The sequence below is a fragment of the Lygodium microphyllum genome, unplaced genomic scaffold, assembly GCF_053477565.2.
Source record: "Lygodium microphyllum isolate KBCC unplaced genomic scaffold, Lygodium_microphyllum_v1.1.10 scaffold_34, whole genome shotgun sequence".
NCBI lineage: Eukaryota > Viridiplantae > Streptophyta > Polypodiopsida > Schizaeales > Lygodiaceae > Lygodium > Lygodium microphyllum.
Genome location: NW_028229517.1, coordinates 477,652 through 549,740, shown reverse-complemented (window position 1 = coordinate 549,740; position 72,089 = coordinate 477,652). Strand labels below are relative to the sequence as shown.

Genomic DNA, 72,089 nt, shown 5'->3' with positions numbered 1-72,089 from the left:
TGATAGTTGCTACTTCTACTTGAGTTTGACTTCTCAATTATGGTGGTGCAAAAGGGGAAGCATGATTACATGGTTGACCATTTGTCCCAAATACCTAATAGAGAACTAGCAAGAAAAGGCATTGTAAATGATCTGCCAAATGCAGATTTGTTGAAAATGTCTAAAATAGAACATCTCTTTAAAGTTGAACTCACGATACACTGGGCTAATGACATTGTTGATATCTTGGAAAATGAATACCTTACAAACCAATAGAAAAGGTCTGACTCTACCTACTCATAATGGAAACACAACCCTATTAGCAGTTGATTGTGGGACAATTTTATTAGTTAGGTCAAGATGACCTCTTGAGGTGTTGTGTATGTGAGTATGAGATGCATGAAGTCTTGGTAGAATTGCATGTAGGAATTGGAGGGGGTCACTTTTATGGAGATATCACAACTCAAAAAACTTACAGTCTCAGTTATAGTGGCCTACTCTATTCCATGATACTATAAGATTTGTCAAGCATTGTGGCAAATGCCAACACACAAAAGTTCTGATTAAAGAAAGACAAGATGGAGCTAATGCTAATGATCACATAAAAACCCTTTGAAAAGTGGCGAATAGACTTTGTAGGACCTAAAACCATGTAGCTCAATATTCTCAAGTTATATCATTGCTACTAATTACCTAAACAAGTGGCTTGAGGCTAGTGCCATAAGGAAAAATGATGCAAGAATGATAGCAAATTTCTTATTGGAGCAAGTGATCTCATTGTTCAACTTCCCCATTGAGATCCTGAGATCAAAGTCCACACTTCATTAATGAAGTGATTTTGTATTTTCTATCCACATTCATGATCATATACCAAAAATCATCCTCCACATATTACCCACAAACAAAGAGTCAAGTTGAAGCTACAAACAAAATCTTGATTAATGTCTTGATCAAACCATCCCTGCCTCTCAAAGCAATTGGAACAACAAGTTGATGGCAACACCTTGAACCTATCGCATAGAATACAAGACTTTGACTAGAAAAACTCCCTCTTAACTGACTTATGGTACCAATGCAATTATGCCAGTCTAATTCTTTGTCACAAGCTTGAGAGTGGAAGTGCAAGAAGATGGGAAGGAAGGAAAGCTTAGATGGACTACTTAATAGAATTGGAATGATTGTTGAGAACCCAATTACTATTGATACATGCTCTTATATGTGAAAAAGCACAAAGAAAGGCTTGGTTTAACAAACATGGCCAACAATGGGATTTTGAGAAGGGTGATATTGTATTTCTCTATTCCATCAAAAGCATAAGTAGAAAATGAAATTTTGAGGTCTAGGCCCTTTGGGAGTACATGCAATTAGTCAAATTGGTAATGTCTAGCTTGAAACATTGGAAAATGAAAGCAAAGGCTTCTTTAATGAAAGTCAACTCAAAAAAAAATTATCCACTTGCATACCCACAGCATGAAGCCCTAATGGCATCACCACCCATTCTATATAGGTAGTTAGAATCACCGAACTTGACCTTGAAGATGAAAGTTCTATACTTGCGGGCTTACTTGAGTATCACCCTAACTACAAGTACATCTCACCACAGCATTGTCCTGATCAATGAAGGTAATGATTGTAACATCTTGACATATAATGAATGGGGAAGACACCACTTATACCAACAATTGAAATTTTAAATCCATATAGGGGATCTCCTTATGCATTATTAGGGAAATGTCAAGTCACCTTGACTTTTGAGAGACTAAAAGTCTACCCACCATCCTCTACATAGTACTGCCTAACACCAAAGGAGTGGGTAATGAGGTATTGTTGGGATGTCCATTTAAATAATTCCCCAAGTGTATAGCTAAGACCTCAAACAACAAAATTATCATAACTTTTAGCAAGGGTACTAATGCCTTGATGGAGAAGGTAGTACCATCAACACTCCATACACACCACAATTAACCCCTTACAAAGAGCAATGATACTCTCCCCAATGAATTGCATAAAGTTGAGGCAAACCATTATAGACTAGCTAGTCATGTACATCCATCCAATATGAATCATCAAGAGTGGGTGCCGACATTGAATAGTCAAAGGCAATATGCTCACTTACACGCTCGTCCCCAAGAAAGACCAACCCCTAGCCAAGTATGGTGGCAACAAAAACATTATATCACAAATCCAACTCGATGGGTTCTTAAAGCTTTATTGTTAGCACAAGGCTACTATACAAGCAACAAGCTTATCTACTTGTCAAAGCTCACAAGCAAGGCTACCCTAAAATCCCACACATAAAATCTTGGGATGCCAAACCTCCACAACCAAGGAGATAAGCACCATGACCACCTATACCTAATCATGTACCTCAACAAGCCTACAACATAAAATAACCACAAGTAATATTTGTCAATCTTGTAAAGGACATAAGCTCTAAATGGTGGAAAATAACTTGCAAAAAATCATAGGCCATTGAGTTGATAAAACCACATAAATTAGCTATCCCTACCTATGAGGAAATGCCAAAGACCACTAGAATTGTACCCCAATCTCATCCACAAAACCAAATCAAATCAATGGACACTATACCCCCATCTATACATAAGAGCATCCTAAATTCAATGCCTAATATGACAAAGCCAAAGTCACAAACTCTCACATGGCTTGATTAAATCAGCCACCACTAAAAGTCAAAACTCCCTCTCAATCTTAAACCTTATTGTGCGAGGCAGTCTCTCTTGGAGCTAGCTACCGACATGGTTACGAATACTAATGGTAACATAGTCACATGTATTTGATAGATAGATAACACCTTTACTCAATTTGCTAGCAAATTAGGAATGACTTGACCTAGACCTCCTCGATTAAAGTATTGTTAGATGATGTGAGATCTCTACCATTCTCATGGTAAGAATATGAAATTATCTTCACTAAGGCTACCTTAATTGCCAAGGAGCTTATTACAATTCACGTTTCACAATAGTTATCCCTAAAAGGAAAATTAATCACCTCCTTCAAATGAAGATATGTTGAGATTAAGCTCAATGAACTAGCCAACCTCCATTGTCTTACATAGATTGAATCGTCATTCTTGTAGCATTGGTTTACTCCACAAGTGCAATGGGAAAGATCGTGATATTAGATAATGACTAATGTAGAGCAAGGTGTGTAATTAAAACATTAGAGTATGATTCTACTTATGTTGCCCCCACATCATTTTGGGTACTTACTCTAACATGTAAATATATGTTAGAAGATAATGTGATATTGCATCCATACATAGATTGAGTCCTCAGGAGAGGAAGAACTTCATATTACTAGTTGAATCGATTTAGGGGACCTCCTCATTGATGTTCTAACTTACATTACCCATATTGGTATTTTCCCACAAGATATGGACCATTACATTGCCATGGAATATAATCTGCAATTCTATGAGCGGTAATTGCAAAATTAGCTGAGGATCTCCTTGTATATAAGATGGTGAGATAGCACCTCAAAATCAAATCCTTCCCATGATCCCTTGCACAATCTTGGTAGTATTGCAAATCCAATGGGAGGAGAAGGGGTTTGCATAAACCTTAAATTCATGGTTTGACTTTTTTGATATGCAAAAATTTCTTTGTATCATTTTTTGATATTTTTTATGTACAAAAATATATTTGTGTGAAGATTTAATATAAAACTTTTAAATTTCTTTATGTTTGTGTGAGTGTGAAGCTTTAGTTTTTGTTGGCAAGTTACACATATATTTTTCATTATTAAAAATTGAATGCTTGTTGAAAACTCACCACAATATATTATTAGACCTTAAATATGGTAAGACAATGAGACTGTCAAGAATCACATGGTGGAGGGACTTGCTTGAGCTGCTACGCCAAACATACACCATACACATAAAAGGAAGTTTACTCAAGAACACAAGAAGAGAGATGGAGGCTAAAACAATTTCTTGCTTTTGTTTTTCTTCCTCCACTCACAATACAATTTACACAAAGTATAGATAAGATACAATATAAGGAAAAGTGGCCTATTAAGCCAAACAATGTATAATTAACTATACTAATCGACTGGAACTATAACTATACCAGTTACTTAGATAGGTGCAACAAACTAAATGTAATACGTGATAAGTCATTGACCATGTGAGCATCATGATAACTATCGTTGTGCTAAGTGTAGACGTGCCGACCCATCTAGCCACAGGGTCCATCATCAATGTCTACAGGTGTTGATTTTGCTATCTCAACACTTCTCCTCAAGCTCAACTATATCTTTGCAACTCCAAGGAAGCTTCTCTACACCCAATGCCTTTGTGAAAATTTCAGCTATTTAATCCAATGTGCTGACATATACCAAGTCTGTCAGAGAGAGAACTAGGGAGAGAGAAAGAGGAGAGAGAAGACTATAGAAGAGAGAGAAAGACTACAAGAAGAGAGAGAAGAAGAGTGACGAGGAGAGAGAAATACTAGATTTAGAGAGAGAAAGACAGGAAAGAGGGGGAAGCCATAGAAGCTGTGAGCAAGAAGGAAGAGAAAGATTGTAATTGTATTAATGTGTCAAAAAGATTTGAAAAATTACATCTTCTCTCCTTTTATACCAATGTTAGTGTGACATGGCATAATATCAATATTATTAACACTAATTTGTTATTCCCAGCTTCTTACAATCCATCCCATCCCAAAAGTTTTTGTCCTAAAAAACAAACCTAGAAACAACTAGAAAGAAGATGGACAGAACAGAGTACTACTCTATTTTACAGCTTTACAAATGGGAAATGAATGAAAAATGACCAGTACATGAGCTGAATTTGAAGAACGGAAGTAAGCCCCAGCTATATACATTATTTGAAATACTTCGAAGCAAATGGAGCCATAAAGTCTTCAACAAATAATCCCAGAACAAAGTAGACAGCTTGCTGAGTAAACAGTCCCTGCTGGACCAAATCTGCCATAACTTTTGATAGAAGTGTCCAAATGAGATGTACCATATATCAAAACGAAGCTCTTGAAGAGTACTTTAAGCCCGTATAGATAGCTTAATTCTGAAAATTAGGTATGATAAAAACTGTTCCAAAACAACGTGATGTCCTGAACCAGTCTGCATCATTACTAGCTCCATAAGCAATAGGCTTCAGCCACCAATGTCTCCCTCAAGTATGGATACTCATCCAATATAGAATCAGGTCTCCAAGAAGCCTCTTCAGATGGTAAACCTCTCCATTTGATCAAATATTCCACAATAGAACGTGATTGAAGCTTCTTTTCACGCTGACCTATAACAGCCTCTGGGATGTACTGAACAAGAGCATCGAGAAATCCATAGTGATTCTGCCTAGTGTCATCAACCAATCACAACCAAGTACAATATCTATGGGCCCCATTTCCAAAGTGATCAGGTTTACTTTGGCTTCAAAATTTTCAACCAAGTGCAAAGAAACCTGTGGGCAAATCTGTGTGCTGATTTCTTCTTCACCATTAGCCACTTGTACTCTAATGGCCTGCTGTAAGTTTGTGGGAACACAATTTAACTTGTCCATGATGGACTTATTGACAAAACTATGAGTACTGCCACTATCTATCAGGATGAACACTGGCTTTCCACATATGCTTCCCTTCATACGAAGTGTATTAGGGCTCTTAGATCCCGTCCAAGCATCCATAGAGATAGAACAATTAGTGGTAGCAAACGACTCATTACAAGATCCACCAGGGTCAAACGAAACATTTCCAACTGGATCAAAAGGAAAAGAGTCGGCTAGATCATAAAAGTAATCCTGTCCAACTTCCTCCTCAAGATCTTCATTTTCAGCATTAGTTGCCACTGCATTAGCTTCATCTATGCCATCTTCAAAGTCCTCAAAAACTAGCATACTCTGAAGCTTAGGCTTGATATTTTTGTATACACACTTTGAAGCATGATCAGGTGTATACTTTTCTCCACACTTGAAACATAAGCCCTTGTCCTTCCTTTCCTTGTAAAGATCCATGGGAATAGATTTGGGATTTGTATTAGTTGAAATGGACTTAGGCTTGTTGTCCCCCTGTTTGAATTCAACCTTTGGACTGTTTGCTGCCCTAAAATTACTTTGAGGTCTAGAAGCATTAAATGGAGGATAAGTTGGTACCCGTAAGCTTCCACTAGGCACATGATTGTTGCCATAAATGTTACAAACTTGTCCCTGCTTTAAAACAGTCCTTGGCTGTCCATAACTGGGTTGAAATAAAGATTCTGTCCTATACTTTCTTCCATAGCGATCCGCAAGCTCAACCAAGTATGGGCAAATCCTTTTAGATGCAAGGAAGCAAAGTGAATCTTCATATCGTCAGTTTTAGAGTATATATCAAAGTAGGACTCCATCTTAGAGGTCCATTCCTCTAAGTTTGATGGTGAAGATGACTGGCCATTAAATTTGGCTAAAACAATTTTGTCTTTAAACTTCCTTTCATGAAAGGGTTGCTCTCCCAAAATTGGCTGATCAGGATTACCAAGTATAGAGCCTCCAAATTGAGACTGAAATCTTCCAACAGGTGGCTGAGAATTACTATGTAATCTTCCTGTTGTGATAGAGTACCCTTAGAATTTTGAGTATGCAGTCCAAAAGCTTGAGTATTGGCCCCATTCAAACTGCCCAAATAGTCATCATGCCTCTGTGAAGCTTCTCCTACTTCATACTGACTATTTGGAATGCCTCTTCTTCCAATAATTCCATTTCCATGACCATTTTGGTTAGATGGCTGAAGTGGGGCTGAAGGGCCACTGTTTGAACAAGCCTTCTCATTAACTTCTCTTGATGCCATTTGCAACTGCATGAATTTAGAGATTTGTGCCATGAGTTGTTCATTGGATTCCACCAACTTATCAATAGAAGCCTTGGTCTGATTAGTGGATAGAACCATCTGCTCCATTCTTGACAAGATGGCCTCATGTCGTTCCCTATGTCTTTGTTCATGGGCACACAAAGTATTATTGAGTATACTGACTTCTCCTTGTTGTTGAAGCTCTTCAGGGTTCTCTTGAAGTGTACTATCCATCATGGAATCCTTGATTTGCTGAGCATAATCTTCTTGGACCTTATTTTTGCCTTTATGTCCTGCCATATTAGTCCAGTCCTGCAGTACCCCCTGTCAAAAAAATGGCTATAACTTTGGCTAAGAAACTCCGATTTCAGAACTTTTTTATGCCAATCAAAGCTAAGAATGCCCTCTTCAAGATGAGCTATAGGACGCTATAACAAGTTTAGGACAGAAAATTCTGTGGCTGGATTTCAGAGTCTGAACTGTCCAGTCCTGCACCCTGTCTAGACCTGTAAGTGCCCTATTTTGACCCTGTAATGCAAGATAGTAACCCCAAATGGCTACCAAACCCTGCAAAAGGGTATATAAGATCTGTGGGTACCCTGTAGTACCTGCACCTGTGCTTCAGTAATAAATGGTGTACCTGTAACCACCTGTAAATACCCTGTAAGCGACCTGTAAATTCCTTGTTTTGCCCTGTTTTGGTCTTGTAGGTACTTGAGTCCTTGGAAAGTCTTCAATCTTCAATCCTCCACTCGTTGTACCTGTATGAGGGATAAAACGGCATGACAGGCTCCCTATACAGTGTCATCGCGTTAAGAGTTGCAGGTCTACCACCGGGGCTTTTAGTGCAGAAGAAGGATTTGGGATTCAAGATTCAGAAAGGAAAAATGGATTGGGTTTTAATAAGATTCGGGAATTAGAAATAATTTAGGTACGGAAGAGGAATTCAAGCCTTCTCACTTTGCACTTAGCATACATGAACAGAAGGGATAAGACTAACTTGAATACATCAAATGCTTCAGGATATATACATCATTTCATAAAGGATATTTTCAGATTTCCAATTCATTTATGAATGTCAAATGCAAGCTCTAATGGCATTTATTACATGTACAAAGATGGATTTCAATCCTTTGGGACAAGTATATTGATGCTAGAATCAAATACATCCAAGATTTGGGCCAAAGAGTAAGTAGCATTATTATATACTACTTTTACAACATATGGTCCAAACCATCGCTTGGCTAACTTCCTATGAGCACTATATTGATTATCCAGGCTGCTATCATAAACAAGAACCTAGTCATTCTCTTGAATAGCTCTTGGACAGAGTCGATGGTGCTTGTCAAACCTCTTCTTATTCTTTAATCTTGCTGCTTTTAGCCTTTCAATGGCTATTTTAATATCCTCTGGCCTTCTTTTAAGTTGCCTTATGCGTAAAGACAGCAATTCTTCCTTGTTCATGCCTTCATCCCAAGGCAAGATACTCCATGTGACAATGGATTCCTCAATAGGCATAATAGCGTTGAGATATCGAGCTCCACTCGTGATACGCTAGGGTGACCGTTGTGTATTTATGTCACCGACTTGTCAGTTGCAGATGTGGTTGGTATACCGCCCATGAATAATAGCTACATGATAGCTATCCTTATCTACTCTAGTTCGTGGCTCAGTTAGTATGCCACCTTAGTTAGTTGAGTTTGGTTTGAGACCCATATATAGGGTTCTTCTATTTCTATGTATGAGAGTTCTTTTTGGCTTACACAACTAAGAAGAGGAAAACTGTTTTCAGCCTCCATCTCTGTGTGTATTCCCCCATTGTGCAAGCAAGAAAGCTACAAGTGAGACTCCTTCCTTCTCTCCCACAATCTTGACAAATAGGTGGCTGTCCATATATGAATTCAGCTGGCATATATCCTGTCACTGCACTATGGGTTGATCTATCAGTCCATAATGCGAATGGTAGCATTTTAGGCTATTCCCTCAACTTTCCTTTGCATGATTTTGCTAAAGCTTTAAGAATTGGTTGATGACCTCTTTTACTCTTACCATTGCCTTCAGGGTTGTAGGCTGAAGTAAGAGATAGCTTAATCCCCAACTGAGCAAAGAAATGGCAAGCTTCATCAGCATCCAATTCTCCTCTATCAGTAGTTACTTTAGCAACACATCCATACCTGCAAAATACTTCTTCAAGTAAAAATCTACAAACAACATGAGTGGACTTTGTTGTCAAGGCCTTTCCTTCCACTTGATTTGTGAGATCTTCTCTAGCAAGTACTAGATATCTCATGTTCCAAATTCCTATAGGCATGGTTACTAAATCAATAACCCATCTATAGTGAATAGATAAAGGATAGGTAGGCTGAAGCCCATCTCTATGTTTTACCATGGAATACATTTGACAAGCATGACATGACTCAACAAAATGCTCAATGTCTTTATACATGTTTTGTCACCAAAATTTCTCTTTTATTTTGGCAAGAGTACCCCATATGCCTCTATGACCAGCCAATAGGCTTTCATGGAATTCTTGCATGACCTGTCTTTGTGTCTTTTTGTCACCTAAGACACGAACAGGTGCTCTTCCTTTCTTCTTTGCATGCCTCCAAAGGTAGCCATCTTTAAGAAAAAAACCATAGGCTTTTCTCTTAATTCTCTTGAACTCTTCATGAGTCCATTCTTCCTTCTTTGTCATAGTGCTCAAAAATTGGCCGATTTTAAGCCAATCATCTGCATAATATTCTTCTTTAAAGTGTGAACAAACCATAACAAAACATGGAATATGCTATTTACTAGCTGTCCATTGTCCTTGTTTAGTTGATTCATCCATCCTGGCTGATGTAAAAGTTATATTATCAACTGAACCTGTTGTTCTTGCTGTACTTTTCGTTGTACCTACATTAACAACTTCATTTATAAAAGCTGATTCTTCTTCATCCATCATTTCTTCTTCATCCATATATCTGGCACATGAAAGCATGTCAGCAACTGGATTTTCTTTGCCTGCAATATGTTTCAAATCAGGATTTAAGGATTTAATATAGGCTATCCATCTTAGCATGGCTATGTCATGAGTGGAACAGTTGGCTATCATGCCCAAGAGTGGAAGGCAATCTGTCTCAACTATAACATGTGCGCCCATGAAGTACTCCTTGTCACATTTTAATGCAGTTACTACTCCCCAAAGCTCTCTTTTAATTTGAGCATATCTTCTTTGTCGTTCATTAAGAACCTTTGCTCCAAAGCGGATCACATATCTATTGCCTTCAAGGTCGTCTTGACCAACTGCCCATCCTATTCCAATAGGACTTGTGTCCACTGTGAGTATAATGGACTGTCCATTAGAGTAGTTTGCCCTCTTTAAAGTGGGAGCCGAAGTCAGCATTTTCTTGAGTTTTCGAATAGCCTAAGTGTGTTCTTTTGTCCATAGAAACCTTTGGCCCTTTCTTAGGAGATGGTAAAGACTTTCAGTAACATGAGCAAAATGTGGTATCCAAATAAGGTAGAAGACACATGTAGCAAGAAATCTTCTCACTTCTGAAACATTTGGACATTCTTCTTGCATCTTGCTGATTGCATTTATCTTCGCTGGAGAAGGTTTTCGGCCATATGGTCCACACATATGACCGACCACAAGGACTTCTTCAACTCCAAAAACAGATTTAGCTCCTGAAAGAGTAAGATGAACTTCTTCTAATTTAGACAGGATTTGAGCACAATCATTAATATGATCAAAAACAAACTTTCAACATCCAAGTTCATTGAGTTCTTTAGTTTTCTCATGAACTTCACATCCTTTGATTGGAACATCATCAAGGAAAGGAAGAGTTAATTGAGGAATATAATCCCTCAATACTTTATGCATGGCATTCATCATGTGAGCTACTAAATTCGTAGCCCCTTGAGGTAGAGTACACATGTGGACTAGGCCAAGGGGCGTCTTCATTGTAGTAATGTCACAGCTTTCCAAAGCAAGCTGAAATTGGTTGTAGCCTGAATATAAGTCTCCCATGGAATAGATTGCCTTTCCTGCAAAAGCTTCAGCAAATTCATCCACAATTGGTCCTGATCCAACATTTCTAATAGTGACTTTATTAACGGGTTGCAAATCTTGAATGAATCGTAAAGATCCATTCTTCTTAGGTACGGTAAACCATCGATTGGAATATGGAGCTGAAGATGGCTCCAATATTCGCATTTTTATATTTTCATTTAAAAGTTCCAATAACTTAGGCAAATGAGCCCTTGGAACTGGAATTGGTTTAAGATTCCAAGGCATATGTGGGACCGTAAAAATTACCATTGGAGCCACAATGCTTGGATCCACACAGTCGATTTCATGTGGCTGAAATGAAAAGGCTTTACCATGGTTCTTTAACATCTGTATGAAAATTTGTTTTTCAGCCAGCAAGAGGAAAGAGTCTTCACCAATTTTCAGCTTTTGTAGACTTTCAGCTATAAATTGATGGCCAATTTTTTTAGGATCACGAAGGCTTGGTTGTTTGGATACCCTTTCTGCCAATCCTTCGCTTTCAGGTGGTAGAGGAGTAGCTGCCGGCTTGACCTTCTTATCAACTGTTTTATATTTTGTTTCTACTCTTGCTTCATCCTTGTTTGGCTGTCCAAAGGCTTCATAACCTGCAAATTCTTGAATTATGTCATACATATCCAATGTACATACCTGTATGGACCGATTTTCAGCTTGATTTTCTGCATGAACGGCTGTATAAATTTCAGCCATTGTATCATTATAATTTAGCCCATAAAATATACCTGAAATTTCTTCATCTTTAGGTAAAACATCAATTTGCTTCAGTTCTTTCTCCATATAACTCAAATACTTTCTTTCAGCCCTGTTCATGGCTGAAAATTGTTTATAACAGCCCACTCCATTGGCTGAAAAAACCTGCAAATCAGCTTTAGACCTTGCCTCCTTCATATGTGGAGGCAATTTTTTATGACATGATGCACTACCATAGCCTCCACTTATAGCAACGCTATCCGAGCATTAGGAGGAACGGGATGATCTCTCAATCGATCCCTATTCCGATGGTGATTAACACAAACTGTTAAGAATTGAACAGCCTTATCATTATCCTTGCTTCTTATCCGAGCGATCATCAAGAGCCTTTGTCTCTAAACGAGACTCGAAAATAAATGGTTGTCCAAGAATGATGGGATAACTGCAAGAATCTTGAACAAAGAAATGAAATTCATCTTTTACATTACCAATAGTAACTTGTACATAAGGACACGCTGCATAAAGATCACTAGAAGAGTTATTGGCTGCCTTCATGTGCCACCCTGGGTCCACGTCAATGGGCCATCCACCATTCTCATAGAGACTTCTTGATATAACATTAATTTCTGAACCATGGCCTATAAGGGCAATGCATGGAGTTTCTTTCTCACCGATTTTAACAATAGATTTAGTAGTCGCCCTTGCCCAATGGGTACAGGAATAGTGACTACTTGGAATAAAGTGAGTTTCACTTTCTTCTTGCATGTTGTGAAGAAAAGTCTCTTTCTTTTGCATGGGCTGCACTTTAGATTGAGAAATTTCCACCATTATGGCTTCTTCAGCTTCTGCTTTGCAAATGTCTTCATCTTTGGCTTCTATGGCTGCAATCAATTCTTTGATTGCCTCCAAACGAATCCCTTGAGTTTTCAGCTTTTCTTCATCCTGCAAATACACATGAAGTACTTGCAAAAAAGCATGTACAGATTTTTCAGTTTTCTCACCAACATATTGTCTTTTTCGTTTAATTACACCAATTATTACATCATGAAATCCTCGTTTTGCAATACCGAGAATTTCACGTAATGTAAATTCAATTCTACTTCCAAGAATCCTTTCTTCTAGGATCCGTTTAAGATCCATTGTGGTCTCTATGTCTGACTACAACTTGTAACTAGGATGTTTGCTTTTTCTTTTTCCTTCTATCTTCTTTGCTTGAGGGGCATCTCCCATGTCAAATTCTGGTGGTGGCGGATTTTCAGTAGCCGTCTGTTGGTCTGGTTTGCTTCTTGTTATGCGTTTAGTCGGTCCTGAAGAAGAAGAACCGAAAACACCTTATTCTCTTTTCTTCTATCGTGGCTTCTTGATTATTAATTTCAGCTAGCCAGGCAAAAGCTGAAAATGAATCTACAGGCTCGGACCATCCAGTTCTTCCTCAAATACATTGGCTGGCAGTGGTTAAATCATCCTTAGTTGCCTTGCCTTGCTCCATGCGTCCCAAGGCCTGCGTCCACACTTTAGATTTTGCACTAGTTTTACATGCTTTTACAATTTCATTAGTCGGCTCAATTTGCAACCCATAAGTTGCAGCATCAACAGCTGCATAGGCTGTTCTTGTTGCCAAATCCTCTAATCTTTTCTTCATATTGCCGTTACCGAAGTTTGGCTCAAGAGGAAGCCCAGTTTCGGTTGCATGAATTTTGCCATCCTTCCAAAAGACTAATTTTTGTGCTTCGGCTTCACGGAATGCTCCACACTCCCTCTTGTCATGCTGAAGGCTATCACACCAAATGCAGCATCTTTTAAAGCCTTCTCATGCAGGTCTTTGGGCGGATGACCGACCCCTTTCTTCTACTTTAACATCAAGCCTTTCTACTTTAGAATTAATTTCTGTTAAATTAATATGGAGATCCCGCATGCTTTTAATTAACTCATCCATGACATCCTTCTTTGGAGAAGGAACATCAGAATTTCTTGGTTGCTCGGCCATAGAGACAGGAGGTCGAGAGGCTGGAATAGGCTCCTTCATAGAATTAGTTGTTATAGGGGTTGAACCCCATCTTAGGCGCAATCGCTCTCTTCGAGCAATCATATTAACTGCTTCAGTGACATCACTCCAAGCAGTCTTTAGTCCCGACTCAGATTCAGGGTCTTCAAGTCGATCAGTCAATTTCTCCTAAAGAGAAGAATCTGCAGCTTTTAAAAATAACTCAATCTTTTGACTTTCTATACCTTGTTGGTCATCAGGATCTAGTTGGGCAAATTTGCATTCAAACTCTCGATGAAGCGCAGTAGCAGTTAGACCCTTATTGGGCCTTTCAACCCATTCGGTGAAGATTTTCTTTGTCATAAGGCCAGAATCTTCAAGGAAAAATTCTTCTCGAAGAGCCTTCTTGAACACAGTCCATCCAGCATCTTTTTGGGAAAGACCATGAATTCGGTCCTGGAGGCCATGCACAGCCAAGCGGGCAAAGTAACGGCTCCAGGCATGTTGAGGAACTCCAAAGAAGACCATCTTGTCAGTGTAGAGACGGATACAAGAGGACACATTTTGCCCATTAAATTGCTTGAGCTCATGCCCAACTGCTTCTAAGGCCTTAATGGCAGCAGCATCAATCCGTTCTTCTTCTTGTCTCCGTTGTTGTTGCAATTGCAACTTTTGCTGAAATTGCAGCTGTTGTTGTTGGCTCTCTTGCATTAGAAGAACCAACTGTTGCAAAGCATCTCCTCCCGAGCTTGATGATTCTCCCATTGGACTTCTTCTTCTGCAGCGGACCTTCACGTCAGGTTCACCACTGTCGTCGCGTTAAGAGTTGAAGGTCTACCACCGGGGCTTTTAGTGCAGAAGAAGGGTTTGGGATTCAAGATTCAGAAAGGAAAAATGGATTGGGTTTTAATAAGATTCGGGAATTAGAAATAATTTAGGTACGGAAGAGGAATTCAAGCCTTCTCACTTTGCACTTAGAATACATGAACATAAGGGATAAGACTAACTTGAATACATCAAATGCTTCAGGATACATACATCATTTCATAAAGGATATTTTCAGATTTCCAATTCATTTATGAATGTCAAATGCAAGCTCTAATGGCATTTATTACATGTACAAAGATGGATTTCAATCCTTTGGGACAAGTATATTGATGCTAGAATCAAATACATCCAATATTTGAGCCAAAGATGCATGAAATGGATTGAAAATGGATAATTTTAGCTTCATCCTTGTTTTAAAACAGAAAATTCCAGCCCATAAACATATTCAAAATGAGTGCATAAACTCAAGAAGAAGCACTCTTGATCATCTATGAACAATGTCCTGAAGAAAAGAGGTCATTTTCCTCTATTACAATCATAAAAAACCCATGTTTGCTCATAAAAATGGATCAAAATAGTGGACTGCCCTGTTTATGACTGGTTATTCCAGTCCATAACAGTCCATAAGTCTTCATTATCCTCACCCTTTGCTTGCCCCAAAGTCACTCAAGTACTTGGGCACAAATCGGGCTTCATTGGACCAAGAATAAGGTAGAGAAGATGAGAGAAGTCATGCATAAGAGCAGGCTGAATACTCTTCTCTCAGATTTCCCCTCTTTTATAGATAGTTTTAGCATGCATTTTCGTCAGACCAAAGAGGTAGAGAAGTGGAGCTCTCACCAAGTTATCATCTTCAGTTGTTGGACTGTTAATCTTCAGTTTGCATGCTCCATTCCATGCATCTCAGCTCCAGCTTTCTCCCAATTTCCCTCAAGCAGAGCAGCCTACATTTTGTGCCGAAAAACACGGGCTGCTCTCTACTCCAACCCTGGTCACTTTTTGATCAGCCTAGATCACCTGCTGGTCACCTTAGTCAGTTACTTTTGGTCCCGTGTGGACCTAGTGGACTTTTGACATTTTTTTGGCAACATTTTTGGGTTTTTGTCCATATTTTTGCACCTGAATTAATGTGATTTATTCAACAGACTGTGAATTACATCCAGATGTCCAAGTTTTAGGTTCCCATGGACTTATTTTTCATAAATGTACATGGTATATCTGCAAATTATATGCTAAATACAAAAGAACTTGTATAACTAAGGTAGATATTGGATAACAATGCCTGAAAATATCTCATATAATTCCCAGTGAAACTCTTCTGAGTTCATAAGAAACCCATGATTTATCTCATGGATAGTAAACTCTTTGACAACGAGCTCCGAATCACCGGGAGGTGGGCAAAGTTCCCCTCGGGTCAGTTGGTTGCACCCCTTCGGGATCTTCGATAGTGAGGGGCATCCACCTTTTTCCTCGGTGGGAATATCAACATGGCAGAGGCTAGTGTTCTAAGCAATCAGCATGATATGCATTTTTGAAATATTCATCCAACCTTTTATGAGATGCAATTGAATGAGATTTTGAGAAATTGGGATAGGAGAAGGGTCTTACCGATGCAATTCAGTGACTCACTGATTGCTAGTACTTACCCTTTTACAATATTTCAACTTGGGCAAAAGAAATTCAGCCAATCAATCGGATTAGAGTAAACAAATTCATCAATCAATGGATTCAGTCAATAGGATTCAAGTATTATGCTGAAATTTCAGATTGAAGCCTCCAATTCACTGATTGGAACTAATATGCATAAAGCAAGCATTGCATTCATGAATAGATGGATTCAAGCAAAGGTTGGCTGAGAATTTGATGAATAATGTTAAATTCTTTAATCTCTCAATCAAATGGATTAAGCTCAGCAATTGGATTAATGAGAGAGATTAAGAATTGAAGAAGAGTACCTTTGACATGGCTGAAGATGACTTGATCAATCTCACATGCTTGATAGAGCCCCCGGTTGTCCAATGTTGGTAAAATAATCCACAAGGCTTATTTATCTGGTGCTTAAGAACAATATTGGAGCCTCAAATGCTTGAAATTGAAGCATTAAACCCGTTTCCCCCAAATTTTTGCTCCATAGAAGCTCTTGATCTTCAATCTTTAACCATTTCGTGCTTAATCCTTGTAATTTGTTGAAGAATCCTTGCTGAGATGATTCCACGGGCTAAAAGGATGAAGAATCTTCAAGAAATTGTTGAAAATTGAAAGGTCGGGCTGAAGCTTTCATGGCTGCCATGAACTGTTCACCTAGGGTTTATGAAGAGGCTGAGGAATCCTTGAATGAAGCTGAGAACCTTCATCTTGCTGAGGATTTATGCTTGCAAGGGACCAGGAAGAGTGCCAGAGCTGAGGGGAAGAGCAGGCTGAGCAGGGAGCAGGCTGAAATCAGCCCAAAAACTGCACCGCAATTTTCGGAGCTGCTCCTGGCTGCCTAGTTGAACCAAGGTTGAGCAACCTTGTGCTCATTCTAAAGCTCTTGATCAGGGAAAGTTACTCCAGGTGATTGTTGGCCAAGAAGTTCAAGGGTTTGAGAGAAATGAACATCTAGATCTTAGGGCTGAACTTCCATGAAACCTGCAGGAAACTCCAGGAAAGGGGAAAGAGAACCCCCTCTTTTCAAAGTAACCACAATTTGTTCCCAAACTAAGCCTGGTTAACCATCCTTTACCCTAATTACCTTCAATTTTGCATAAAATTTGATGACGTCCTACCATTTAAGCCATTACCCGCCATATCTGACCTTGGATATCTCCAAATGTAGTCTCTTACTAACTGTAGATGTCCTGTAGCACTCCATTAGTCACTGTCTTGTACCATTTTTGTCTGAAATTGATTTTGAAATAGGAAAATGGGACTGAAAATGGAAGAAAAGAATGGATCAAAGACTCAAGCTCTGATACCACTTGTCAGAGAGAGAGAACTAGGGAGAGAGAAAGAGGACAGAGAAGACTGCAGAAGAGAGAGAAAGACTGCAGGAAGAGAGAGAAGAGTGATGAGGAGAGAGAAAGACTAGATTTAGAGAGAGAAAGACAGGAAAGAAGGGGAAGCCATAGAACCTGTGAGCAAGAAGGGAGAGAAAGATTATAATTGTATTAATGTGTCAAAAAGATCTGAAAATTTACATCTTCTCTCCTTTTATACCAATGTCAGTGTGGCATGGCATAATATCAATATTATTAACACTAATTTGTTATTCCCAGCTTCTTACAAGGTCAATCTCTCCTGCAAGTACCTTCTCTCTCACAAAGTAGTAATGCACCTCAATGTGTTTTGTTCTAGCCTGGAACATTGGGTTCCTAGCTAGTTGAATGTTACTCATGTTGTCATAGTGAATGACAACTGGACAATCTTCTTGCACAGTAAAATCACCCAATAACTTTTGAAGCCATACACCTCACATGCTACCATAGCAGCACCTCTATACTCAACCTCTATACTCAATGAAGTAATTATAGATTGTTTTTTTCTATCCATGTAACTACTATACTACCAAGGAAAACATGAATGTACTGATAGGTCTTTTGTTAGACATGCTACCAGCCGATTTTGCATCTGTGTATCCAAATATTTGTATATCCTTACCTACCTCGTAAAAATTCCATAATGCAAAGTGGAATTCACATACCTCAATATGCATCTAACTACATCCAACTTGTGAGGCTTTCTAGGCATCTGCATAAACTAGCTAACACAAGGTCTATAGCGTAGCTTAAGTCTAGCCTTGTGATAATCATGTAGATCAAACTTCCTGCTATCCTCTTGAATATAGTAGGATCTTCTATCTCATCCCGAATATTAGCACACTAAACTTCATATTTTTCTCCAATGGCACTGAAAGAGGCTTACACACTGTCATACCATACTTGGATAACATATCTTATTCCAAACATCAACACAAAACTTTATATTTTGCTCCAATGGTACTGAAAGAGGCTTACAAACTATCATACCAAACTTGGATAACATATCCAAGCTATACTACCTTTGTGATGGCCAGATACCATTGTCACATTTGATCACCTCAATACCAAGAAAGTACCTTAACTCACCCAAATACTTCATCTCAAACTTCTTTTTCAAAAAGTTCTTAACTTCAACAATCCCATTGTCACTTTCATGTGTAATAATCAAGTTATCCACATAGATGACTATAATGACTAGGCCTACGTTAGGGGTAAAGGTGCATGTGCCTAGCCACTTGTGTATTAGTTACACTAACAGTACCCATGTATCCACATACTTGTACATTACAGGTGGTGAGCATCCATCACTGTCACTTTATTCTTTATTCTTTATTCTTTCAATGATTTTTGAATAAAGGGAAGGCTTGATACACATTGTGGCTCTTGGAGTTCTTATATTGTGTATGTCTCTCTCTCTTGCTCTTGCTCGTTCCACCATAGCTCTTTCTTCCGCTCTGTGCTTCCATTTTAGGGCTCACCTCCCTTTAACCTCATCTCCCTTTCTCACGTAAAGTGAGTCATCAAACATCAAAAACATAAAAGCCAATGTTGACAACATACTCTCTGATCTTGTCACACCATGCTCTAGATGCTTGCTTCATTCCATAGAGCGTTTTCTTTAACCTACACACATATGTGGGATGCTCTAAATCCTCATAACTTGTTGGTTTCTCCATATACATTTCCTTTTGCAATTCACCATGCAAGAAGGCACTCTAGACATTCATTCGCACTGCAAACTCCAACCTTTGGCTATATTGCCAAAGCAATCATACATCTAACAACTACCATTCTAGAAATTGGATTGAATGTCTCTTCATAATCTATGCTATATGTTTGAGCATAGCCTTTTGCAACCATCCTAGACTTATATCTACTAATAGAACCATCTCCATTATTCTTGATTTTATAAACCCACTTACAGTCAATATCTTTCTTGCCCTTAGGCGATGGTACTAGATCCTAGGTCTTATTGGCTTCTAAAACAGTCATCCCTTCATCCATTATTGCATCCCAATGAGCATGATCAACATCCTCCTCAAAGAAAGTGGGTTCAACATCCTCAATAAACTTTACCATATAATGTTGAGTGTTGAAATGACTTGTTTTTTGGCTGATTTTTGTTGTTTTTTGAGAGCTGAATGGTTGATTTTATGAGATGATTGATTGATTTGGAAGTGGTTTGAGAATTTTTTGGATGATATTGATTGTGTTTTGGAAGATCATGATGTTTGTTGGTGGTTCTGTGATGTTCTGATAGGTTCTGAATGGTTATGTATACCTTCTGTTTTGTTCTGTTTTGGTTTGTTTTGTTCTGATTATCTTCTGTGAAGAGGGATGGAGTATTGATTGATGAAGAATGAGATATTGTGAAAGCTTATTGAATGGTTTGTGAGAGTTTGGAATGATTTGAGAATGAGTTATGAGATTTTGATGACCTTCTGTAACCTTCTGTAGGTCTTCTGTAGAGCTTCTGCTTCTGTTCTGTTTCTGTTCTGTTCTGTACTGTAGCTGTTCTGGTACTGTTCTGTAGATTGTTCTGTATGCTTCTGTAAGTGTTCTGTGGAATGTATGTGTGACTTTGGGAAAGTTTTCTAGCCTTGGAAAGAGGTGAATACAAGTGCAAAAGAGCTGAAAGAAGTGGAAGAAGTAGCTGCTGAAGACTCAAGTGAAGACTAGAGTGAAGTGACAATAGTGAGCTATGAAAGGACACTGTAGTGGCTCTGGTGACTCTTCATATCAGACATACCTCTTGGGAGGGGTATCCACGACCTAAGAGTGATTATTGAGAGTGATTTTGAGAGATTGTAGTGAGGATATGATGTATTATTGATGGAGAGAGAGAGAGAGAGAGTGAGAGATAGCCAATTCTGCAAGAACAGAGTGATTGTATATGAGAGATTGAGAGAGAAGACTATGAAGATATTGAAGATGAATACTATGTGATGTATTTCCATTCAAAGATGGTGTACTTCTTTGCTTTCTTTGTTCTATTGATGGATTTTGTGAAGATATTGAAGAATATGGTTGATTCTATCAAAACAGTGGGAGATCTACATGATGCTATATGAAGATTTGTTGTGCCTGGTGTTCTTTTCTTCATTGTGATCATATGAAACATGATAAACAAGCTTGTTGATGTTACAAGATAGATTTTCTTGCAAGAGAATTCCCTTTTCCTTGGTGTTCCTCTCGGGGCTCCATGTTTTTGGTGCGCAGCCGGGGAATCTTGCCATCAACAAGCACCAAAAGAGGCTGAAAATGAAGGAAATGGCATTGCCAAGAAGAGAAGAATTCAATGGATTTTTGTAAAGTTCCTTCTTCCACTGAAGAGTTGGAATTTCTCATAATCAAAGCCACTTTCCATAAGAAGTTCATCCCACAATGGCGGAAACACATCACCATCATGATGCGTGCTCTATGTGGTGGACAGTTTCCTCTTCCTGTTGAAGCAGCAGAAACTTGCACCTTGGTGGCAAACTGTTTGGGAACGAATTGAAGAGCAGAAACAGAGAGAATGACCATCCATGGAAGATTTGGCATTCATTGAGAAGTTTCCAGATAACATCAAGTGGGAGATTGTGAAGAAGCTTCAGGAGTCTTGGTCTGTAGAGGTTCACAAAGATAAGAAGGAAAAGAGTTGGAATTTGTTCGTGGATGCTCAACAGCAAGATACATGGGATGCTTGGTGCACTGATAATCTTTTGTTCGTTCAATTAGCAACCCACTGGAAGTTGGTAGACAGAGTGTTTTTCACAACATACACTATTGAAACCATCAGAAGCTGGCATTACTATGATGATGGTACCACCACCATGCTCAGACGTATGCATTTTGACACCTTCAGAACCAAATACCTTCCTCTGTGCAGTGGAATGAAAGCCGAATTCAGGGACGTTGAAAAGAAAGAAGTAGAAGAAATGTTGGCAAGAGAGTCCTATAGAGACTGAAGTCTTATGTTAACCCTCTGTGGAGCACTAACAACATAGTGGAGTCAACCCCCTGATGAATGATGCAATAAAGAGGCAAGCGTTAGAACGAGTCCAGAGGTACGTGAGAAGAGAGAAAGCAAAAATCAAGGCTGAGAACGAGCTCGCAGCAGAAGCCGCCTTTGACGCCCTTGCGGAACTCTTTACAGAAGTCCCAATGGCACATCAAGCCCTTTCTCCTCCTGCTGGAGGTCCACTTCCAAGCCAGATCCGTCCTGGAAATATTGATGACAAGCCAGCGAATGTAGTCCCATTGCCAGTTTTTAAGGGAGAGTACAATGAAGACCCCGATCTTCATGTAGCATAGTTTATGGTAGCGTGTGTGGTTAACAATGCCAGAACCCTTGAGCATTGGTTAGAGATATTCCCCGCCACTTTCAAGGGCGCGGCGTTTCAGTGGTATGAGAGACAAGCAGCAGGAACTTTTGGCACATGGGACGACCTGAAGTTGGCCTTCCTCACTAAATTCAGGCGTGAAGGTTTTGAAGAGCGGATGAGAGAGGAATTTATGAACCTAAGTCAGTCCTCTGGAGAAAGAGTAGAAGCTTATGTCTCAAGAATGGAATCCATCCTGAAGAGATGGACTAACCATAATCTAGATGATGGCATTCAGAAGGGGGTGTTTCTCAGAGGATTACAACCAGAAGTCCGTAAGTTTGTGGAGCTACAAAGACCAGCCACCCTGCAAGCTGCAACAGAAGGTGCAAGACTGTACGATGAAGTGGAAGCTAGATTGGCGATGAATACATGAAGAGGAGTCCTACCTCCTCTGATGCCAGGAATGATGTATCCACCAAATGCAGTCCGAGGGACTGTTCCCTACCCCTACCAACAGATGCCCCCAGTATCACAGTACAGTGCACCAAATCCACAGTGGCCACAATCCATGCCTCAAATGATGGTTCAACCACAACAACAATGGTCCCAACCAATTTCCTCAATGCCAAATCAGCAGCAACAGTGGAATCCTACCAACTGGAGCCAACAGCCAACAGTTCAAACAGGAGCTCTGAATCAGAACCAGAACAGAGACCCCTCTGTACCAGCCCAACCCGTTTATGCAGTGATTACAGAGACTCCTCAAAACCCTCCTGCCAGTACGTCAGGAGGAGAAAGCTTGAAGGATTATTTATCCAATTCAGTTGCAAACATCAAAAAGGAGTTGATGGATGTGATTACAGAACAACTACAGACGCTGAAAGTGAATACCGCTAGCATATCCAATGTTGCAGGAGCAGGAAGAGATGTGATGCGGTCAAACACTTGGTGTGGTAAGTGTCATCAAGCAGGCCATTTAGCCACTGAATGTACATGAAAACCAACCATTCCTGGAGCCTTCTGTTCCTACTGTTTGCGGAAGAATCATACAGAGGACATTTGCTCTCTGAAGGAGATGCATGATAGGAGAAGGAAGGAAGAAGACGCAAGATTCAACCTGCTGGAATCCAAAATGACAACACAAGATATTGGACCCAAGCCTAGAGAGTTTGGTCCTAATTTCGGACCTAGAAGATTTCCTTCTCAGAGTTACAGAGGAAAACAGTCTGGCGGTGGTCAGAGATCAGAAGTGGAATGTTACAGATGCGGAGAAAATGGACACATCTCACCAAATTGTCCAAATCCTTGAAGGTCAGTGGATTACAAGCCCTTATGCAGTCGATGCAAAGGAGAAGGCCACACTGCAAAAGACTGTCCAAGCCCAGCCCCAGTGAAAAACAGTGCTACTAATAGTCCGGCCAAGGCCTAAGAGCCTACCTCCAATTTAGTGGAATTGGAAGTTGCTGCCATCACTCGTGCAAAGCAGAAGGAACCACCTGTTCAGAAAGAAAATAACCCTCCTGCCAGAACAGTGAAGTTTAATCTTCCACCAGAAGAACAGAACAGAACAGAGCCTAACAGTGCCGTACAGAGCACTACAGTGCCACAGAGAGTTACAGAGACAGGACCAGAGGTCCAGGATACAGAAGAGGAGGAAGCGCCGCAAGTAGCAGAAGAAGTTCCCATGATTCCTCTATTGGAAGAAAGAGGGAAAATGAAAATGGGTGTTGCCCCATTCCCTAATCGGTTAGAGAAGCCAGTGGATCCTATTAAGGAATACGATCTAGTTAGAGATCTAGATACCTTTAAACCAAACCTCACATTCCGACAATTATTGATGTTGTCTCCCAGTTGCCGGAAAAGGTTCAAAAGTATACTGACAAGAAGACGTGGCTTAAGGATTGCTCCCTCAATAGCAACAAAGTCCAACAAGGCTCCAGAACTTGTCAAAGAAGTGGATGTGGCTAACGCTTTCCTAGATCCGGGTACTCCAGAGACTGGCGTGTGGATAGAAGGCTGCTTTATTTCAAATGCACTGATTGATGGTGGTTCATCAGTGAACATTATGACGGATGTTACAATGAAGGATCTAGGCCTACAAGGTGTGCAACCCACCCAATGGCTCATCAGACTGGCGGATCAGAGTAGAATCAAGCCTTTGGGCATTCTCCCATATGTGAAGACTACAGTGGCTGGAAAAGATTATTGGCTAACCTATCTGGTGGTGAAGCCAAACTCTTATGGTACATCCTATCCTCTGTTACTGGGCAGACCATGGCTTTTTGAAGCCAGAGCAAGGACGGATTGGTTCAAAGGAACCTTGACCTTGGGTAGAGGACCCAACAAAGTGGTGCTGAAACTGTATGGTTCTAAAAAAGGACATGGATCCACCTCCTTGGAATTATCTTCTGACTCCCCTAATGAGGCTACAGATGGAACATCAGCAGACGAAGATGGTGTCAAACAGATCCTTCCCAAGAAAACAGTGTCACATTCCTTAATAGTGGATACTGTAAGCCGACTTCCAAAAGATACAAAGCCATTATCAATGGGTGAATACTTCCTGCCTGAACCAGGAATGACTTCTGAAATCACTTCTGACAGTGAGATAGAAGCATGGATGTACTGTTCTCCCTGTTACATGGCCATAGCAGAAACAGAGACAGAGACAGGAGAGGAACCAAAGAATCTGTTCTTCTGTTACAGAGCTCCTACAGAAACAGAAGCAGAAGCAGAAGCAGAAGCAGAAACAGAAGCAGAAACAGAGACAGAAGAGGTTGGGTTTGATATGGACGAAGAAGATTATGAAAGTGAAATGGAAGGGTCTATCCCACCTAAAGAGGATATATTTGAAGAAGAAGTTCCAGAAGTATCAGAAACAGACGACCTCATGCTATGGGACAGAATGGTGATGGTACCATTTGGTCTGGTAAATGGATCTTCTCATATGAAAAACCTGTATAAAAGATGGATTCAGAAGAACAAGCCGTCTTTTAGCAGTGGTTCATGCCGTCTTAACCCATCCTTGCCAAAGAAAGATGATGATGATGCACCGTGCCAACAAGCACTAGTTCCACTAATCCAACAGGCATCAGAAGGTCCCTGTTATGTGACGTTCCTGGATGTATCATCAGAAGATGAGTCTTCAAGCCAAGAGGTAATTACTTTTGAAACCAAATCCGGAACAGCTTTAATCCCATTCCAATATCTTAAAGAGCAACCTAAGTCTCCACCAAAAGAAGAAATTGGTTCTAGTGGGACATCAGAAGAGGACACCACTCCCTTGAAGGAGTCGGATCTGTATCCAGAAGCATTCCGTGGAACCTTCATCCGTGAAGTAGAAGGTGAAAGGCAGTTAACCTTTGTGGATGCTGAAGGCACTGAACGCCACTTGAAGGTGGGTAGCAGTCTCCCAGAAGAGGAGTTGTCAACCTTGTACAACTTGTTGAAATAAAATTTGGACGTGTTTGCATGGTCTTACAAAGACCTAAAGGGGATTGATCCCACAATATGTTAACATCATATTGACTTGGAGCCTGATGCCAAGCCAGTACGGCAACGACAGAGGCGAATGAACCCGAATTATTCCACATTAGTGAAAGCGGAGCTGCTGAAGCTTCTAGAAGCCGAGTTCATCTATCTAGTGGCAAATAGTGAATGGGTTTCACCCATCATGGTTGTACCCAAGAAGAATGGCAAATTGCAAATATGTGTGGATTTCCGAAAGCTTAATTCCAAGACGAAGAAGGATCATTTTCCTATCCCTTTCACAGATCAACTGTTGGACACAGTGGCAGGACATGAGCTTTATTCCCTTCTGGATGGATTCAGTGGATACAATCAAGTGCAGATTGCAGAAGAAGACCAGTCCAAAACAACCTTCACCACAGAATGGGGGACCTACGCTTACCGGGTGATGCCATTTGGGCTCTGCAATGCCCCTACTACTTTCCAACGAGTCATGATGGCCGCATTTCAAAATCATCTGCATGACTTTATCGAGGTATATTTGGATGACTTCTGTGTCTATAGTTTGATCCGTGAACACTGGGAACACCTGGAACAATGCTTTGACCGATGTCGGGAGTATGGGATTTCCCTCAACCCCGACAAATGCATCTTTGGGGTCTCTTCTGGAGTTCTGTTGGGCCACATTGTCTCTGCACAAGGGATATCAACAGACCCTGCAAAGATTGAAAAGATCGCAGCTCTGGCAGCACCCACCAACCTCAAACAGTTGAGGGGATTCCTAGGCCATGTGGGTTACTACAGAAGGTTTATAGCCCATTTTGCGACAAAGGCAACTTCCTTGCACAAGCTTCTGAGGAAAGATGCAGAGTTCACTTGGACAGAGATGTGACAAAGCCTTTCACACTCTGAAGCAGTGTCTGATTGAGGCACCCATTCTGCAACCTCCTGATTGGACGAAAGAGTTCCATGTATACACTGATGCATCAATTGAAGGTTTAGGTGCTGTTCTCTGCCAGAAGGGCTCCTCGAAGCTGAATCAACCGATCTATTATGCAAGCCGAAAAGTCACTGATAGGGAACGGAACTATACAGTGACCGAGCTGGAGTGCTTGGCAATGGTGTTTGCCCTAGAGAAGTTTCGCCATTACCTCCTATCTACCCACTTTAAATTTTATGTGGATCATGAGGCCCTATTCTTCTTGATGAACAAAGCGGATGTGAAAGGACGAATGATGAGATGGCTCCTTTTATTCCAGGAGTTTGACTTTGAGGTGATTACTAAGCCTGGTCGTTCCCATGTTCTGGCTGATCATCTGTCGCGTATCCCACAAATTGCAGACGAGGAGCAAGATGATCCAGACCTCCCTGATGCTTCCCTATTCTTGGTAGAAACTGTAACTCCCTGGTATGCAGACATTGCCAATCTGCTGGCAACCCAACAGTACCCTCCTGGTATTTCTAGTCGGGAAAGGAAGAAGCTCATGCTAGAATCAACCCCCTACACCTTGCTAGGCGGTGCACTGTACAAGAAAGGCAAAGATGAAGTGCTCAGAAGATGTGTTGCAGGAGAAGATATTGGGATTGTTCTGAAGGCTTGCCACGACGAGCCATGTGGAGGTCACTTTGCAGGAGAAGCTACAGCTAGGAAGGCTCTGCTAGCAGGATATTGGTGGCCTACAATTCACAAAGATTCCTATGATTACTGTAAAAGATGTGATGCTTGTCAAAGAATGGGGAAACCCACGAAGACAAGTGCCATGCTACTGCAACCTATCCTTCCTTTGAAGCCGTTTGAGAAGTGGGGTATTGACTTCGTAGGTCCGATCGATCCTCCTACCAGAAGGAAACAGAACCGATACATCCTCGTATGTACAGATTATGTCACAAAGTGGTGTGAAGCTAAAGCCCTCAAGCGGGACGATGGTAACAGCGTGGCCATGTTCATGTACGAGAATATCATCACCCGTTTTGGTAGTCCCTTAGAGCTGGTAAGTGACAGAGGCACTCATTTCCTCAACAAAGTCATGGAAGAATTGACAGAGTTGTATAAGATCCGCCATCGCAAGTCCACTCCTTATTACCCCAGAGCCAACGGCCAAGTCGAAGTCACGAATCACATCCTCTGCTAATGGCTCCTAAGAAAAAGTCGAGAGGAGCGCACGCAGGAGCTTCCACCCAAAGTACGAGAGTGGACAACGCCCCGATTTTGAATGCCCAGGTTTCGAAAAATATTCCCACATGAAAAGGATGCATAAAGCATGTTTTAATTCACATAGGAAACTTAAATGCATTGGAAAATTTATATACTCGCTCGATTTACAAAGCGTAGTTGCATGATGAGTACTTGCATTTTCTTGCACTTCCATGGTCAAGGACAGTCGCATTTTTGAACGTATGATGCATAAGTTAAAAGATGAATTTGTGCAATGGCATCCTTGTTGCATCATAGGGCATATAACACATAATGCACTTACATAATAAATTCCTGGCGGTGACTCGTGTATAAGATAATCGTAGACGGCCACTAGATGATGTCTAAATAGTTGCAATGAAAGGAAAAGATTTATGAACTTTGACAATAAAATAGATATTATCCAATTCACATGCAATGAATAGTTACAATTTAGATTGAGTTAAGTGATAAAGGAATGATTAAAACAATGACGTATTCATTGGCATCTGGTCATGAAAGAATGTTGCATCCATGCATAGAGTTCTGCTATCAAAATTCGCAATTGGGAAAGGATGCACCTTCATTAAATTACAATAGCTTTGAATTTGCTGCATAAATGAAGGATTTATAGGAATTAGTTCTAATGACAACTAATACTGTTTAGGGCAAGGAAAAGAAAGATAATTGTAGATCCTATAGTTGCATAAAGGCAAACGGTCTATGGCCTTGAAATTGCATATTCGCATGGAATGTTACATCTCATGCATCTTGCAACTACTTCCATCTTTTAAGGAAAGTCCTTGTAAACTTTAGAGGGAAATATTTGCATCCCTAAGGGAAGGATCATCCTTAATTGTAAGACAATTAGATCAATTAGGTAAATCGCATGTAAATGTGTAACTCACATGAGTTTCATAAAGGTGTGAATAGTTAGCGTACGATGATCGCCCCAATGTGCTAGGTTAGGTTAAGTCATGTTAAAATTCTGCTTAGTATCGCACTTAGGATGCGGATTTAGTATTTCCAATCTTAAAGCTCCTACCCACATTCATGAAATGTTAGGATTATCTAAAGGCCTATGTAAGAATGATCTAGGGTTCTCACCCTAAGGATCAGTTGTCCAAAATACTAGTATTCCACAAGGAATTTAGGGACCCTAGGGCCAAAAGATTATCAGCCTAGTAGCGTTAGGATTTTTGGATTGGGTCAATAAGACTCCCAAGCCCTATATCTTGATCAAAGGTATTCTTGATCAAGGAATACCGTATGATGAGAAAAGTAATCCCACAAGTTAGGTGCTGACACCTATCTCGTGCAACATGCTTGCAAGGGTCTATGCTCTTGTGACTAAATCACAAGCTAGTACCGCTACACCTTAGACCAAGGTTGGCGAGTTCTAATTACAAATTAGCTTCTCTGAGATTTGAGTAGTTGTCCTACTACAACACTCCCTCTTGGGAACTGTCTTGTCAAGTTTAGGGCAGTGGTGATTTGCCAAGAAGTAATTTGACCAACCAACTTAGGACGATGGGGTTGTCTAGGATTTATTGACTATAATATAAGGAAACCTAAGGTAGTGACAATTTGGGTCAACAAGGTATAAACCCTAACCCAAGGAAAAAGGGTAAACAAGCAACTCAACTTACGAAACCCTTGGGATCTTGCCAAGTTGCGAATGATCCAGGATCGAATGTTGGAAGTATCTGGGGAGAAGGAATTACACCTTAGCAGTTGGCCGTACGGACGACCATTGGAATGCTCGTGATTGTACACTTAGGTGCAGTGTTTGTACTTCTTTGGTCAAGGAACTAATTCAGGAAAGGCAACTAATGCTTCAGGTTAAAAGCCTGGAGGGAGAGGCAGTATCAGTTATCTCCGACTGTCTGCATGACCCTATCCAAGGGGGTTGTCAGCCGCGCCGGGTAAGTGGACCAAACCCTTCGTGAGAGGTCTCTCCGTGGATGCTACTTGGAGTAGGAGGACGCTTGGGTGCCAAGGGAGGCTCTGGCCGTAAATTCCTTGCTTCCGAATCCTGCACAAGAGGCCGACGTGACTCGAGATGGGATCTCGAGGCCCGCATACTATTCAGCGGCGGGCGAAACTTGGAATTGCGATCCGTGAGGATTGCTGGGATAGCCTTCGGGCAGGTTATTTGATGTATTCCAAAGACTATGATAAATAAAGATCAAATGTTGAAAATGAACTTGCTTGACATTGTTTTTCTGTGTCAGTGCTTAAGTTACGTGAAGGAACCAGTGTTTCATTGGTTAATTAAGGAAGTTGTTTTTGCTTGTCAAACTAAATGTGATAGGTAATTAGATAACTAAGCAACCTGAGAAAAGTGCGGTGGATGTGACTCTGGGTCCATCCTACATAAGGGTGGTCCCGATTGTCTGGGAACTTTTCTCAAGGAATTGACAGTGAGGTGACAATGACCTAGAATCTATAGAGCTAGAGTCCCGATTTATGCTGTTTTAGGGGAATAGAATGGGACTGTGCCTTATGGGCAGAGAGGTCGAGCTTCGCATCCCTCTCGTTTCCCATTCTCCTTGAACCAAGTGCAGTATAAATCCGCTTCGACCCTGATGTTTCTGCGCAAAGTGGTTTGTTTGGGGCTCGATGCTAGCTACTTCTTAGAAACTTGACTATTAGGAAAAACCTAATTTAGGTCAATCCTAAGTGGGGAACGGTGAGATGCTTCCACTTCATGTGGCAGACTCGGGAAGACCTTGATCGCAAACCCTGTGACATTCCTTGTGAGTGCCGGGCGGCACTTTCTAGATTCTCTTCTCGATGGGCTGCTAAGACGTGTCCTACAAGTGGACAGGGGGACACGTTACAAAAAATCTTCATAAAAAACTTGATTTTGGTCATTTCCACAATTGACAATAAGCTTCAAATTTTGAGTTTTCTCAGCATAAGAATTATATTTCAACATTTCAATAGACATAAGAAGATTAGTGTTTATCAACATTGAATGAGTATAAAAAAGATACTATCTTTTTCTTGAATCTCCAAGTAGAATCTTGATGTTGAAGCACTTGCTTGTTGATTTGTTGTGATTTTCTTGCTAGATACTAAATTTTACAGAAGGTTAGAGTGGCATTGACAAGCTTGAGTTAAAGGAAGTAAGAGATTGAAGTGAAAGATGAGCTTGAATCTTGAGTGGCTATGGAGTCCATAGATAGGGTTTTTGAACCCAACTGATTTTTTTGTCTGCTGTAGCTCATGGGACGGATCATTTGGTGTAATATTTAATAAGAAGGAAGCTTGAGTAGTGGGCTTTCAAATCCCTATGCTTAGAGTGGATGTCACAACACGTAGACATAGATCCAGCCATACGAGGGCACGTAGGCACAACTAGGAGAGCAACCACAATTTTTGCCAATGTTGAAGCTATAGACTACCAATGTCTATGTTTGAAGTACCAGCAGGAAGTGGCTTGAGTAGAGGAATATATCTCCAGAAGGAATCACTAGAAGATATGGCCTGTAGAGAGAGATCTAGAAGCTCGAAGGTGGGTAGGTGCAGTCTAGCTATGGTTGCCACAGGGTGGAAGATGAAGATGAAGTTGAAGATGGAGTCATGAGCTGGATCTGAGCTGGAAAGAGATGACTAGAGGTGAAGAGAGACTAGAGAAGTAATGTATGGAGCTATGCCATGCTCAACTGAGCTCTGATACCATGTTAAGGCCACGGATCTAGAGCATGGTAGGAGCTATGGAGGATGGAAGATGAATACACAACTCATGGTGACATAGACTTAGGTAGACTAATTGTTACATGAGTGAATTAGGTTCCAAGATGGAAGCTTGGACTCATCAACACATTCTTGTGTAAGATGGATAATGACATTGACAATGACTCAAACTGATAGTTCCATTACATTGAAATGAGTGTCAACAAGTACATGCCTTTATAGCTTTTGGATAGTACCATTGTACCTCACTCTGCTTATGGGATTTTGTCATCTCTTCCTAAAGCATACATCATATGTATATCTTCCAGCCTCTTTTGGACACACATCAAGAATCATTTTCTATTCTCAACATTCCTTAAGTAAAGACACCAAGTGTATAGAGAGCACATGGTAATGTAAAGGCTCCATTAATTAATCAAGTAGTACGCAAGAATAGCAAGGTCACATACCCTATTAAAAGATTTGGTTTTGAAGGTTATATAGCTCACAAGTATGCTTATATGGAGCCCCGAGAGGAACACCAAGGAAAAGGGAATTCTCTTGCAAGAAAATCTATCTTGTAACATCAACAAGCTTGTTTATCATGTTTCATATGATCACAATGAAGAAAAGAACACCAGGCAAAACAAATCTTCATACAGCATCATGTAGATCTCCCACGGTTTTGATAGAATCAACCATATTCTTCAATATCTTCACAAAATCCATCAATAGAACAAAGAAAGCAAAGAAGTACACCATCTTTGAATGGAAATACATCACATAGTATTCATCTTCAATATCTTCATAGTCTTCTCTCTCAATCTCTCATATACAATCACTCTGTTCTTGCAGAATTGGCTATCTCTGACTCTCTCTCTCTCTCTCCATCAATAATACATCATATCCTCACTACAATCTCTCAAATCACTCTCAATAATCACTCTTAGGTCGTGGATACCCCTCCCAAGAGGTATGTCTGATATGAAGAGTCACCAGAGCCACTACAGTGTCCTTTCATAGCTCACTACTGTCACTTCACTCTAGTCTTCACTTGAGTCTTCAGCAGCTACTTCTTCCACTTCTTTCAGCTCTTTTGCACTTGTATTCACCTCTTTCCAAGGCTAGAAAACTTTCCCAAAGTCACACATACATTCCACAGAACACTTACAGAAGCATACAGAACAGTCTACAGAACAGTACCAGAACAGCTACAGTACAGAACAGAACAGAAACAGAACAGAAGCAGAAGCTCTACAGAAAACCTACAGAAGGTTACAGAAGGTCATCAAAACCTCATAACTCATTCTCAAATCATTCCAAACTCTCACAAACCATTCAATAAGCTTTCACAATATCTCATTCTTCATCAATCAATACTCCATCCCTCTTCACAGAAGATAATCAGAACAAAACAGACCAAAACAGAACAAAACAGAAGGTATATAGAACCATTCAGAACCTATCAGAACATCACAGAACCACCAACAAACATCATGATCTTCCAAAACACAATCAATATCATCCAAAAAATTCTCAAACCACTTCCAAATCAATCAATCATCTCATAAAATCAACCATTCAGCTCTCAAAAACAACAAAAATCAGCCAAAAAACAAGTCATTTCAACACTCAACATATCCCCACACTTAATAAGGAAGCGTCCTCGCAACCCAAGAAAAAGGGAATACAAGTTCAGGGAAAAGCTCAACTTTGATCTTCAATATATTCTCAAAAAAAATCCATCCACCACGACCCCAACTTATAACCTGTTTCTGATAGAAAAATACAAAGAAAGGAAAACTCTTGATACATTAACACTTCTTATCAAACTAAAAAAAAATCACAACAAATTTGTAAAGGATATAAGAGTTTACTTCTTCCTCATCAGCATCAGCTTCAACTCTCCAACCACGACCCCATCACCACAATTTTCCAAAACGTAGCTCGTATACGAAATCCAATAGGAAACCACCACATTCGTTTGACATAAATGAACTCACAACACAAACACTAATACACAACACAACCATTTGAATGACTCCTTCAAAAAGAGAGTTTTGCATTAAAAAGCTTCCATTATACATTGGAAAGGTATCAATGAAGATGATCCCTCTTAAAAGATTGATGTTGTCGGAATCGATCCATAGATAAGGATTCATCTACAAAGTTTTTAGGAGGATTTTGAAAAAATTGAAGACAGCACATCCTTTCCAACAGGACCAGGTATCTGCTAGGCAAACAGAGGGCATGAAAATACAGTATTTCCAACTGTTGGGAATCAATGCTAACATTGACATTCATGCACAACTTTGGAATAGGCTTGGAATCAGTATGAGAGTGCCTATGCATATACGCCAGGTACCAAGCAAAGTGAGCAGTTAATCTCACTGAGGGATCGGCAGACTGTGAATACTGCTGGGCAAAATGAACATAATTCTGATAAGCTTGACTGGAAGCTGTCCATTCTCCTGGAATTACTGGCCAATTAATCTGCGGTCCTGTAAGGCAATCATCCGAACTCCATCCCCTTCTTCTGGAAATCTAATTATCAAACCCGTCACAGTCACTAACCAACTAAGGTGGTTGAGATATAGAAGTGTTAGGAGAGGGTAGTGGAATAAGGGAAAGTGGATGAAGGGAAGGATAGGAAAAATCATAAAAGGAAGAAAAGGTTAAAGAAGGAGTGGCAGAAATTTGTAAGGAATCACTAAGGAACGGTGTTAACTGATAAATAGGAAATGTGGAGGGTACATTTATGGAAGGAGAAGGACAGGGTGGAGAAAGGGAAAATACCCTATCCTCAATAAAGGAACAATAAGTGAAAATAGGAATTTGAGGGAAAGATGAAGGTTGGAAAAGAAGGGGTAAAATTATTGTGGAATTAGACTGACAAAGGGAAAGATATATAGCATAGCGGTGAGCCATTTGTTGGTAATAGAGGAGGGTAGAAAAAGAAGGTCCCAGAAGAGATCGTCTATGATAGGCATCAAAGAAGGTAGGATCAAATGGATTATGTTTGGAAAGATAGGCTAAGAGATCCATCCTCAGTTGGTTAGTACTCTGGGAAAAGGTAGGAGCTGTGTTTTGTCTTTGATTTAGGACCACCGAATCAATCATGGGATGCCACGAATTATCCTGACAATCAGCTACTTTGGAGGAATAACTTTGGAACATGTCAGCTATGCGCAACTCCAAATGATTGACATACAAAACAGCCTGTAAGACCACATCCCCCACATACCATGCCATATCTACCTCATCTGGAATTAACAAATCTCCTCGGAGATACATGTACGACATCAACATGGTATCTGGCGTGACAGAATCTTCAAAGACCATTCTGACTACCTCTGTCAACAACTCAGCAGACCAAGCCCCACTCCAGCCATCCTCTGGAAAAGGTAAATCCATCGTGGAAAGCTTCATATAGAAAACCAACTTCTGTAAGTGGTAGTGGGCAAAGAAAGAATGGTCTGGTAAGACATATTCCTGAAACTGCTCAAAGGTAGACCATAACAAGTCCATTCTGGACTGCAATCTTTCCACTTTATCTTGGAATAGAGGGCACAAAGTAGCCTGTCTCTGAAGAGCAGCCAAGTCCTGCTGTGAAAGAGAAGGAATTAATGGAACAGGAGGGCTTGGAGGAACAGAGCGGGACTTTGCAAGCTGATCTTGCAATTGCTGGATTTGGGAGGCTTGGTTGGCCACTGTGTCATTAGCCATCTGTAAAGCTGAAAGATTGTCATCTAAGATAGCTTGGAATTCCTGTGCTTCTCGGGACATCCGCTCCTTCTCCGCTGAAAGGCTAGTAACCTGTGACTGAGCCTCGAGTAACTGGGTCTTCAAAGAAGAAATCTCATCGCTTTGGGTGGCAACCAGTTGGGTTTGTTATTCCATTTGCTTAAATAAATGTGCTAGGGTATCCTTAGCAGAAGCTAACTCAGATGTTGCCTTATGCAACTGGTCTTTGGACTGCATGAGCTCTTCATAGAAAGATGCGTACAGCTGTTGAACACAGGCTGTCACTGACAACTCAATGGAGCTTTGAATATCATTGCAGAGGAAAGGAATGGCATCTCCTGAGACGAGACTGTTCAGGGAAGGAACTGAGATCGCCAAGGATCCTTCTCAATGTGCTCGGAACAGGTTATTACAAGTGAGATACCCAAGGAGTTCACTACCAGAGGTAGCAGGGATAGGCACTGAGGGAAGTACAGAAGGAGCTTTATCCGCTACCCTCTTCAAGCGTTTGCGCTGGATGACCAGGGGAGGCGGAGAATCATCATCCTCTATGTCAATGGGTTCTGACTCTTCTGAAGGTGGTGGAGGAGGTACTGGATCTGATGGAGGAGGTGGAGGCACAGTCTTCTGTAAACCTGAATAGGTCAAGAAGGCAGACAAATATGATCCATATGTAACATTGGTAACATTACCCCTGGTGACTTTAACAAAATGCTGATCCATTTTAGTGAGGAGGTATGTGCTCCAATCAATAGCAACTCCTTTCAGCACCATCCTGGAAGCTGTAAAAAGCTCTTTGGACAAATAATGGGATGGCGTTTTGGCAGGCATAAATCTGTCTTGAAGGAACTGACACATCGTCTTCCATACGGAATCAGTAATCATAGAAAAGGAAACTCCTGAAGAGTTTATCACCTTCTTAACATCAAGGATTTCCCTTGTTTGCTTCTGCAACAGCTTGAGAATCTCGTCATTAGAGAAGAGCTGACGAGTGGTCACAAAAGGTTCACCTTTGAAGGGAAGAGACAGAGCCTTCCCTAAGCCTCGAGGTGTCAAAGTCATAGACATTCCTTGGACTAATCCTGTCTTCTTGCTGTAAGAGGCCAGGAACTCATCACATAACGACGGATCCTCTGGAAGCAATGGAAAAGGAGTGGCCACAAAAGCAGCAAGTCCCGCCTTCGTGAGAGGCTCAAAAGTAAGTAGGGAAGAGTAATCCCTACTAACTAATGGGACGTACTGGATAGGGGGAGGAGCATGAGAAGGTGCCATTCAGATGGTTACACACACACCACAAACACAGACAATCAAGGAGAATGCCTGCAAAGCAACAGACAAAAACCAAGGATAAGAGAATTACCAAATAAGAAAACGTGACTCGACCAACTAACCCCAAGCAAACCACATCCTAGAAAAAATTTGACATGACCTTGAGACAAATGCGATCGAAAGCTTCATGCGATGCATCAGACAAACACCCAGAACCCCGTATCAGGCAACAAAAGAAAAAAAACTGCATATCGTACCCGTAACCGTAACTAAGATAGGAAACCAAAATAAGACCACATCCGACACATATCAAAACTATATCTGTGATAAACCAAGATTGGACCATGGAAAATAACACTAATGACTGCGCATACCCATCCCTCGAAACGGTTCATTAAAAAGGGGAAGTAAGTGCAGTGAGGGGGGAATTAATTTAATGAAGGGTTGATTTTAATCAATTAGTAAAAATGGGTGAATTTTTATTAGGTGATAAACCTTAGCAAGAAAACGGCAGTTCCTTACTAGAAATTTAATTACCAATTATTAGGTGAAGCGGTGCAGTTATGCGATTCCCGGACTTTGATTCCCGACTGGGTCTCTAAATGCAATTCATTGATTACAAATTAAGGTGATGTGAAGCGCTTTTTTGCCAGCGCGTGCTCATGTGACGGCTGGTTTATTTTAATTAAAATTTTAAAGTGCCTCTGTAGCGCACGTAGCGCGTGCTAAGTGAACGACTGGTTTATTTTAATTAAAAAGAATGTGTGTTTAACGCGAATGCGCGTGGAAACTGTGGGTGAATTAAAGGGTTCATTTTAACAATTAATTTGTGATTAAGGGGGAAAATGAAAATAAATAAAGCACATAAAATAAATACTTGGAAGGGGTGTGTATGTAATGCAGAAATGCGCACGGAAGAGTCTCCCAAAAGAAGTGAATCCAGTAAAGGAAAAGTAAAGATCACTGATGAAACAACAACGACAACACCTTAGCGGATGTGTGGATTTGATTGTTGTTGGTTTTGATTTTTTTTATTTTTATTTTTTTAGTTTTTATTTTTTTTAAGTTTTTTTGGTAGTTTTTTGTGTGTGTTAAGTTGTGATTATTTATGGTTGAATAAATGGAAAATGATGAAGGGAGGTGAGGGGAATTTTTGAGAATTTTTCTAGAATTTTCGTAGAATTTTGTACTATGTTTAAATGAATTTTCGACATTTATTGGCAATTGGGGGATTAATTAGGAAATATTGAATTTGCAGAAATTTTAGGGCAGGTAATTTCCAGCAGACAAACTCCCAAAAATTGGCAAAAAGCAAAAGGAATTTTGAGAAAATTTTCCGAATTTTTTTAATGAAAAAATTAAGTTAGAAATTAATTAAATCACATAAATCATGTTAATCAAATAAGTCAGTTAGAAATACGTCAGTTAAGTCTGGTTAGTGTGGGTAAGTCATGTTAGTCTAACTAAGTCAAGTCAAGTTAGATAAGTCAGGTTAGGTTAGTCAGGTTAGGTTAGTCAGGGTAGTAAACTAAGTTAGGTCTGTGGGGACTAACCTAAGGGGGGTTAGTGTAACTAGGCTACAGTTAGTTTAACTAGGGTAGGGTTAGTGTAACTAACTGAGGGTTAGAGTAACCTAACTAGGGTTAGTAAACTAACCTGACTATGGTTAGTTAGAACTAACCTAGCTAGGGTTAGGGTAGGGGTAGCTAACTAGGGTTAGGTGGTTAGTGGGTGGGGTTAGGTTAGGGTGAACTAACTAGGGTTAGGTTAGATTTAACACTAATTAAGTTAGTTACACTAAGTAAGTTAGTTAACACTAACCTGAGGGAGGAGGTGGAAGAGGAAGAGGAGGAGGAAGGGGAGGTGGATGGCGGCAGCGGGCGGTGGCACGCTGGCGAGGAGCGGCGGCGGGCGGCTGTCGACCGAGGCGGCGGGACGGAACGCTACGGCGGCGAGACGGGCGCTGGAGACGGGCGTTGGACGGCGGCGGTCTGGGGCACGACGGCGGCGATCTGGGCTAGAGACGGGCGTCGGACGACGGCGATCTGGGGCGCGACGGCGGCGGTCTGGGGCGCGACGGCAGCGATCTGGGCTGGAGGGAGAGGAAGGAGGGGAAGGAGAGGAGAGGAAGGAGGAGAAAAGGAGGAGGGGGGAAGATGGAGAAGCGGGTGGAGAGGGAGGAGGAGGGAAGGAGGAAGAAAGGGAGGGAGGGAATGGAGGAGGAGGGAGAGGGAGGAGGAGGGTAGGAGGAGAGGGAAGAGGAGGGTAGGAGGAGTACACAGGGAGAAGAGGGAGAGGGAGGGGGTTGGAGGGAAGGGGTCGGGCGGTTGGGGGGAAGGGGTGGGCAGGGTAGGTGGTCAGGGCCCAAGGGGGTGGAGGGTGGGTGGTCAGGGCCCAAGGGGGGTAGAGGGTGGGCCAAGGGTGTTAGGCAGGGCCCAAGGGTGCATACCCCCGTCCCGCGCACGTGCGCGGGGCGGGGTAAAAAAATTTGCCGTGACGGGATTGAAATGACGCTGGGATGATGGTACGGGTTATGTGGACACGACCGGGGCGCGTGGAGACTCGTAAAATCGAAAAAGGATGCGTTCACGCGCAAAACGGGCGCGCGAATACACGTAAAAATAAAGAAAAATTAATAACTCCCAATCCGGACGTCAAAAAGAAATAGCGTAAAAACAAAAAGTGGGCAGGACGGTAGGCGAAAAACAAGGAAAATACGGGACGGGGGTTTCGGGGGGGGGGAAGGGCGGTCACGTGCAAAAAACACAAAAAACGAACCAAAAAACGCAATTAAAAATTAATATCGAAAAATCCATGCATCGGGATGAGGTAAAGAAAAAAGGACAACTGTGCAGAAAGATGTGCTCGACAATTCTATCACATCAAAACATAATTCCGACGGAGATAAGACGCGTTCACATGGGAAAAACCCAAAAAATAACCCTGAAAATGGGATCGGAAATTAATATCGGACGAACCGTTCACCGGAAAGACATGCAGTAAGAAGGAAAAATGTCCGCAAGAAGGAGTGACACAGTGTTATCACGTTAAACCGCAGTTCCGGTGGAAGGAGGAAGGGTTCATATGCGAAAAACTCCAAAAATACGCCCGAAAACTCATTTAAAAATTAATAAGTAAAAATCCGAAAGTCGAAAAAGGGTGGAGGGAAAAGGAAAAAGGTGGGGGAAGGCACAGGGGACACGGCTGTCAAATCAAATTGGAATTCCGATGCAAACAGGGCAGGTTCACATGGAAAAATATAAAAAAATACGCACGAAAAAGTCGTAAAAACCTGAAAAATTTATAATGGACAAACCGTGTATCAAAATGGCTTGGAGGAAAAAGGAAAAATGTCAGGGGAAAAGTGGTTGGTAGGGCTATGACATCAGATCACGGTTCCAAAGCAAGAAAAGTGCGTTCACATGGAAAACCGGCTAAATTGCGCAAAATGCTTCAAAAATTAATAACTTGAAAACCGTGCACCGGAACAAAGGTAGGTAAAAAGGAAAAATGGTCAGCTCAATGGGGGGAAACAGGGCTATAAGGTTGGATTGGGACTTTGGTGAACGTAGGATGCATTCATATAGTAGGACCTCAAAATCAAGGAATGAAGGAAAACTGCAGGGGAACAGCCCCAAGGGTGGGTGGAACATAAACGGGTGGGTGGAAAGGGATCCCATGAAGGTAAAAACAAGGCAAAGCATTCATGCATGAACAGGTTGAGGCATATGCAGGGGATATACAATGTAGACCCGCAGGGACGCGTCCCCACACTTAAGACCTTAACGGATAGGGTTAACCGAGCAACAGGGACCTAGGACCACGCCATAGACCATCCACTAACGTCCCCACACTTAAAACATGAACGTCACGAAGAACCCAAAGTGTAGGGTTAGAAAAACTTGGCCCATTTTGTCAAAAAGCAAGGTTGAGTGTCGATGGCACATCCAGTGTTGTTGTCGGCGCTGGAGGGACCAAGGCATCTTCTCGGCACACGTCCGTCATGGAAGGGACCACGCGGCAGCACCTAGGGAGGTAGCTGATGGAAGGAATCGCAGGAAATTTGTCGATGATGAGGGATACTACACTCAACTCACAATCACTCAAACGAAATGAAAGGACAGTCACTCGCCCCATGACTAATATCACTCGAGGAAGCATGATTAAAACCCATATCTCATACCCGGTTGAGGAATCGACAAGGGGGAATGGTGCAGAAGGAGTATGCCAGGGTGCACAGTTGATGGTGCAGTAGTGCGTCCAACCAGTCTGGCATAGGTGCAAGGAGGAAGGCAAGGGAGCCTTACAGTGCAGTGTATAGAACAGGGTGATGTGTCTTGTGATGACGGTAAAGACCCATCCCGTGGGTGCACAGGGAAAGTGGAACATACCTGACTCCAAGTATCGTAACGTCCCTCAAACGCACCTCTCGGTAAGTGATTGAAGAAACTCCAGTCAAACTCAACCCACCCTCTGTCTCACTCTCTGTTGATAGATACAGAAGGGCAGCCTTTTCTTGAAACCCATTGATGTAATCCTCACGGTCACTTGTGCAAAGGTTGTATGCCTTGTGCGCATTTGATGGTGCAACTGTGCATCCCGCCCTGTGCCGGCATACAGTGCAAGAAGGAAGGCAAGGGAGCCTTATGGTGCAGTGCACAGAAAAAAATTGTGCTTTGTGCATTGAGAGGCCCATTCCGTGCGTGCAACACTTCATTCACACTTCTCACCTCTCATTTGATTTGAAGGGAAAAGACTGGTCTCTCGCCCCACCCTCTGTCTCACTCGTTGTTGATAGATACAGAGGGCAACCGTACTCACTTCCCCATCCGGTTAGGATGAAAGCTCACGTCACTCTATTGTTTGTCGATGAAGATCGCAGCATCAATTATTAAAGAGGCGTACCCAGGGAGGTAGCCATCACATCGAATATTGTATTGGACAGGAACATGTCGTCTGCTGGAGGACAGGTAGTCACTTTGCAAAGAGACCCAGGACACAGCGTACCAAGGGAGGTAGCTTCGGAATTGGATCCTAGGGATATCAATTGATGAATCCATTTTCTGGACTGCGGGGTGTTACCACCTTTTCCACAGCCAGCTTCTTGCCCAAGGGTGTTTATCACCTTTTCTTGGAACGAGGCCTACTATTACAGGGAATTTCTTCCTTTTCTCTCATAACAGTTTTTTTTTTTTGTTGTTTTTTTCTTCTTTGTTTTTTTTTTCTCTTATTTTCCCCTATTCCCGAGGGTGTTTCCACCTTTTCTCGAAGAATAGGTCGGCATGACAGGGACCTAAGTCCTTTTCTCCCATGACCGATATGTTTTGTTTTTTTTTTCTTCTTTTTTTTTTCAATATTGAGCAAGGGAATGGTAGAAAGACCATTTGTCAGAACCCACCTCGCCACTGTCGCTGGTGGAAAATAGAGGATAAGAGATCAAGGCTGAAAGGGGGTTTTGAGGGGACAGAGGATTGCGTCCACCTCATCAGAAATGGCTGAAGAACGGCTATCAGAAGCAGCAGCATAAGAAGTACAGTGCCGCGCCAACGAGGGAAAGGATCAAGTGTCCGTAATTGTCAATATCCCCAAGGAGGGAAGTACTTCTTCAAGCGATATCCATTGATCAGAAAGGGATCATCAGAGGCATCAACGGTCTGTACTTGGACAGAACCATTAGGGTTGACGGCAAGTACCTTATAGGGGCCCATCCACCGCTGTTGAAGCTTGCCAGGAAACTTACCAAATCGTGAATCATAGGCTAGGACCAAATCACCTTCTTTGAACTCCTTGTGCTTGATGAAACTGTCATGGTAAGCCTTACGTCGGGCTTGCGTGGCTTCCATGCATTGTAGAGCCATCCTGCGAATTTCGTCCAGACATTCCAAGTGCAGGAGACGGCGTTGCAGTGAATCATCCTCCCCCAAACGCTCTTTGATAGCCACTCTCAAAGAGGGTAGTTCCAATTCAACAGGAAAAACAGCTTCTGTTCCATACACCAGCTGGAAGGGTGTCTGTCCTGTTGCTGCTTTATGGGATGTTCTATATGCCCAGAGGGCCTCTGTAAGTCGATCGTCCCAATCACGACGATGTGCGGCAATCGTTCTTGTCAGGACGAAGCAGATTTCAACTCAGCAAACTCTCCCTTGGCTCCCTTATGAGGTTCAAGGTTACTAATGCTCGAGATCTCCTTCCCTGCACAAGAAACAGGCCTTGCAAGACATGTTCTAGAAAAAACCCGGGAGCCGTAGGTGAACTTGGTCTAGAGAAGCTTCAATAGAAACTTCTCAAGCTTCTGGATAAACAGGGAGATGATGTGGAGACGTGATGGGGAGATGATTGGAGATGATGATGGAGAGAATGATGATGGAGATGAAGATGATGACGATGGTGATGGGGGCAGCAGCTTGGTGGCGTGAACATCCTGGCGGTGGCAGGAGATTGTTGGCAGGCAGCTCCTCACAACAGCGGGCGGCACAGGATAATCCCCCCTCAAGCTTGGGGAGGGGTGGTTCATATATAGGGTGAAGGTGGGGGGGTGGCCACACAAGTGGCAGGTTGCATGCCCTCCTCCCTCATGCCCCTCCACACTCCAACACATACTCCCTCTCCCCGCCATGCAGCTGGTGAAGGGGAGGGAGTTTGTAAAAAAATTTGCAAATAATTCATTATCATTTTTCCCTTGAAGGGGAGTTCCTGCGGTGGACTACGGTTTTGAGCCACGGTTTCTTATGCACAATGCGGGGCTAGTGTTTGTTAGTGCACGAGGATGGAGCACTTAGCCCAAAGTTTTTCTATTGTGGGAGATTACTTTGAATCGCTTTTGCACGGGATCTAGGTCCTTTAATATTTTGTTGTAGAAATATTACATTCTCTCCCCCTTAGAGGAATCGAGATGTCCTCATCTCGAGAAAATCTGGGGGTATTGTTGGTTGAGAGTACGTTTATCCATCCAGGTGGCATCCTCTTCAGGATAATCTTTCCACTGGATGAGGTATTCCCTCAAGATCATGGATCTCAAATGCCTCTCCTTAACATCTAGGATTCTGTCCGGCCATAGCTCAAGGACTCCTTGGCTAGGCATTACAATTTGTTGATCATTGAGCACATGACTACGGTTAGGCACATACTTTTTCAATAGGCTGATATAGAATACATTATGAACTTCTAGGTTTTCAAGGAGTTGAATTCTGTAATCATTAGGCCCTAGGCACTTGAGAATCTTGTAGGGTCCACAATACCTTGGACTTTTGGAAAACACCTAAGTAATCAGGTCTAATCATCCATTGGACAACATCAACATGATGATGCCGCTTTCTAGGCACACACACTAAGTGCTTAGTTATCTAATTAAGTCTTACCACATTGTTAAACATATAAAATCAGCTTCAATAATTATTTCTTTAAATAATGTTCATTGAATGCCTTCAACCACATACACAAAAACAATGAAAACCATCTTTTCAATACAATTTGAGTTTCATTCATATTTACTCACTCTGTAGCCTTGCATGCGAGACTTTAGCCACCATTGGGAATTCACCTCACTATTCGGTCTTTGTGATCCCATCTCGGGTCACTTCCTCACCCCTGTGCCCACTCTTCCTCTTGAGGTCTCTCTAGTAGTGTCATCTTTGATGAAATGAGTAGTTGGTATGCATCTAATGGTGATGCATTGGATGATGATGATGATCATGACACTCATATGCAAGTTGAAAAGCAAGAATCATGGACTCTTAGTGGACCAGAGACATCATCTGGCAGTCCTTGGTCTGGGAGACTAAGGAGTATCGCTACATCTTCAGGTGCATCTAGTAGCACTACAAGTCCCTATCTTAGGATTAGTTTGAGTATTACTACTAGGGCCCCACTGGTTCTTGATCACCTCAAGGGATGAACCTTTCTTGTATATTTGACCGCTTGTCTAGGTGGCACTCTAAACTTTAGATGAATATTAACGAGCCAAGTGTGAGCCGTGATGGCAAGACCTTGGGGAAGTATATACCATCTATGGTACTACCTCTTGTAGGTGAATTACACCTACTACATGTTAGCAAATCTGCACTATATCATGAAGTCTTATCAACTAAACTTTTGACATAAATCTTTTCCAAAAAATCCAAAAATATCCACATTCATCCATAGCCATAAATGGCATTAACTAGCCTTGAATATATTTTTCAAGTAGAAATTTGCAACTAGCCACCATAAATACGCTTCAAACATTTGAACCATAGAGTTCCAAAACCAATCCTAACCACGCAAAAATAGTTTCATTAATAGCTCTAACTAGAAAAATCATAGCCAATTTCAAACAACCAAAAAAATAACTTGAAGTCATAATTTTACTCTTAAAAAATAATTTGTAATTATAATTTCCTTTACACTATTTTCTACTCATGCTAGGATACATCTCTATCTTTATAGCAGTGTGTTCATGTACCTATGAGATTGAATATTACCTTATCTTGCATAATCATCATCAATGGAATTTCCATGCACATCATGGTATTATAATAGGTAACATTACTCCTATGTGCACACAACATTGCAAGATTCTATTCCCACAACAACAATCCTATGCATACACAACCATTGCATGACTCAGCTCATTTATTCATTCGCATACCAATGTATGATTCTATCTCAACAATGGGATTTCCATGCACATACTTCATTGCATTCCTCTAACATCATGGATTAAGATGCAACCTTCTCTTTCTATGTATTGTTTCCTCATCTTCAAGTTTTTCGTATTTATTTTTCTCTCCTATTCTTAGCAATTTGTGCTCACATAATTCCCCAACCTAGTTTAGTTTGGTCAAGTAAAAATTTTCTCTAGTATTTGTCACTACATTAATCTACCAACTCATTACCTAATTCTTAGGCCCAACATGTCTTCACTTTTTTCAATAAATAATTTGTCATTCCAACTAGTTATCAAACTTTGCTAAGTACGTGTGGTCATTTTCTTCTTCTTTTTGGACTCCCTTCTTTTCTCTAAATATTTAATGTTTCCTTATGCTGTTTGATGCTTCCTTATTTTTATTCTTATCCACATGCATGAATGTCATGCTTTTAATAGAACTTGTATGTTTCATTTCCTTACTTTGTTGCTTATGAGTTTATTAAGTCAATCCCACTATTTTATCTATTCCACTAATAATCTTATTTTAAGACTCTACTATTTTCTCTTGTTTACCTTTTCATTAATCTTAGTCATTGCTAGAAATATACTTTTGTACCTAATGCAACAATATCAAAATTGTAACGTCTATACATATACTATTCCATTTCTATTTTGCAATTCAATCTTTTTAAGGAGACAATTATATTTTCAACTAATTTTCTCAATCTTCATAACAAATCAATATGAGGAAAGAACCTACATGGCTCATAAGGGTTTAACACATGAAGCCACAATTATCTCTTACCTAGCCTACTTACATGTGTTCATGAATCTAATAACTCAATGCAATATAGTGAGGAAACTTATAAATACTTAGCATATCATCATCATTCACATCGACAAGCTATGATCCATGATCCATGCACCTACTCGCTTGCTTTCCTCCTTACTTCTATTTGTCAAGATTGTGGGAGAGAAGGAAGGAGTCTCACTTGTAGCTTTCTTGCTTGTACAATGGGGGAATACACACAAAGGTGGAGGCTGAAAACAATTTTCCTCTTCTTAGTTGTGTAAGCCAAAAGAACTCAAGTACATAGAAATAGAAGAACCCTATATATGGGTCTCAAACCAAACTCAACTAACTAAGATGGCATACTAACTGAGCCATGAACTAGAGTAGATAAGGATAGCTATCATCTAGCTATTATTCATGGGCGGTGTACCAACCGCATCTGTAACTGACAAGTCGGTGTTGAGATATCGAGCTCCACTCGTGATACGCCAGGGTGACCGTTGTGCATTTATGTCACCGACGTGTTAGTTGCAGATGCGGTTGGTACACCGCCCATGAATAATAGCTACATGATAGCTATCCTTATCTACTCTAGTTCGTGGCTCAGTTAGTATGCCACCTTAGTTAGTTGAGTTTGGTTTGAGACCCATATAGAGGGTTCTTCTATTTCTTTGTATTTGACTTCTTTTGGCTTACACAACTAAGAAGAGGAAAAACTGTTTTCAGCCTCCACCCTTGTGTGTCTTCCTCCATTGTGCAAGCAAGAAAGCTTCAAGCGAGACTCCTTCCTTCTCTCCCACAATCTTGACAGTCGGTGACATAAATGCACAACGATCACCCTGGCATATCATGAGTGGAGCTTGATATCTCAACACTCCCCCTCGAGCTCAATCCCAATTCTTGCACACCAAGCATGTCTCTGAACTTGCGCAGCTTCTCTGCGCCCAATGCCTTCGTAAATATGTCAGCTACCTGATCCTCTGTGCTGACATAAACTAGATCAATAAGACCTAGTAAACCCTCTCCCACACATAGTGATAATGCACCTCAATGTGCTTTGTTCTAGCATGATAGACCGGGTTATTTGCCAAGTGTATACTACTCATGTTGTCACAATAAATGACAACTGGCCCATCTATAGGCTGATGCATATCATAAAATAGCTTATGCAACCAAGCTACCTCACATGCAGCCATTGCTGCACCCCTGTACTCAGCCTCTGTGCTCGACAAGGCAACTGTAGGGTGTTTCTTGCTGCTCCAAGTGACTGCAGCACTCCCAAAAGAGAACACATATCCACTGGTAGATCGTCTATCAGAAATACTACCAGCCCAATCAACATCAGTGTATCCATGCAACTGTATCTGAATCCCAGTCTCATAAAATAGTCCATACTGCAATGTGGACTTCACATACCTGAGTATGTGTCTAGCCGCATCCAAATGCGGTTTCCTTGGAGCCTGCATAAACTGACTTACCAATCCAACAGCATAGCTCAAATCTGTCCTGGTAATAGTCATATAAATCAAACTTCCTACTATACGTCTGTACATAGTAGGGTCTTCCAGAAGCTCACCTGCATTTGCGCTCAGCTTCATATTCTGCTCCAAAGGAACTGAAATAGGCTTACAATCTGTCATCCCATATTTGGATAGCATGTCCAATCCATACTACCTCTGCAAGATCCATATCCCACTTGGTGATCTAATCACCTCAATGCCCAAGAAATAACGCAGCTCTCCCAAATCCTTTATCTCAAACTTTTGCTTCAATAGCATTTTCACATGAAGGATATCTTCATCATTGTCACCTATCATAATCAAATCATCAACATAAATGACAAGTAGCATAATATCTTTCTCTGTTTTTCTCACATAAAGTGAGAAATCTGCCTTGGAAATCTGAAAGCCAATAGTGACAAGATACTGTCCTATCTTGTCAGACCATGCTCTAGGTGCTTGCTTCAAGCCATACAAGGCTTTCTTCAACTTGCAAACAAACTCAGGATGAACATCATGCACATAACCTGGTGGCTGCTCCATATAGACCTCTTCTTGCAAATCACCATGCAAGAAGGCATTCTTTACATACATCTGATGTAAAGACCATCCCTTTGATGCAACCATAGCAATGATTGCTCTTATGGTTGCCATCCTTGCAACCGGACTGAATGTTTCTTCATAATCAATGCCATATGTTTGTGCATACCCGTTGACTACTAATCTTGCCTTGTATCTATTCATAGAACCATCTGCATTGTGTTTCACCTTATAAACCCACTTACAACCAATTGCATTCTTATCTTTAGGCAAAGGTACCAATTCCCATGTAGCATTTGCTTCCAAGGCATCCATTTCTTCATCCATGGCTTTCTCCCATTTTTCTTTTCCCATGGCTTGCTCAAAAGAAGTGGGTTCTGGTTCATGTATCACTTTGACCATATATGCATAGTGAATGGCTGTAAATCCATCATATTTCAGCCTATCCACAAGATACCTAGCTCTGGTAGACCTGCGCAAAGTAGGTTCACTCCCAGGTGCTCTCAAAATATCCTTGGTCTTTCTTACTCCAAGTGTAACAATAGAAGGAATACCCAACTCATCATCAATACTCTGTTCTGAGCCACTGGATTCACCATCCACATAAGAGTGACCTGCATTCACATCAAACATGGGCTGATCTATCTTCTCTTTTCCTTTTTATGATACCTGAATACCACTATCTGCATTGCTTTGAGAAGATTCTCCTGATCTCAATCTGCCTGTCCATGGCGAAGAATGTGAACCACTGCTAGAGGACGCTCCAGCTCCACTAGTATTTTGTGACTGCTGCTGTGAATTTTGTGCAGCATTACCATTTTGTGCATCCACATCATCAATCACATTTACTGGTTTATACCAGCTACTCATCTCATCAAAAACAACATCTCTGCTCACTGTAAACTTACGAGTAGAAGGGTTATAGCATCTATACCCTTTCTGCTGCTGCAGAGAGTAACCAATAAAGATGCACTTCTCAGCTTTTGGATCCAACTTGGATCTCAACTCATTTGGCACATGAACATAGGCAATGCAACCAAAAATCTTCAAATGAGAAATATCTGGTTTCCCACCAGTATACCTCTCCTCTGGAGTCATCCCATGTATTGCTGCAGTGGGAGTCCTGTTCATTATGTAGACTGCTATAGCAATTGCTTCAGCCCAGTAAAAATCTGGCAAGTCTTTTTCGTTGAGCATGGCATGAGATACCTCTCCAATATGCCTGTTTTTCCTTTTTGCAATTCCATTTTGTTGTGGGGTATGACTGCATGAATATTGCTGCTTTATGCCATGCTCCTGTAGGAACCTTGCAAACTCATTTGAGAGGTACTCTCCCCCTCTATCTGACCTTAGGCATTTTATTTGTAGGCCTGTTTCTTTTTCAACCATAGCTTTAAGAGTTTTGAAATGCCCAAAAAATCCTGCCTCTAGAGTTACCACGTCCTCCTCCATAGGACCGGTTTTCTTGAGTTTGCTGCATATTTTGATTTCTACCACAGCCTCCAAATCGGCCTCCTCTACCTCTGCCTCTACCTCTTCTAGCATTTGAGTAGAAGACAGCTTCTTTTGAAGTTTCTCCTGAAGAAGATGCACCACCATTTCTCTGCTCCTCAGAAATTAGAAGAGCAATCAACTCCTCAAAATCAGGAAATCTTTCATGGACGGAAATGGATGTTCGAAACTATGCATAATCCTTTCCTAGACCATTCAAGGTCACAGAAACTAAATCATCATCTTCCACTGGCGACCCAATGGAAGCAAGTGCATCTGCAATCTTCTTCACCTTCATGTGGTAGTCATTGATGCTCATATTTTCTCTTTGCACATTGTGCAACTCTTGCTTGAGCTGCATTTTCCTGGCTTGCATATTTGTGCTATACATTTCTAACAAAGTATCCCATGCCTCCTTTGGCGTACTTGCATCTTGAATATGCACAATCATAGAGTCTGAAATACTGATAGACAGCCAGTACATAACTTTCCTGGCTCTCTCATGCCATGCTTTAAATGCCTGCATTTGCTGTTGATTGGGAACATAAGGAAGAACTGGTTCTTCTTCATTTCCAGCAACGAATTCCCACTATTATTTTCCCATAAGGAAATTCGTCATTCTAAACTTCCATGCTTGGAAGTTGTTCTTGTCAAGCTTTTCAGTGACAATCTGTGAAAGAGAATTAGACGCCATTACAGAACACTGCAAAAAATTCTGTCACTGCAAAGAACACAGCTTTAACCTCACAAGGGCAAATTTGCAAAACTGACGAAAGTGGTATTTGACCACACAGTCACTTTCTAGTAACGATTTTGCATCAACAGGAAATAGGGATGATTCTGTAGCTCCCAATGTCTCTGCACACAAGCATACGATGCAATTTCTACGGTAACTTTTCACCAACATGTAGAATGGTGGTCGCACATCATAAAATTGGGCCTTTTCCTAAGTGCGTGCAGAAAACTTCCACCTCCAAAACAGGCCCCGAAATGGCCTTAAATAAAAAAAACAGAGCAACCAAGGGCTAAAGCCATCTCCCGTAGCATATATTGCCCTCTTGCTACACCGCGAAGGGCATCTCAATATGAGACAATGCACTCTTGCACTTTCCGGTTGTGCTACCTGCAGAGACTTGCTCCCAAAACAGAAAAATGAAAGCAACTCTAGTCCTCTTACCAGAACACCGCGAACTTGGTTTGCTTTCTTGAGATCCTTACCACGAACAAGGCTCTGATACTATGTCAAGATTGTGGGAGAGAAGGAAGGAATCTCACTTGTAGCTTTCTTGCTTGCACAATGGGGGAATACACACAAAGGTGGAGGCTGAAAACAGTTTTCCTCTTCTTAGTTGTGTAAGCCAAAAGAACTCAAGTACATAGAAATAGAAGAACCCTATATATGGGTCTCAAACCAAACTCAACTAACTAAGGTGGCATACTAACTGAGCCACGAACTAGAGTAGATAAGGATAGCTGTCATCTAGCTATTATTCATGGGCGGTGTACCAACCGCATCTGTAAACTGACAAGTCAGTGACATAAATGCACAAAGGTCACCCTGGCATATCATGAGTGGAGCTCGATATCTCAACATTATTATCATCTATGTGTTTGAGAGGAGTTGATGCTATGAACAAGAGGAGATGAAGAGATGGAGAAGAGCTTCATGCTGCACATCCCTCACTTCCTCACACACTCAACACCACACACTCTTACCCAAGCACTCAACTCAACATAAAAGGATGGACATGAAGAGAAACAAAAGAGAATTAAAGAGCTTCACCTACACACACAAGTTTCTCACTTCACACAGTCTCCCTCACTCCCTCTCCTTCACTCTCATACAACTAGACAATAAAATAGCAAGAGGCATAGGAAGAAAGTAAGTACACACATGAATAGCTTGCTCTATGCTTTTTCATTTCTTTTATACATGATTTCCAAGGTTAGGGTTTCCATGTTTCCCTTGGGCATCCAACTCATTTTTGTGGTCACATGATTGGTTATCCCTCATTGTATGGCTTTCTAATATAAAAATATAATAGGACCTTCTCATTTTTTCTTTGGGAGTCTCTATTGGTATTAATACAATTGTACATCTGGCTCTTAGATAATTAACATTACAAGTAATGCAACTACTTTATGATTTACATAATAATAGTGCAACTTCTTCTTGCACATTGCCAATGGTGATCCTTGGATTTTCGTAACACCATGCAAAAATAAAAACCCTCAAAAGATCCTCCAATGCTTTCACTAAAACCACATATAGAGCTAATTTTCTAGAGCCTTGAGCTACCCAAAAATCATAAATTAGTGTTCCAAAATGCAAGAAAATATAAATTATAAGGATGCCAAGTGATAGTAAATCATTCAATCATATTGATAGATATAACGTACTTGTACCTAAACTTATTTGATTTTCTATAATTAGATATAAAGTACGTTGTTGCTTGATTTAGACACAAGTTTTCTAGTCCAGCTATTGAGAAATTGATATTCTCTCTTCTCTACTGCGTTTTATTATCATTGGTATAAAAAATCGTTAATAAAAGAGGTATTTTGGGCATGGTGAGTTTAATTTATGGGTTTAGAGCTTTTTTTTTTTTACAACTGATCATACATTGCTATCCACAACCAATAAGGCAAGAAGAAAATTGATTTAGAGGCCAAATGACAAGTACAAAATGCTTTCAGTGGTAGTAAACAATAGTATGCTCAGGGTTAACCAGTCATAACCACATATAGCTGCACTTAAGTGATCTAAACATACCACAAGAGTTAGAAAAATACCCTCTAAACTACTATAAATGGATGAAAGGAGGAATTGGCCACCTTTATATAAGCATAAGGTAGCCTCATTTTTCTATGAAAATTGAGCCTATGCTATCCTAATGAATCCATACTCCATTATCCTACTCATGTTGCCCCAAAACTTTGCACAAATTACCCAAACCAATGCCTCTTTTTTATTACCTCCAAAAGCTCTAGGTTGTTCTTTTTTGGATAGCTAAATTCTTTAATTCACCTCTATTCCCATCAAGCCTTTTAGTTGGAAATCACCCCCCTTTCTCAACCCAACCCAACCAATCCATCACACCTACATTATATATGAATTAATTCCCTATTTCATCCCCATGTTTTGTCTATAATTTGATATTTACTTCCAAAATTATTTAAATTAAAGAGAGTAGGTGGTCACCCATGAATATGTGTATCTATCACATGAGTTCAAAATAAGGGTTTTTTTTCAAAAACATTTTTATACATATTTTATATATAAAGGGGTGTCATATAAAGGGATTACTTAGAAATTGAATAAAAAAGGGATGTGTTTTATTCAAGAAAATTTCACAAATAAGGTATTTATAAATAGTCATTGAATGCACATGATATAGAGGATACATATATATATATATATACATATATATATATATATATATACATATATATATATATATATATATAACCCCCCAATAAATCACCATGCCACTTAAGAGATGAGCGACATTAGCTGAGAAAGTTCCATTTATAGTAGAAGTAAAGCAAATTATTGCTATTATGACTGCCTCCTCTTTCATCTTTTATCCAAACCACTGCCTATTTTTATTACCTCCAAAAGCTTTAGGTTGTCCCTTTTTGGATTGCTAAATCCTTTGATTCACCTCTATTCCCATCAAGCCTTTTAGTTGGAAATTACCCGTTTCTTGGCCCAACCTAACCAATCCATCATGGGCCAACTAATCCATCATATCTACATTATATATAAAATCCCCCATTTCATCCCCATGTTTCTGTCTACAATTTGATCTTTACTTCCAAAATTATTTAGAGTAAAGAGTGCATAAATTAGAGAGGTTCTTTCTAATTTTTGCTATCCAAACCAATATTCATAGAAGTTTGTAATTTTTTAGAAATACCAACTATCGACACTCTAGGCTCGTGAGATCTCTACGACCCCTTTGAAGTTTCTCATTGTGCAAGGTCATTAAATCACCTATATATCACATGAGTTCAAAATAAGGAGTTTTCAAAAAACCATTTTTATACATATTTTACATATAAAAGAGTTTCATATAAATGGATTACTTACAGATTGAATAAAAAAAGGGCTGTGTTTTATTCAAGAAAAGTTTATAGACAAGGATATTTATAAATAGGCCCTAAATGCATGTGAGATATATATATATATATATATATATATATTGAACCCCCTGATAAATCACCATGGCACTTAAGAGATGAGTGACATTAGCTGAAAAAGTTTAAGAGCACGTAAATTAAGAGTGTGAGAGGGTGAGGGATGTGGAATGAGTAGCAATAAGAAATATAGATCAAAGATGAAGGAGTGTACACTTGGATCAAGCAGAAAGCAAGGTGATACAACAACTATACCATAGTAATTATAGGTAAGCATACTCTCCCATCATCTAATCAGAGATTCAACATGTGAGTAGACTAAGTGAGACCTAGCCATGTGTTCATGTGTCAAAACTCTTGAATTGATAAGAGTATGCCTAGTGGTCTTAATGTCAAACTCATAGAGAGTGATATTTTTGTTGTTACCAAGACCAATGGCATTTTGACAATATAATCACTCATTGCACCATGAAATAGGAGCGAGCACAAGTACCAACTCCAAATGCATAAAACTAAATAGATTTCCATTAATTATTAGAGAAAAATATGAGTATGTAGTGTGAAATGAAGTTTACTGAGAGTGGAATTTAAACACCGAAGAAATTAAAGATAAGTGCCAAATGATAAGAGTTTAAGGCGGAATTCAAAGCTTAACGGAAGCGGAGGCCGCAAATTCGACAATTTTAAGTGGCCATGGAAGACATGAATTCTAATTACTATTGGAAGCTGGACTTCACAGTGGTCACAGAGTTTTCGTTTTTTTGGGTGCTAGATTGAAGTAGGACAAGTTCCAAGAAGTTCGCGACTTCAAGACAAACACGCAAAAATTTTCAGAATTAAAATCGGACATTGGACACGGAAGATGTATGTAATTGGGCACTTGGGGGGTCAAATTAGTTGGAGGTTGGAAGAAGCGTGGCCTTTGGCCTTTGGGGGCCTTGGACCCCACCAAAAAAATTGATGACTTGGGGCATGGGGGAAAGGAGGGGGTTTGAAATGGACGTGAGCAAAAGGGGTGCCATCATCACAATTCTTCATGAGGGGGGTTGTGGGACTGAAAGCACCCAACCAATCTGATCAAACAAGCCTCCTTAATTTTTTTGCCCTCAATCACCTATCTCCACTCAGAAAACGATGGCCTAAAGTGGAAGAATAGAAATCAATCTTTCTCTCTCTTACCTCTCTCTCCTCTTGAAGGTGATTCATGTGTAAGTAAATGGAAAGAGATTGGAATGAAGACCAATTGTTAGGCTTGCACCGGATTGTAACAGGATCATGTGGATGCTAAATAATGATGGCCAGTATGGTTTGAGGATTAATGGCGGGTCCAATGGCTGCCTGAAAATGTAAATATTGATTCCCAAAACCTGAGAAAATGTGGTAAGCCCTTTTTCAATGAAAATTCAAATCTTTTTAAAAAATTTATATGATGCCATTCTCATTCACGTGCAACAAAAAATTGTTTGATGCTTAGTTACAATATGTTTGAAGGCTATGTCATAAAATTTAGAATCTGTGCTTGTAATCATGAGTTATTAATTTTACAAAACTCAAAAAACGTATTTTAAAAGAAAAAATGGTGTTTTTGCATTTTGGGCAATCAAATTGTGTTCATATGGGGTAAAACTAAATGTCAAGATGGATTAGAGTGTGAATTGATTTTTTGACTCAAAAAATCAGGAAAAATACATTAATTTATATAAAATAAATTAAGAAAAATGGATTTTATATGGAAAAAGTAGATTTTATATGCCAAAATTTTATAAATGTGTTTGTAGATATATGGTGGACCTAAGCATGAGGTTTCTTAACTTAGCCCCATTTCCATGTTATAGTGCATGATTTATTACTTTTTAGATATAAGAAAATGACATGAAAACAGTCTCTACACCTACCACCGCAAGCATAACATTAAAAACGATAGCGAGGGGATGGGGTCATAGTGCTAAATATAGGCTTCAAATTGATTTTTATAATGCACTTTACATATAGGGCATGTTTATTTTAAAAGTTAAAGGCTTTAGTATCATGAGTATGCTCGGTCATGTCCCCTATGCAACAAAGTAATTATGCTAGTAATATGAAAATCATGAAAAGATTTGGTTGTGCACATCCACATAGATGATTTGATTAAATAAAATTTTTATGCACTCGTGGGTATTCACCTTAGCATTATATTCCATATACATGAAATCAGACAAGTACCAACTCTTGAATTGCATAACACTTGGTTTCATAAATGATGACCCATGTTGAGAGCATGAGAAGTCCCAAACTGTAGGGTTAGTACATTCATTTCTTTGGGGATTGATTCAATGATGATTACACTTCATCTCCTAGAACATGCTCAGTTTGAAATAAAGAAAGGATTACATGTCTTTGATCCAAGAATTTTGTGATATTTTTTCCTGGAGCTATGATGAGCTAAGGGGTATTTCTCCCAGTTTAGATATGCATGCCATTCCCTTGAATGAAGGTAGCCACCCTGTGTGACAAAAAGTAAGGTGTCCGCCTTTTGACTAAGGGATGACTATTTGAGGAGTTGAAAAAATTGTGTCAAGCTAGCCTGATATTTCTTGTACAACACATAGAGTGGTATTTGTCGCTAGTTATCAGAAAAAAATCACACCCAGCTTCGTGTAGATTTTAGGGAACTCAATAAACAAATGGTCAAAGATTACTATCTACTGCCATTTATTGACCAGCTTTTTGGATCGGTTAGCATGTAGAGATATCTATTCATTTATGGACTGCTTTTTCAAATATAACCAAATGGCTATTGCAGAGGAAGATAAGTTGAAAGTGACATTTATCACTATATTTGGTACCTTTGCATATCATATTATGGCATTTGGGTTATGCAATGTGCTAGGTTCTTGGCAACATATATATGATAAAAATTTTCATGATATTTTCCCAGAGGAGTTGAAAATCTTTATTAATGATCTAGGGGCAGCCACCATAAGGGAGAGAAAGTTTGATTATTTTAAGAAAATGTTTTGAGCATTGCAAGCAGTTTTGCATTGCTCTTAATCCAAGAAAATGTGTCTTTGGAGTGCCCTATGAATTGGTGTTGGGCCATGTAGTTAGCTCAATTGGTATTGCGACTGATCCTGAAAAGATAAAGGTTATTGTTGCTATAAGTTCTCGCCACGTACTCCTAAAGAAGTACATAGCTTTCTATCAGTGGGATACTATCAAAGATTTATCAATGCACTAGCGGAGAGGGTGTTGCCATTGACGAATCTACTGTCTAACTGTCGATTTTTTTGGAGTGACCCACATCAAGTATCCTTTGAGGATGTAAAGTAGGAACTCATGAAAGTGCCAGTCCTGAAAGCGCCCAAAAGGGGTGAGGTAATCTATATATTTTCAATAGCTAGAATGCATAGCATATAATCCAATTTCATTTGCTAGTCGTAAATTGGGGATATCCAAGATTAATTACATCTATATGGAGAAGCTATGCCTTGGGATAGTATTTGTGAGATAAAGAAATTTAGGCATTAGATCCTCTATGAGAAGGTGGTATTTTATACAAAGGCAGAGGGGTTGAGGCTATTGATGAATAAACTGTAGCCGCCCGACCATCTAGTGAAATGACTGATCACCTTGTGAGAGTTTGATTATGAAATTAGGAGTAAGACACCAAAGTTGTAGGGCATCATTGAATGTTTTGTGGATTTCAGGGAGCCAAAGGAAGGCTTGGCTAAAGGTAGTGACCTTGAGGGTCTATTCAAAATTGATACAGCCTCCATCCCACCTTAGTATGTTTCCATAATGCATTATCTATCTATAGGAGAGGCTAGAGCGGCTTTATCAAAGTCTAAAAAGAGGAAAATTAGGCAACAAGCCTTGAAATTTACCTTGATTGTAGGGACACTATACCGACAAGGGGTTGATGGTGTATATCGCCGATATGTCCTGCCTAATAAGGCCCCATTTATCTTGGAGGAGTGTCATGACTTTTCTTGTGAAGGGAACTTTGTTGGATAGTTGACTACACATAAAGCTTTGAGAGCCGAATATTGGTGGCCATCCATTTTCTAGGATGTTTTGTGTATGTCAAGAGATGTGATACATGTTAGAGACATGATAGTAGGGAGAACAAGAAGTGCCCATTGACTCCTATCATCACTATACTACCATTTGAGAAGTGGGGTATCAATTTTGTTGGACCTATACATCCTTTGCTAACTACACAAAGGTGTTATCTCATTGTGGCAATAGACTACTTTACAAAGTGGTGTGAAGCTCAAGCTAGGATAAAGAATAATGCAAGGAGACGGCTAGTTTTATCATGGAAAAATTTGTATGCCATTTTGGTCTATCAAAAGAGCTAGTATCTCATCGTGGGACACTTTTCTGAACAAGGTCATAGAAGCCTTGATGAAAGTGCTAAAAATAAAACACAATAAAACTACCCCGTATAATCCCCAAGTGAATGGACAAGTAGAGTTCCAACAAACAACTTGTGGGGATTTTACCCAAGACAGTATCTGAGGATAAGCATGATTTGGATAAGAAATTTCATGTGGCTATTTCGGCTTATAACGCAACATTTAAGAGAGCAATAAGCCACACCCCATTCAAGCTGGTATATGGGGAGGAGTGTGTCTTACCCTTGGAAATTGAGTTACCCACTGTGAGGTTTGCTCTAAATCATTCATCATTGGATGAGGCAGAAGCATTGCAAGAAAGGTTCATTTTTCTTGCAAATCTTGATGAAATATGATTGCAAATTTTGTGACATCAAGAAGTAGGGAAGAAGAGGATGAAAGCACTCAATGACCTTCGAGCTAAAAGATATAAATTTGTGAAGGATTAGTTGGTGCTACATTATGGTGCTCATCATGAGTTATTCCTAGCAAGCTAGAACCTAAATGGGATGGCCCATATAAGATCATTCATATAGGAAAGAATGGCTCTACAACCCTTTTAGCAAATTTCAAGGGATAGATTTTAAAAATAAAATGAACTTTAATAATTTGAAGCCTTAATATATGTAAGGGTTAATGTCAAACTTGGTGCCTTTGTAGGTCCTTCAGGATCCAACTTAAACCTATAGTGGGTACCAAGATATGTGGATGGGCAGAATCATTCAATATCTTGAACATTCGTATATACAACAGTGTTACCACCAAGGTCAAGTGATCTAGTGAAGTAAAGATTATCATATCACAAAGTGGTAAGATAAATCTTTTACTTGGGATATTAAGGTCTACTGCCACCATTGCCATAGGGTTCTCGTTAGCATCCCTATTGAGAGGAAGAAGAAATTGTACCTATTATACATCCTCTCTCTCAACTCATCGACTTTGACTATCATAAGTATGAGTAAGTTGATCAGTATGGAATGGCCTATCAATGAAGAATGATTCTATATTTTATATTTTGATGGAGCTTCTCGAGGGCCCGCTAAACATGTGAGTGTGGGGGTGGTCATTAAAGATCCCCAATGTCGAATTGTTATGAAAATGGGAGTATATTTAGAAAAATCCTTTACTAATAATATAGCAAGATACAAGGCCTTAATCATGGAGCTGAATATTGTTCAATGTGGTGGTATCTACCATTTATTAGTGAAAGGTGACTCACAACTAATGATCAACCAATTGAATGGGACCTATAGTGTGAGGGATCCCATTCTGTGGATGTATCATTGTGCAGCCTTAGATATGTTGCAAATTTTTGAGACAATGACTTGCCAGGTGATTCTCTGATAGTGGAATCTCTTTATGAATTCCCTAGCCAATTATGCTTTTGTTGGAGTTGTCTTTTTCAACTATGGTCCTGAGGGGCTCTTACAATTGCCTTTAGATATTAGCCTATGACTACTATGGGGACTTCTTACTAATACATCCTATTTTGGTCACTGATGACTAGTTTGGGTTATGAGTCAGGTAGCACTTGATCACCTTTCTATTTTGTCGTGGACGATAGGATCATTCAATGTCATATTCATCAAACACCAAGGGGTTCTAACACTTGAACAAAAGAAAAAGAAATGAAACAAAAGAAAAATCAAAGAGCAAAACATCATCGTATTGCCAAGGCCTGGTAGGTTTGTGGGGACAAGTCTGCAATGCCTTGTCTTCTTAGAGGTGATGTCTAGTCTGACAAAATAAATAAGAATAGTTGGAGCAAAAATAAAAGTGAGCGAAAGAAAACAAAATTTAGTGTTGCCTTGTGAGGGCTTGGTAGGTTCTTGGGTATCGAGTTAGGACACTTGACGGCCGATGCCCTGTTCTCCTTGCATCACTACGCTCAGTTCTTTTCATCAAGCACTTGTTGACAACAATCTTCAGCCTCAGAAGCATCCTGATCAGCCATTCTCTTTCCCAAACCCTAATACACAGCAGGGCAGCCATAGCCACAGACCTGGAAGCTCAAATTTCTCAAAATTTTGGACTTCCCCGACCTCCAAAGCTTCTCTAATGCTAAGTACAAGCTGGATAGACTCCAAGATTGAAGACATTGAAGAGATTTCAGCCCGTGCATGACATTGGAGCTCAAATGGAAGGATTATTTTGGGGCTTTTCATTAAGGAGCTTGAATCTTTGATGTTCAAGTGTTCAAGCAAGGCTGGAGCATTGATTCTTCAAGGATTTCATCATATTGGAGCTTGTATGGACTGATTCTATGGAGATTTCAAGCTTTATGACGGATTTATGATGGATTATGAAGAACTTTTGCATCAATGGGATTGAAGCTGACATCCATCATATTCTTCAAGCTTAATGGAGGTATTCCCTTTTGCTAATCTCTGAAATCTCTCAATAATCCAATTGCTAATGGCTTTTCCACTTGTTGATGGGAGATTATTGATCAATTAATTCACTGGATTGATCAATAGATCAGAGATTAGTGTTAATTCTCATTGATTCCAACCTATTTCATTGAATTTCATTTTGATTCAAGCCATTACTTCATCATAGGTATCATTTGATCAGCTTGATGCATAACTTTGATTTGTTTTGTTGAATTTCTCTCACATAAGCTGAAATATTGTAAAAGGGTAAGTACTAGCAATCAGTGAGTCACTGAATTGCATCGGTAAGACCCTTCTCCTATCCCAATTTTTCCAAATCTCATTCAATTACATTTCATGAAAGGCTGAATGAATATTTCAGAACTGCATATCATGCTGATTGCTTAGAACACTAGCCTCTGCCATGTTGATATTCCCACCGAGGAAAAAGGTGGATGCTGGGGGAGATAGTGGGACAAAAGAGAGGTGACCCTGTCTCACTATCGAAGATCCCGAAGGGGTGCAACCAACCGACCCGGGGGGAACTTTGCCCACCTCTCGGTGATTCGGAGCTCGTGTAGGGAGCATGTCATGCCGTTTTATCCCTCACACAGGTAAAATGAGTGGAGAATTGAAGATTGAAGACTTTCCAAGGACTCAAGTACCTACAGGACCAAAATAGGGTAAAACAGGGAATTTATAGGTCACTTACCGGGTATTTATAGGTGGTTATAGGTACACCATTTATTATTGAAGCACAGGTGCAGGTACTACAGGGTACCCACAAGTCCTATATACCCTTTTGCAAGGTTTGGTAGCCATTTGGGGTTACTATCTTGCATTACAGGGTCAAAACATGGCACTTACAGGTCTAGACAGGGTGCAGGACTGGACAGTTCAGACTCTGAAATTCAGCTACAGAATTTTCTGTTCTAAACCTGTTATAGCATGCTATAGCTCATCTCAAAGAGGGCATTCTTAACTTCGATTTTCATAAAAAAGTTCTGAAATCAGAGCTTCCTAGCCAAAGTTATAGCCGTTTTTCTGACAGGGGGTACTGCAGGACTGCACTAATATGGCAGGACATAAAGGCAAAAATAAGGTCCATGAAGATTATGCTCAGCAAATCAGGGATTCCATGATGGATAGTACACTTCAAGAGAACCCTGAAGAGCTTCAACAACAAGGAAAAGTTAGTATACTCAATAATACTTTGTGTGCCCATGAACAAAGACATAGGGAACGACATGAGGCCATCTTGTCAAGAATGGAGTAGATAGTTCTATCTACTGATCAGACCAAGGCTTCTATTGATAAGTTGGTGGAATCCAATGAAAAACTCATGGCACAAATCTCTAAATTCATGTAGTTGCAAATGGCATCAATAGAAGTTAATGAGAAGGCTTGTTCAAACAGTGGCCCTTCAGTCCCACTTCAGCCATCTAACCAAAATGGTCATGGAAATGGGATTATTGGAAGAAGAGGCATTCCAAATAGTTAGTATGAAGTAGGAGAAGCTTCACAAAGGCATGATGACTATTTGGGTAGTTTGAATGGGGCCAATACTCAAGATTTTGGATTGCATACTCAAAATTCCAGGGGTACTCTACCAACAGGAAGATTACATAGTAATTCTCAGCCACCTGTTGGAAGATTTCAGTCTCAATTTGGAGGCTCTGTACTTGGTAATCCTGATCAACCAATTTTGGGACAGCAACCCTTTCATGAAAGGGAGTTTAAGGACAAAATTATTTTAGCCAAATTTAATGGCCAGTCATCTTCACCATCAAACTTAGAGAAATTGACCTCTAAGATGGAGTCCTACTTTGATATATACCCTAAAACTGATGATATGAAGATTCATTTTACTTCCTTGCATCTAGAAGGATTTGCCCATACTTGGTGGAGGTATATCAAGAGAGAGAATATACTTGTAGAGAATTGGGAAGCTTTCAAGGCACTTATGGTTGAAGTCTTTGTCTCGCCTCTTGAGAAGAGAAGTTAGCACGGAGATGGTATGGTTTGGAACAAAGGGGCCTAAGTGTAAGAGAGTATACAAACCAATTCCTCAACTTGACCATGTATGTGGAAAGCATCAGTGATGAGGCTAAGCTTCACAAGTTTATGTATGGTTTGGAGCCATCTTTGTCAGCTGATGTTATGGCGCAAAATCCTACTTCACTTTTCAAGGCTATTGAGCTTGCGGAGCGCTATGGAAGAAAGTATAGGAAAGAATCTTCATTTCAGCCTAGTTATGGACAGCCAAGGATTGTTTTAAAGCAGGGACAAGTTGGTAACACTTATGGCAGTAATCATGTGCCTAATGGGAGCTTACGGGTACCGACTTATCCTCCATTTAATGCTTCTAGGCCTCAAAGTAATTTCAGGACAACAAGCAGTCCAAAAGTTGAATTCAAATAGGGGGATAGCAAGCCTAAGTCCATTTTCCCATGGATCTTTACAAGGAAAGGAAGGACAAGGGCTTATGTTTCAAGTGTGGAGAAAAGTATACACCTGATCATGCTTCAAAGTGTGTATACAAAAATGTCAAGCCTAAGCTTCAGAGTATGCTAGTTTCTGAGGACTTTGAAGATGACATAGATGAAGCTAATGTTGTGGCAATTAATGCTGAAAATGAAGATCTTGAGGAGGAAGTTGGACACGAGTACTTTTATGATCCAGCCGACTCTTTTCCTTTTGATCTAGGTGGAAATGTTCCGTTTGACCTTGGTGGATCTTGTGATGAGTCGCTTGCTGCCACTATTTGTTCTATCTCTATGGATGCTTGGATGGGATCTAAGAGCCCTAATACACTTCGTATGAAGGGAAGCATATGTGGAAAGCCAATGTTCATCCTGATAGACAGTGGCAGTACTCATAGTTTTGTCAATAAGTCCATCATGGACAAGTTAAATTGTGTTCCCACAGACTTACAATAGCCCATTAGAGTACAAGTGGCTAATGGTGAAGAAGAAATCAGCACACAGATTTGCCCACAGGTTTCTTTGCCGTTGGCTGAAAATTTTGAAGCCAAAGTAAACCTGATCACTCTGGAAATGGGGCCCATAGATATTGTACTTGGTTGTGATTAGTTGATGACATTAGGCAGGATCACTATGGATGTCTCACAGTTATAGATGGAGTTTATCTCCAATGGACAGCTTATCCATTTACAAGGAATTCCTAGTAGATCTGATTTTCAGCTTATCACCATTCAACAACTCAAAAGAGAGTACAAGAAGCGCTCACAAATATTTTTTTTGCATTTGAACAAAGAAACACAGGATCAGCCCAATAATTGAGCAAACCATCCAGCCTTGACAGCTCTTCTTGAGGAGTATAGAGATTTGTTTGAAGTACCTACTTCATTGCCTCCTAAGAGAGCGGTGGATCACCCCATTGATTTGGAGCCCAACTCAAAGACAATCAATAAGCCACCTTACAAATTATCAAAGTGTGAACGAGAGGAAGTAGCCAAGCAAATCAAAGAACTTCTTGAAATGGGATTCATTGAACCAAGTTCTTCACCTTACGCATCTCCAGTCTTGTTAGTCAAAAAGAAAGATGGATCTTTCAGAATGTGCATTGACTACAGGGATCTCAATAAGATAACAATGAAGAAAAGGTATCCTATACCCAGGATTGATGATTTGCTTGATGAGCTTAAAGGGGCTCGATTCTTCACGAAGATTGATTTGAGATCAGGGTATCATCAGATTCGCATGCGAGAGGGTGATGAAGTCAAGATTGCTTTCAGGACTGATCATGGGTTCTATCATTTCTTGGTGATGCCATTTGGGCTTACAAACACTCCAACTACCTTTCAAAGCCTGATGAATAAGATCTTGCAACCTTTCCTCTTTCAGTTTGTCTTGGTGTTCTTTGATGACATTTTGATCTATAGCAAGACTTTACAGGATCACTTGGCACATATGAGGAGGGTTTTTTATTGAGACATCATAGGCCTTTTGCTAAGGAGAAGAAGTGCTCTTTTATGCAGACTGAAGTGGAATATTTGGGAAATATAGTCAGTGAAAAAGGAATACAGGCTGATCCCAAGAAGGTGCAATGCATAAGAGATTGGCCAACGCCTACTACTACTACCTCTCTTAGAGGATTCCTTGGTCTATCTTCATTCTATCATCGATTTATAAAGCATTATGCAGCAATTGCAGCTCATTTGACTGACAGGTTGAAGAAGGAGGCTTTCTTTTGGGATGCTCTTGCAGATAGCAGCTTCAACTAGTTAAAGGAACTCCTTACTTCTGCTCTTATCTTAGTATGCCCGGATTTCTCCAAAGAGTTTACTATACAGTGTGATGCTAGTGGCCATGGCATTGGGGCTGTTTTGCTTCAGGAGCATGGAGTAATTGCATTTGAGAGCCGTAAGCTTACAGATAAGGAGATGGCCATGAATGTTTACGACTAGGAGATGTTGGCTATCCAGCATGCAATCAAGAAGTGGCACCATTACTTATATGGCACCCGATTTAGAGTACATAGTGATCACCAAGTACTCAAGTATTTCCTTACTCACCCAAATCTCACTCCAAAGCAACATCGCTGGGTCGCTACATTACAGAATTATGATTTTGACATCACTCATACAAGGGGCAAAGATAACATAGTGGATGATTCTCTTTCTCGTATGTGGGCCTGCAAAGTGTCAGCTATGATAGAATTACATAATGACTGGATTGAAGAACTATAGGAGGCCTATCTTTTAGATGAGGAATTCAGCCAAATCTTTCAGAAATTACAACAAGGTCTTATGGAAGAAAACTCGCATTACTAACTTAAAAATGGTCTTATTTGGTGGAAAGGAAAGATTGTTATTCCCTCTACTTCTTCTTTTAAGCGGAAAATTATGGAGGAGTTGCATTCTTCGCCTTTAGCTGGACACTTGGGAGTTTTCAAGACTTATGACAGGATCATCAAAAGCTTTTATTGGAAAGGACTATGGAAAGATGTCAAGGCCTTTGTTATGAAGTGTATGCCTTGTCAACAAAATAAGGATAGAACCCATAAGCCAGGAGGTTTGTTACAACCATTGCCTATTCCTATGGGTAAATGGACTCATATTACTATGGATTTCATTACTGGCTTACCTATTACTAAGAAGGGGTGAAACAGTATTTATGTGGTGGTTGACAAACTCACCAAAGTAGCTCATTTTATCCCAACAAAGATTCAGTTTACTGCTTCTCAAGTGGCCAACCAGTTTATGGAGCATATTTTTAGACTACATGGATTACCGCAGGTGATTGTCCATGATAGGGACTCAAAGTTTATGAGTAACTTTTGGCAGGCGGTATTTACATCTATGGGCACTAAGTTGGCTCCATCAACGGCTTATCATCCTCAAACTGATGGACAGAGAGAGAGAGTTAATAAATGGTTGGAGACTTATCTTCGCCATTTTTGCTATGATGTCCAAACCTCATGGGATTCTTGGTTACACCTAGCTGAGTTTACTTACAACAATTCCACTCATGCGAGCATAGGAGTTTCACCCTTTGAGGCTTTGTATGGTTACAAGGTGCCCTTACCCACAGTCATCTTTAATGAGAAGATCAATCCTCATGGGAAGGAGGAGTTGGAAAGAATGCAGACCCTTTTTCAACAATGTAAGGTGAATCTAAGGAAGGCTCAAGATCAAATGCATGCTGATGAGAAGAGGAGGCCTTTAGAGTTCCAAGAAGGAGAGCTGGTTTTGTTGAAGGTGCCCAAATCCAAGTACTCTACGTTAAAAGATGGATCCAGTAATAAGCTTGCCCACAGGTTTTATGGCCCTTATAGGATCCTTAAGCGAATTGGAGATTTGGCATACAAACTAGAGCTTCCCTCTTCTACAAAGATTCATAACGTCTTCCATGTTAGTCAGCTCAAGCCCTATTATGGTGATCCAGTGGATATAGTTGATGAGCTGCCACCCATTGATGAAGATGGTCTTGTTCAGTACATCCCAGAGGCTGTTATAGGTCAGCATGAAAAGAAGCTTCGATCACGTTCTATTTTGGAATATTTGATCAAATGGAGAGGTTTACCATCTGAAGAGGCTTCTTGGAGACCTGATTCTATATTGGATGAGTATCCATACTTGAGGGAGACATTGGTGGCTGAAGCCTATTGCTTATGGAGCTAGTAATGATGCAGACTGGTTCAGAACAGCACGTTGTTTTAGAACAGTTTTTATCGTACCTAATTTTCAGAATTAAGCTATCTATATGGGCTTAAAGTACTCTTGAAGAGCTTCGTTTTGATATATGGTCATCTCATTTGGACACTTCTATCAAAAGTTATGGAAGATTTGGTCCAAGAGGGAATGTTTACTCAGCAAGCTGTCTACTTTGTTCTGGGATTATTTGTTGAAGACTTTATGGCTCCATTTGCTTCTAACACAATATTAGTGAGTTTGGGAATCTCTCAATTCCCATTTTTTGAATACTAAAAAGGCGGCACCCGGATAACATGCCCATAAGTTTCTCAAAACTATATGATATGACCTATCATTGGAAAGCGCTTAAAAAATGGAATATATTGAGCTATAGAGCACTTGATTTGGAGTTATAGTATTCAAGTTATGACAAATCCAAAGATTTGACCACATGTCCCAAACTTATGGGAAATTCTCATATTCCCCAATATGGTGTTTTCTGAAGTATTTCAAATCATGTATATAGCTAGGGCTTACTTCCGTTCTTCAAATTCAGCTCATGTAATGGTCATTTTTCATTCATTTTCCATTTGTAAAGTTGTAAAACAGAGTAGTACTCTGTTCTATCCATCTTCTTTCTAGTTGTTTCTAGGTTTGTTTTTGAGGACAAAAACTTTTGGGAAGGGATGGATTGTAAGAAGCTTGGAATAACAAATTAGTGTTAATAATATTGATATTATGCCATGTCACACCGACGTTGGTATAAAAGGAGAGAAGATGTAATTTTTCACATCTTTTTGTCACATTAATACAATTACAGACTTTCTCTCCCTCCTTGCTCACAGCTTCTATGGCTTCCCCATCTTTCCTGTCTTTCTCTCTCTAAATCTAGTCTTTCTCTCACCTTGTTACTCTTCTTCTCTCTCTTCCTGCAGTCTTTCTCTCTCTTTTGCAATCTTCTCTCTCCTCTTTCTCTCTCCCTAGTTTTCTCTCTCTGACAGAGCACACCTCCATCACAAGGGCACATGTATAGGTACATTAGCACACATGCACGTGTGCACTGGTGCACATCATCCACCGCACACCACTATGCTAAAAACACTCACAATGCATTGAGCTCATGCTAGGTCCTCTTTCTTGTTTCTTCTATCAAAGATGCGGATCTAGAGCATGGAAAAGCTATGGAGGTTGGAAGGTAGAGACCAAACTCATGATGACATAGACAAAGAAGAGACAACTGTTACACAAGTGAATTAGGTTTCAAGATTGAGACTTGAACTCATCAAGACATTCTTGTGTATTAGACAGACAATGACACTAACTGAAAGAGGAAAGAATCATGATATTGTATTCATCTCATATGAAAGTGATAAAGTACAACATTATATAGAGTTCTTTGGTAGCACTTAACATCCACTGTGCATATGGGATTTTGTCTCTCTTCATAGAATGGACGGCATCTTCCTAGCCTAGTTGTCCTATACAAAGGGACTAAAGTAGGTGTGATTGCAAATATCTCAACACCCCTCCTCAATCACAACCAAAAGTACAAAGTGTGTAGAGGCTTTAGTAAAAGCATCACCTGCAAAGTGTGGGCACACCATAAACATGGCAAAACACCAGAGGCTGTTGCATAAAAGGCTAATTGTGAGTACCACAAACATGATGGACATCCAGAGGTTATAGCAGGGGCCTTACAAATTGTACAGAGGCTGCAGTGCAAGGATAACTGAGGATTTTTACAAGTTTATGTTTGAGACATTAGGGCTAGGAAACACAAAACTAAAAAAGTCTATCTGAATAGAAGGACTGATGAGGTTTGTCCTTCTCCTAGTGGTCTTATTCTTCTTCTTCCTTTGCTCCATTTTCTTCTTCTTCTTGGACTGCAACTAGATAGGCCTTTTGGGACCTCTTTCTTGCATGGCAGAACTCCAAGATCTCTCACCCTCGCCACACTCACTCCCTCACTCTCTCACTCCCTCACACTTCCTCTCTCAAGCATACACAAGCAAGCAAGAAGGAGAGAAGAAGAGAAGAAGAAAATACCACTTTTGCCACACACCAAAGAATGAGCTTCTCATTCACTTTTTAGGTTTATATACAAAAACCTAAATCCTTTGGGCACCCAATCCTTTTTTACATGACCGGGCATATTACCAAGGTCCACTTCCTCTATTCCCTTTTAGTTATGTTGTTATTTAACCTAAGTCTGTTTAGACTTTACAACTTGGATAGGAGGGAACCTGGTGCTCTTATAAAATGAATTACATTGAGCCCCACACTTTCTTTGTGAGAGCCCTCAAAGGTTCTCCTTTATCCTTGAGAGAGCATCATTGATCCTTGAGAGGAACAGGACATCCTTCATCCTTAAGAGAGCCTTGCTATAATATTGAGTGGTCTCCCATGTTTTTTTTGAGCTTGCCTTCTCTTCTATTTTTCTTGTCTAGGCAGAATAAGCTTCTTCATTCACTTTTTGACTTGGGATTCCTTAGTCTTTCTTTGCTTCTTTTTGGCTTCTTTTTTACTACTACCAATACTCATATCTTAGGATATACAAAGGGGAAAAACTCTACTACTATCATAGCACTCAAGATGCCATTCAAAGAACTGGTAAAAAATCCAATAGGTGAACGAAAAATATATAGAAAAATCCAAAAAGGACAAATAAATAGTTAAAAACCTTTCTTGGGTGGGCCTCTCCCTTATATAGCCTACTACCAACTACAATATTCTCTCCACCCATATGCCATGCCAATGGTCATAACTATTGCTACACCTATTTGATAATCAATTTGCCCCATTGGCTGTCTTGCTTTAAGACTGCTAACTATCATCACCCTTAAGACTGCCATGCATGGTGGACTTGGACCCATAGAGTTATATGCAGATGTTGCATTCATCCTTAGTGTGGCAGGTGCATCATCTTGCTAGATTTGGTCCTTGGGGTAGAAATGGGGTGATGGGTGCTGGACTCAGAGGAGGGATGGAATGAAGTAAAGAGTGGGGTGGGTTAGAGTTTGATGGAGGCCAGAGGTGGGGTGCTACTAGATTGGGTGATTGGGGTCACAATAGAGGGAGTGGATTATATGGCAGGTGGTGCTGTTGCAACCAGAGATCCATTCAGGTCCATAGGGGAGGTTGCATCACATTGTGGAAGATGAGCTCAGTTGCGAGCTTTTCCAAGTAGATACCTACCGAATTTGATATTGGAGCTGGTTATTCTCAAATATGATTCTCGCAAGGCAAGCTTGTAAACCATCTAGTTCATGTTTGTGCATGGGCTTAGTATTATTAGGAGTACATGAATGTAGTGCCAATGCTTTAGGAATAGGGCTTTGGACTTGGCTATGTGGGCCTAGAGCTAGTTAATATTGACCAACTTCATGATATCTTGAGTGGGAGCGAAGGGGTCTTCAAGGAGTAGATCATCAAGGTAAGGATATCTGCCTCCCTAATCCTTGCTTGGATGATTAGGATTTGGGGATTCTTCTCCCTAGTCCATGTATATTTTCTTTCTAGCTCTGGCTCTTGGCTGAGGCAAGCATTCTAACAACATTTTTATGGAGAGTATGGATCTACTAAACCTGACTGGGAGAGAAAATGCTAGCCTTCTTCATTTCTTGGGCTACCTTGGCCCAGGCTGGCATATAATGATTCAGAGAAGTTCAATGCCTTCTAGTCCCCTAACACTACCTATTGTGGGATTTGAATCCGCTCTTGTCTCAGTGTTTTGCTTTTGCTAGCTCTAGTGCTTGGCAATGCTCTACCATCATTTGCCATTTTGAATTTGTAGATCTAGTGCCATCAGAGAAGTTGAAGAAGTCTGTGGAGCCTTTGGAAACACATTCGTAATAGATGGGCTCTTCCATGGCAAGATCCTTCCCTTTCCCTAAAGACAAAGGGGTGGGGTGCTTGATTGCTATCCCTTGATCCCTAGATCCATGAGGATTTGGAGAGTGGATAGACCATAGGGCTAGAGTTTGAACTTGGTAGTAGAATCAAAAGTAGAGTATGAGTGACACAAGGTTGGACCAACAGTAGGGGCACTCTCACATTGTTGTTGGTGCATATGAGGAGTAGTGGTGGATTGGGACATAAGGGCTGGACTTGACAACTATATCTAGCTCATTCGGTTTGTTGTGGAATTAGGAGTAGGGGCCAGTCATGGTTGGCTAGAGTTCTTGCTTAAGTTTTTCCATTGATTGAGACACTCCTTGTTGTAATCCCACTAGAGCTCCTCAATGGTATCCAAGCTAAGTGGGGTTGTGTCATCTGCGTGCTCTACTCCCACAACATGTGTATGAAGGAAGACATTTTCCCTCTCCATGTGCTACATTATGGTGTGGTCATCATTAGTAAAGACTAGATGTGTGTGGCATGCCTCTAGCGTTTACCAATGTTTGCAGAGGGTCACATCCTTCCACTCAAGATATTCTCACAAAGGGTGGTGTTGGCTTGCTTTAGGGAGTCTAGCTAGGTGGTGAGCTCTTGATGCTAGTGTTGCTTTTGGGTCAAAACCCTATTGATGAAGTTCAAGAACTAGTGTGCCATTTTCCCGCTAGACTCTGGAGGGATGAGAAAACCAATTGTGGGGAAAGAGTTGTGGAGGATGGGGTGGCAATAGAGGAGGTGCTAGCAAGATTTGTGAGTGTCATAGGAGTAGGGTAGGGAAATTGTTATCTTGGGACAATTATTTCTCCCATTGCTACTTTTGTTCCTAAGATTTAAGGAGCGTGAGTTTGGTGGAGAGGGTAGTGCGGAGGTGGACTTGTTTTGCGAGTTGGAGAGTTGGCTTTCCTTGGGTGACCAGCTATGCTCTAGTGCTAGCTTGATCCATGTATCCCTATTTTTTGAGGACTTGGTCTTCATGGTAGGGTGCTTTTCTGGGTCATGATGAGGCTGAGGGCTGGGGTTGTGTGAGGTTCCATCCTCCTAGGCAACTGTTTACCGCAGCACAGAGGAACGGAAAATGGAGCAGAAGTGCGGGAAAAATGGAAGGAGGTAACCAAAAAGGCACAGGACAAAGGAAGGAAAAGGCACCCCAGATGGAGGTCAGACCCTGAAAATTTGAATGACGGTGTCACCTCAAGAAAAGAAAAGAGTAAAAGCGTGCCATTAAATATGAAGGCGCTCCCGAATCCTTGTAAAAAGAGTGCCGGGCTCACTCCTATGCAAATTGTATGCATTAGTGAGAACGGGATAAGTAGAATGGTGGGAAATAGGAAAAGAGAGCCTAGGCTAATGGCCGGCCATGTAAAAAGTGGAGATGACCGCCCAAAAAGTAGGGCATGTATATAAAGTTCAAAAGTGAATGAGAAGTTCATTCTTGTGTGTGGCCAAAGCTTCTTCTTCTTCTTCTCTTGTTTCTTGCCTTCTTTCTTGTGCTTGAGTGAGGGATTGAGAGAGTGTGAGGGAGTGAGTGTGTGTGAGAGTGAGGGATCGTGGAGAAGAAGCTCCCCATCTTCTCTCTCCATCTTCTCTTCTTCTCTTCTCTTCTCTTCTCTTCTCTTCTCTTGCATGGCTATGGAGGATGGAGCTTGACGGAGGGGGCTTGAGGTTGCTTGAGCTTGCCACAAGGATTGTGGAGCTACCAGAGTGCAAGAGAGAGGAGGGAACTCGATCAAGCATTAAGGTAAGCTCACTACACCTGTAAGGTAGGCATTGTGCATCGGCTATGTGAGAGGTAGCCATGGCTGCTCGGCTTGAAACGCTTGATCAATAAGTGGTCCGTAGGTCGCGGGGTAGAGCTCCGTAGCTCCCCTCCATTTTGGTTCCACCACGACCAATGGAATCAAGCCTTGAGCACCGCGCGCATCGAATCGAGCATAGAAGTAGGGTTTGTAGCCCGAACCGGTGCTTGAGATAGTTAGGAGATTTATGAGGTTTTAATCCCTAGAGCAAGTAAGTATTTTGATTTGTTGTGGAGTATTAGAGTAGGACCATCCATCTCTATCTCTATTTTTGATTTCTGTTGCATTAGGTTAAGATTAGGATAGGAAAAGAAGGAAAACAGAAGGGTTTTGCTGCTGCTAGAGACAGGGAAATAGGGGCACAGATTCAGACTTCTGGCTGGAAGAGTGTGCGGGATTGATTCCTGAGTT

At 40.6% G+C, this 72,089-nt stretch overlaps 1 non-coding gene across 1 annotated transcript; it reads right to left on the bottom strand.

The window, feature by feature from the left end:
- Window positions 1-32,668: 32,668 nt before the first annotated feature.
- LOC148009174 (small nucleolar RNA SNORD36) lies at window positions 32,669-32,736 on the bottom strand. The gene has a single exon (XR_015689866.1). It is a non-coding gene; the product is annotated as a small nucleolar RNA SNORD36 (small nucleolar RNA).
- Window positions 32,737-72,089: the final 39,353 nt, after the last annotated feature.